Source organism: Lithobates pipiens, unplaced genomic scaffold (genome assembly GCF_037356315.1).
Source record: "Lithobates pipiens isolate NorthernLeopardFrog02 unplaced genomic scaffold, aLitPip1_a1.2 Scaffold_27, whole genome shotgun sequence".
In the NCBI taxonomy this organism is placed as follows: domain Eukaryota; kingdom Metazoa; phylum Chordata; class Amphibia; order Anura; family Ranidae; genus Lithobates; species Lithobates pipiens.
Genome location: NW_027507788.1, coordinates 31174272 through 31246360, shown reverse-complemented (window position 1 = coordinate 31246360; position 72089 = coordinate 31174272). Strand labels below are relative to the sequence as shown.

The 72089-nt window shown below is 42.0% G+C and overlaps 2 protein-coding genes and 1 pseudogene across 2 annotated transcripts in view; all 3 read right to left on the bottom strand.

Moving 5' to 3' along the window:
- Positions 1-8980, bottom strand: part of LOC143932937 (protein RoBo-1-like) — a 15498-nt gene extending 6518 nt beyond the window's left edge. The window contains exons 1-2 of the mRNA XM_077455872.1: positions 8929-8980; positions 3923-4039 (exon numbers count right to left, since the gene is read on the bottom strand). Coding sequence (XP_077311998.1) covers positions 3923-4039; positions 8929-8980 — 169 coding nt within the window. The remainder of the gene's footprint in view (positions 1-3922; positions 4040-8928) is intronic.
- A 16345-nt stretch (positions 8981-25325) lies between these two features.
- Positions 25326-34842, bottom strand: LOC143932936 (protein RoBo-1-like). The gene is made up of 5 exons (XM_077455871.1): positions 34797-34842; positions 32326-32442; positions 30585-30731; positions 27812-27961; positions 25326-25483 (listed from the first exon to the last, which is right to left on the bottom strand). The coding sequence occupies exons 1-5, from the start codon at positions 34840-34842 to the stop codon at positions 25326-25328; spliced, it is 618 nt and encodes a 205-aa protein (XP_077311997.1).
- An 11444-nt stretch (positions 34843-46286) lies between these two features.
- On the bottom strand, positions 46287-57983 carry LOC143933139 (phospholipase A2 inhibitor and Ly6/PLAUR domain-containing protein-like; annotated as a pseudogene).
- Positions 57984-72089: the final 14106 nt, after the last annotated feature.

The following is a 72089-nucleotide window of genomic DNA, read 5'->3' as shown; positions in this document are numbered from 1 at the left end:
GCTAACTGGTCTGTATATCCCAGGGATCTATTTTGGGCCCTTTTTAAATATTGGTGCTACATTGGCTTTTCTCCAATCAGCTGGTACCATTCCAGTCAGTAGACTGTCAGTAAAAAATAGGAACAATGGTCTGGCAATTACTTGACTGAGTTCCCTAAGTATCCTTGGGTGCAAGCCATCTAGTCCTGGTGATTTATTAATGTTAAGTTTCCCAAGTCTAATTTTAATTCTGTCCTCTGTTAACCATGGAGGTGCTTCCTTTGATGTGTCATGAGGATAAACACTGCAGTTTTGGTTACTGAAGCCCCCCCGATTCCCTTGTGAAGACTGAGGAGAAGAATAAATTCAATACCCTACCATCTCCTCATCCTTTGTAACCAGATTACCTTCCTCATTCTTTATGGGGCCAATATGGTCTGTCCTCCCTTTTTTACTGTTTACATACTTAAAGAATTTATTGAGATTTTTTTTTGCTCTCCTCCGTTATGTGTCTTTCACTTTCTTTCTTAGCCATCCTTATTGCACCCTTACATTTCTTGTTGCATTCTTTATAAAGTCTGAATGCTTATGATGATCCCTCAACCTAGTATTTTTTGAAGGTCTTCTCCTTTGCTTTTATATGCATTTTTACGTTGGAGTTAAGCCATCCAGGACTTTTGTTCGCTCTTTTAAATGTATTACCCAATTGGATGCATTGGCTAATGCCCTTATTCAATATGGTCTTAAAGCAAACCCATCTCTCCTCTGTGTTCTTTGTTCCTAATACTTTATCTCAATTTATGCCTTCTAGCAAGGTTTGTAGTTTAGGGAAGTTGGGTCTTTTGAAAAATTGTCCTGCAAGACATTTAGGAACTGGCGAGCCTTAGATGAATGCACTGTTCCCTCTGCCCAGTCTATGTCTGGATCATTAAAATCCCCCATTATGATAACACTTCCCATCCTTGCTGCTAATCCAAATTGTGATAGGAGATCTGTCTCCCTTTCCTCCCTCAGGTTAGGGGGCTTATAGCATACTCCCAGTATTATTTTCCCCTTAGCTTCTGTCAGGACTGGCTTAGCGGTTCCTCTTCTGGTTTGGCCGCTCAGCTGTCGGCTAATTGCCAGTTCTCTTCTCTTTCCACAGTTACCAGTTGTTCCCGATAATGCTCGTCTGAGCTGCCTATTTAAAGCCTTCTAGCTCACTCTTTCCTTTGCCTTTGCGTTGGTCACTTCACAAGGAACCATCTCCTGCTGTTTGTTTCAAGACTGGCTTCCTGACATCCCTCCTGGCTTCTTATCCTGCTTGCAGTTGCTCTACTTGCATCCCTGGCTTCTGGACTGGCTGATTACCCGATCTGGTTTATGAACTTTGGACTGGCTGACTACCCGATCTGGCTACTGGACTTTGGCTATGCTTGACTACGCTTTCATGGTTCCTGACAGCTTCATCCTTTTGGAGCTCTACCCATAAGGATTCCACCTCCTCTCTAGCTCCCTATCATCTCTCTCATTCATTTGTACATTATTCTTGATACATAGGCACAACCCTTCCCCTTTTTTATCCTCTCTATCCTTGCGATAAAGGGCATACCCTTGAATGTTTGCCAGCCAATCATGAGAGCTGTTGAACCAGGTCTTGGAAATTCCCACAAAATCCAAATCCTCCTCGTACAACAGTATCTCTAGTTCACCCATCTTGTCCGCCAGGCTCCTGGCATTGGTGAACACGTCACGTAGTTTAGATCGGTTGCATATTATCCTCTTATTGGGTGTTCCGAGATTGCAACTAGGACTTGCTACTATACTTACCTTGGGTTTATGTGCTTTGGTCAACCTACCACTAATGCCCCAAATACTACCCTCTGGAATATGTTCCACGCTGACTATCTCTACCTCTGGATCCCCCCCCCCCCCCCAATAGCCTTGTTTAAAAACCTCTCTAAATTTTTGGCCATCTTCATTCCCAGCTGATCACACCCTCCTCATTTAAGTACAGTCCATCCCTTCTATAGTACTGGTTATCAACTGAGAAGTTGGCCCAGTCCTCCAGGAACCCAAACCCCTCCTTAATACACCAGCTATTCAGCCACTTGTTTACTTCCCTAATTTCCCTCTGCCTTTCTGGTGTGGCTCGATGTACCGGTAGTATTCCTGAGAATACTACCTTGGAGGTCCCTTTCCTCAATTTAACTCCCAAATAACAAAATAAAATTTGTACTTTTGATGAGTAATAAGCTAAATATTTCCAAGATAGAAGAACAAGGTTTGGTTACGATATTTGCTGCAGCTCTCGGTATACAGTGTTATATTTACAAACTTTTTACACCGAGCGCAGATAATAGTTTTTGGTTGGCTACAATATTCTTAATGGAATTCTGGTACGGTTTATTATGCTAATTGTGACTCAGGCCGCGTACACACGGGCGGACTGTCTGACGGACTTGGTCCGCTGATACGTGTTTCAGCCGACAGTCCGCTCGTGTGTGGGCTTCAGCGGACTTTTTCAGTGGACAGTCTGGCGGACTAAGTCTTTCGGAATTTCCGTAATATTGTCCGTCCAACTTTGGTTTCAGTGGACAGTCCGCTCGTGTGTAGGCAAGTTGGACGGACTAAGTATGGCGCATGCTCAGAAAGGATTTACACAGCCGAAGGTTGCATTGCAGTGTATTGGACGTCGTATTTCTAGTCCCGTCGTACGTGCTGTACACGTCATCGCGCAAGTTTTCAGCGGACTGTCTGTTCATCGTGTGTGGTCAAGTCCGTTCATTCAAAAGTAGGACGGACTGTCTGTCGGATTGTCTGACGGACTTAGTTGGCCAGACAGTCCGCTCGTGTGTACGCGGCCTCAGGCTGGCCATACGTGATACAATTTTCTTGTACAATTTTCCTTTAGATTTGTAAAAAAAACATATAATATGAGATCAAACACTTTTAATTTGTATGCAATCAGGCAGGCTCTTTCACTACATAGTTGAGGGTAAATCAAAAGGGAATTGAATAAGAAAATTGTATACTGTATGGCCATCAAACTGGTTCAAACATGTTGCATGATCTCCTCTCATCTAGACTGGTTTTCTATGAACAGAAGATGACATCAGTCTATAATGGGATATTGATACCATATTTTCTTGCTACTGCTGTCATCTTCTGGTATTAGAGACCAGAAAACTATTTGCACATAAAGGAAATTCCAAAGCAATGCATGGAGTTGATTGATTAACAGCAAGGGATTTTTTTTATTTATTTTTTTATTTTATACATTAACATTTTTATTGTAAGGCTATTTATGCAATTAACAAAGAAATAAAAATACATTGACCTTATTATCATTTAGAAAACAATTTACATGTTGTGAAATAAGGGGGATTAAGGAAGAAAGAGATGTAAAAGGTATGGAAGTAGCATGAGCTGAAATTCCTAGTAACCAAATAATTTTTTTAAGAAAGATTAATTCTGGTCTTATCATCATTCAGAATATTCTTGAAATAGTCATGATTGTTTATTAGGTTTTATTTGATTTAGGTAACCATTTATTTATTTTAATTATTATTTATTTATTTTGCATATTTTGTTTCCATATTTTTAAGTTTTTTTTTTAAGTTACATGGTTTCTTTAGTCTCTGTTTTTACTACTTTAAAAAAATAGCTAACTCAGGTAACCATTCAGCTATACAGTAATTGGATTCAATAGCGGGGTTTTTTTCCCAGCATTTTGGCAGGATTGATTTCACAGATCAATAGATTGAAATTTTTGAGTGTAACTTTACTGGTATTTATATATCTGTTTGTATTATAATTTTTACAAAATTATTTTTTAGAAGATTACATTGATAATAAATGTTATTATTGATTATTGAAGTTATGTGCAGGTGTTTTAATAAGTTGTTTACATCCTGAAAAAAAAATGCATTTATCTACACCTATAGAGAGATTGAAGACTTACTGAATCCCGATTTTTCAGAGATGGTCATACAAGAGCTGCCTTCTGGGCATTCGGTTACTTCACCTTTGCAATACTCAGAATTGGGACACTGGCCCTCATAACATTTAAGTTTTTCACCTAGAAAAAAACAAATATATAATAATAATACCAATATTAATTACAACGTGTTCTAATCAGCCAGGTAAATCATCGTCCTATCTACTGTATAATGCAAAATGTTACTCATTCTGCCAATGGCTGTAAAACTTCCAACAGGCAATATGCTATATATTTATGTATAAACCTTAAAGCATCTATGTCATGGGACCCTAAACTTTCTAAAAAAAGGGGCCGGTTTACTATTCCCTCAGACTTTAGGTGAGTCAGACAGTGGCCATTGGGAGTAGAAATTGTGCTGGTATCAGTGGGAGTAAACAATGCATCTTTGGTATTAGTTGGGACAAGTGTTCTGATTATAACTGTCCCAGCAAGATATAGCCACCCAAAAAAAAATTACATAAAAAAAAACTTAATAGAGGTTTTAACCCTTTCTTACTCTATACAAAACCTAAACTTAACCTAAGCCCCCCATCTCCACTAATAGAATAGAAAGGACTGGTTAATCATATGATACTTACATATGGATTTACTTTAAAATCTAGGAGTTGTCCCAAAAAAAATTGAATAATTTGGTCTAACTGGAGAGGTCCCAGAAACTATCAACACATCAGATTGTCATGAAGACTATGTCACTTGAGATCTCAATAATCTCTTGTCTTTGGTTTTTGGAGCTCTCTACACACATACTTCATAGTCATTTTATGTAAATTTTCATTCTCATCAGAATGTGAACAAAAACGACATCATGATCTTCAGGATCCTCATGGTACAGGATTCTCCAAATACCTCATGTGTTCTTCTTATCCTCCAAAATTGCAGAGATGAACTTCAAATTGCTGACCAGATGTCACTATACTTCTGTTAAATTACATCATACTACTGGACTACCACCTTACCTGTTGATGTGGCTGTGGCTTGGAGACCAACCATGCCCATGTTTGGTGGTCATGCCACATCTAAAAACCCTTTTGGGCAAATGTGAGATCTTTTATCCATCTAATCTCTGGTGTTCCAATATCGGATGACCCCCTGGGTCACACTTTTCCATTGTTCTCAAGAACCGATCAAGACTTACAAACAATCTATCATCCCCTACCTGCTAAACTCTGCTAAGTTATTGATCAGCAAATTCTCTCAATAAAATGATGATTCCAAACCATAGACCATATCTGCTCAATAGAAGATCTCAAACAAAAAGTTCCTGAAGCGCTAGAAACTGTAAGTTATATGTGGATATACGTAGATAAAACTAATACCCAGTGCATCTGCCAGCCACTGGAGAAATGGGAAACGAGAATCAAAAAACAAAAAAACAGCGCTCTATCTGTACCAGCACTAACAGCATTCTCTTGTAGTTGCTGGTCAATTGTCTACAGTGTAATAAACTAACTTTGAATTTAGTTCATGGTTCATATATATATATATATATATATATATATATATATATATTGGCTTAATCCTCTTTCACTAAAAAATGGGAATGCTGGTTGGCTTTCAACAATATCTCTCGCTATGCAGAGATTATGTCCTCGGATTAGAGTTCTTTCTTTCTTTCTTTCTTTCATTCTTTCTTTCTTTTTCTTTCTCTTTCTTTCTTTCTTTCTTTCTTTCTTTCTTTCTTTCTTTCTTTCTTTCTTTCTTTCTTTCTTTCTTTCTTTCCCTGCTCTTTACTCTTACTACTCTACAAAGTGTTGTAAAGTTAAGATAATTGAAATGATCAGTAACAACCTTCAACATAACCTACATTTTTAATTTGGTTGTTATGTACTTGCCGTAGAATGTGTAAGTTTCCTCCATGTTCTGCAACATTATCTTAACCACTTGAGGACCGCCGTATTGCCATTGTACGTCAGCACAATGGCACAGGCAGGCATAATCACGTACATCTACGTGATTGCCTTCCAGCGGGTGGGGGGTCCGATCGGACCCCCTCCCGCTGGATACGGCGGTCCGGTTCGTTCCAGGAGCGCTCCGTGATGAGGGGATGGCCGTTGGTTTTCGGCCACCCCCTCTGGATCGCTCCTGGCCAATGAGAAGCTTCCTCCCCTGTGTATTGTTTACACAGGAAGGAGGAAGTGATGTCATTCTCCTCGGGGCGGTCTTTTTGACCGGACTACGAGGAGAACAGTAAAAGTAAGTGTGCACCAACACTACACTGACATGTAGGTACACACAGGCACACAAACCCCCCCCGATCCCCCCCCCGATCGCCCCCCGATCCCCCCCCGCCCCCCCCTCCCCCCCCAGTCACAGTGTCACTGATTGCATTGATCATTTCTTTACTGATCAATGCATTCAGTGTCAGTTGTGACAGTAAAAACTGTCAGGACAGTTAGTGTTAGGTCCAGGGTAGCCCCCTATCACCCCCCAATAAAGATTTAACCCCCTGATTGCCCCTAGAGTTAACCCTTTCACCCCCTTTTGCCAGTGTCACTAAGCAATCATTTTTCTGATCGCTGCATGTGTCGCTAGTGTCGCTAGGTAGCTAGTTATTTTTTTAGGTTCACCGCCAGGTTTTTATATCGCTAGGTACCCCGATATACTACCCAATAATGTTTTTAACCCCCTGATTGCCGCTAGTTAACCCTTTCACCCCCTTTTGCCAGTGTCACTAAGCGATCGTTTTTCTGATCGCTGCATTAGTGTCGCTACAGTCGCTAGGTAGCTAGTTATTTTTTTAGGATCACCGCCAGGTTTTTATAGCGCTAGGTACCCCGATATACTACCCAATAATGTTTTTAACCCCCTGATTGCCGCTAGTTAACCCTTTCACCCCCTTTTGCCAGTGTCACTAAGCGATCATTTTTCTGATCGCTGCATGTGTCGCTAGGTAGCTAGTTATTTTTTTAGGTTCACCGCCAGGTTTTTATATCGCTAGGTACCCCGATATACTACCCAATAATGTTTTTAACCCCCTGATTGCCGCTAGTTAACCCTTTCACCCCCTTTTGCCAGTGTCACTAAGCGATCGTTTTTCTGATCGCTGCATTAGTGTCGCTACAGTCGCTAGGTAGCTAGTTATTTTTTTAGGTTCACCGCCAGGTTTTTATAGCGCTAGGTACCCCGATATACTACCCAATAATGGTTTTAACCCCCTGATTTCTGCTAGTTAACCCTTTCACCCCCTTTTGCCAGTGTCACTAAGCGATAATTTTTCTGAACGCTGCATCAGTGTCGCTAGTGTCGCTAGGTAGCTAGTTATTTTTTTAGGTTCACCGCCAGGTTTTTATAGCGCTAGGTACCCCGATATACTACCCAATAATGGTTTTAACCCCCTGATTGCTGCTAGTTAACCCTTTCACCCCCTTTCACCAGCGATCACAGTATAAGTGTCACTGGTGACGCTGGTTAGCCAGTTAGTTATTTAGGTTCCCCGTCAGGTTTTTATATAGCGCCAGGGACCCCCATATACTACCTAATAAAAATTTGAACCACCTGATTGCCCCTAGTTAACCCTTTCACCACTGATCACCGTATAAGTGTTACGGGTGACTCTGGTTAGTTTGTTTTTTATAGCATTTTATATTCAAATCCGGAAGGCAGTGCTTGGTTTTCGGGGTCCCGTACGTGGCTAGGCTCCCAAAAAGTCCCCCACATGTGGTATCCCCGTACTCGGGAGAAGCAGCAGAATTTATTTTGGGGTGTAATTTGACTTCTGCCCATAGCATGTGTGAGCAATATATCATTTAGTGACAACTTTGTGCAAAAAAAAAAAAGTTTGTAATATTCCCGCAACTTTTGGCAAAATATAAAATATTCCATGGACTCAACATGCCTCTCAGTAAATAGCTTGGGGTGTCTACTTTCCAAAATGGGGTCATTTGGGGGGTTCTGTGCTATTTTGGCATTTTATGGCCTTCGAAACTGTGATAGGTAGTGAGGAGTTAAATCAAAAATTTGCACCCTTAGAAATCCTGAAGGTGGTGATTGGTTTTCGGGGTGCCGTGCGCGACTAGACTCCCAAAAAGTCCCACACATGTGGTATCCCCGTACTCGGGAGAAGCAGCAGAATGTATTTTGGGGTGCAATTCCACATATAACCATGGCATGTGTGAGCAATATATCATTTAGTGACAACTTTTTGTAAAAAAAATTTTTTTTTTTTTTTTTGTCATTATTCAATCCCTTAGGACAAAAAAAATAAATATTCAATGGGCTCAACATACCCATCAGCAATTTCCTTGGGGTGTCTACTTTCCAAAATGGGGTCATTTGGGGGGGATTTGTACTGCCCTGCCATTTTAGCACCTCAAGAAATGAGATCGGCAGTCATAAATTAAAAGCTGTGTAAATTCCAGAAAATGTACTCTAGTTTGTAGACGCTATAACTTTTGCGCAAACCAAAAAATATTCGCTTATTGACATTTTTTTTACTAAAGACATGTGGCTGAATAAATTTTGCCCTCAATGTATGACTAAAATTTAGTTTATTCGATTTTTCTTATAACAAAAAGAAGAAAATATCTTTTTTTTTCAAAATTTTCGCTCTTTTTCCATTTATATCGCAAAAAAAAAAAATCGCAGAGGCAATCAAATACCATCAAAAGAAAGCTCTATTTGTGGGAAGAAAAGGACGCAAATTTCGTTTGGGTGCAATATTGCATGACCGCGCAATTACCAGTTAAAGCAGCGCAGTGCGAAATTGCAAAAAGACCTCTGGTCCTTAAGGTATTTATTGGTCCGAGGCTGAAGTGGTTAATAAACATTTATTTAAAAAAAAAAAGTTCTCTCTCTTTCACCAGCTACTTGACACCTATTAATGCCATGACTACTATGTAAGCCACTGTACACATTGGTGCAAAATCAATGATTGTATTTACCTTTGTTGTAATTTCTCTAAAAACAATAACAACTCAAAAAAAAAAAATAATGAAGGCTTGTATTTCATATTTGCATTATTTTCTTACCTGTAGAAAGACCAAAGAAGAGAAGTAATAGGACAACACCAATGGTCTTCATTTTTTTAGCTCCTAAATGTCTTGGATGTTTGAGATCTTGTGATGCTTCACACAAGATTTAATTCCTCCATAAATGCTGCAATATATTTAATTATAATGGTCAATAGGCGGTACCGGTATTTATTAAATTATTTTATTATTAAATTATTATTTACTTTTGTGGTGTTGTTTGTTTAATAATAAAAATTATTTATAATGATCATTGCAGAACAGCAATTTGCGAATGTAAATGTTTAAAAATAATATTTACATTGACTTTGGATCAAGCTCAACAATCTGAATCCAGCAATAGATGAACTCCCAGTGAAATACACATTTGGTTAGCCCTAAGGATGAAACTGAATACTTTTTGTGCATTTCATTTGTGATATACAGTCACCAATAGATAATGAATCATACTAGTATATTCAGTGCAGCGCTTATAAAACTATGGTCAAAAAAATATGTGTTAAAATTTACCTAAACACATATAAAACAAGTATTTCTAAACATCCAATAATATAAAATATGTCATCAAATCTATATCAAATGTGCATGTGATATTGTATGTGATTACACTGTGCAAACACCAAAATAAATATCCACAAACATTTCCAAACTTACAGTGGGGGAAATAATTATTTGATCCCCTGCAGATTTTGTATGTATGCCCACTTACATAGAAGGTAAGTCTATACTTTTTATCATAGGTGAATTTTAAATGATAGAGACAGAATATCAACCAACAATCCAGAAAAAAACACGATACAAATTTTATAAATTGAGTTTCAATTCAGTGAGTAAAATATGTTTTTGATCCCTAAGCAAAACATGACTGAGAAACCCTTGTTGGTAAGTACAGAGGTAAGATGTTCCTTGTAGTTAGTGACCAGGTTTGCACACATCTCAGGAGGGATGTTGGTCCACTGTTCTCATGGCCGTCCTTAATATTGATTGGACCCTGGGCAAAAATGTTCTTCCACCCCCCATTCAATTCTACTCTCCACCTGCTCTGAGACATACAATAAATAGCAGCTAGACTCAAAATCAGTTTACTATATCAGATCAGGCAGCAATTGCGATTGGTTGCCAGCGATTGCAGCATATCATTACTGCTTATTGACTGGTTGCTAGAGGTTACATCACACATTTTGGCTCACTGATTAGTTGCTAAAGGTTACAGCAAATTATTTCTGCTTGTTAATTGGTTGCTAGAGTTTACTGTACAGTAATACTGCTCACTTATAGGTTGCTAGAGGTTACAGCACATCATCTCCTCACTGCAGGGGGGCATGATATTCATATGAATGCTGCCTTTATTTACATATCAATGCCGACGGCCGCAGCTATTTAATTATGAATGCCGCCGCTATTTACATATGCATGTCTGTTATTTACATGTAAACACTACAGGTCTACAACTGGGTCTGCAGGTGAGTCATCTGTACTCAACAATAAGGCAGAGCTGGCCAGTATTAGTAGCAGCACTTCACACTCAGATTTTGGGACACAGCACAGGACTAAAACTTCAAGGGACAAGGGAATTTAAACTGGGATAGTTAGCAAGTATGAGGCAGCTGCTTTGGGCCCCACAACAATGACAGGGCCCAGGGGCCTTTTAAAATAAAGGGGGCCTCCAGGTCCCACTATATGTCTCCCTCATATTAGTACTATATTCTTGTTTGTGCATCAGGATTTGGGAAAGTGCCCTTATCCCTTAATTTTGGTATAAGGGTGCCTTGGAAGGGAGAAGGCTTTCTTCCCACCCTTACAAGGAACCACCTGATGTTCAAAGGCATGTGGCCTGCCCTGGTACAGCAACGGGAGTTGAGGTGATCGCTCTCTTCCCTGACCATCCAGGCTGTTATAATCTAACAATAAATGTTAGACTATAAAGATATAATGTTTATAGATCCCCTTTTTTTTAAATAAAATTGACATTTATAAACCCTGTAAGCCCTTGTACACACGGTCGGACATTCTGACCACAAAATTCGTCTGATTTTTTCAGACGTATTTTGTCTGAAACTGATGTCGCATACACACGGTCAAAGTTGTCGGAAAATCTGATAGTTCAGAACGTGATGACGTTCGTTCATTACAACGGGACTACGTTCAGGCTAGTAGCCAATAGCTTTTCTCTCGTAATTTTATCTGAGCATGCGTGGCATTTTGTCCGATCTGAATTCTCTACAAACGATCGGACAAAGTCTGATCAGATCATGTTGTCAAAGATTTTATATCCAGCTCTCAAACTTTGTTGGTCAGACATTCCGACGGAATTTTCCATCGGAATGTCCAACCATGTGTACAAGGGCTAACAGGTAATACACAACCATATACCTTTGTGGTAGTAGCACAGATTTTTTTTTCAAAACCAAACTATAGGTTTAAAAACCTAAATAAAATAGCATTGACTTTCAAAAATGATATTAACTCTTAAAACTTATATGACATTTTAACTATTGGTTATTGGGATTTTTTATATTTCATTTATGTTTTATTTTTCTGTAACATCTGTTGGGCTGAACAGCAACCAAGCAACATGTATAGTAAAGGTGGATGTTTTCTCTTAGATAATATTTGCAGTTCTGGGTCTTCCCCAGAGACTTGTTGGTAGAAGAGATTATGCCATAGGGACATTGCTGCAGTTGTGTTTTTTTCCAATCCAAAATAGTGTTTTTGCTTTAGCTGCCCCTAGCAAGATGGAACCTAAAGCAGGATTTATAAATGACATGAAAACCTACAATACTATAATAATGCATAATAATATATGGCTCAATGAAAATAGACCATCGTTTCCTTTAACCTTGATGCTGTTAGAGTCCTTTATTTCCATTGTTTGCCCCCCCCCCCCTTTTGTTCACCGTAGAACATGTCCACAGAGCCTACATGTACATTATCTCACAAAAGTGCATACACCCCTCACATGTTGGTAAATATTTTATTATATCTTTTCATATGACAACACTGAAGAAATGACACTTTGCTACAATGTAAAGTAGTGAGTGTACAGCTTGTATAATGGTGTAAATTTGCTGTCCCCTCAAAATACCTCAACACACAGCCATTAATGTCTAAACCGCTGGCAACAAAAGTCAGTACACCCCTAAGTGAAAATGTCAAAATTATTTTCAAAGTGTGAATATTTTGTGAGGCCACCATTATTTTCCAGCACTGCCTTAACCCTCTTGGGCATGGAGTTCACCAGAGCTTCACAGGTTTCCATTGGAGTCCTCTTCTACTCCTTCATGACGACATCATGGAGCTGGTGGATGTTTGAGATCTTGCGCTCCTCCACCTTCAGTTTGAGGATGCCCCACACATGCTCAGTAGGGTTTAGGTCTAGAGACATGCTTGGCCAGTCGATCACCTTTACCCCCAGCAGTGTTGCCAACCTACCAGACTGAAATTTACTGGCACGACACCCAAAATTTACTGGCAAAGCCAAATTTTAACTGCCTTTTACAAAAGTTACAAAATTACAGTTTTAAGTGCAAATTTCAGTATTTAGGCTACAAACAAGTACACTATCTTAATAGCAATGCAATTTAAGGTAGATACAGTATTAAAGGTAAAAAAAAAACATTTCTGTTATTTTCAATATAAAAATAGTCCATTAGATTTTGTTCACCAGTGCACCTCTTATCACCATCACCACCACCACCTCCTGCTACCATCACCACCTCCTTCTGCCACCACCTGTCACTACCAGCTCCTACCACTACCGTCACCTCCTGCCCCAACCAGCTCCTGCCACTACCGTCACCTCCTGCCACCACCAGCTCCTCCTGCCACCATCACCTCCTGCCCCAACCAGCTCTTACCACCCCCAGCCCCCTCCAACTCCTACCACCATCACCAGCTCCTGCCACAAGCTCATCCTGCCAGTCTCCCACCATCAGGTCCTCCTGCCACAAGCTCCTCTGGCCCCCACCAGTTCTTGCTACAAGCTCCTCCTGCCCCCACCAGCTCCTGCCACCAGCTTCTCCTGCCCCCACCAGCTCCTGCCACCATCACCAGCTCCTCCTGCCACCACTAGCTCCTCCTGCCACCACCTTCCCCCACCAGCTCCTGCCATCATCACCAGCTCCTGCCACAAGCTCCTCCTGCCCCCACCAGCTCCTGCCACCATCACTAGCCACCACCTCCTCCTGCCACCACCAGCTCCTCCTGTCACCACCTGCCCCCACCAGCTCCTGCCATCATCACCAGCTCTTGCCACAAGCTCCTCCTGCCCCCACCAGCTCCTGCCATAAGCTCCTCCTGTAACCACCAGCTCTTCCTGGCCCCACCAGCTCCTGCTACAAGCTCCTCCTGTCCCCCCCAGCTCCTGCCACAAGCTCCTCCTGCCCCCCACCAGCTCCTGCCACAAGCTCCTCCTGCCCCCACCAGCTCCTGCCACCTTCTGCCCCCATCAGCTCCTGCCACCATCATCAGCTCCTGCCTCAAGCTCCTCCTGCCCCCACCAGCTCCTGCCACAAACTCCTCCTGCCCCCACCAACTCCTGCCACCTCCTGCCCCTACCAACTCCTGCCGGCAGCTCCTTCTGTCACTGCCAGCTCCTCCTGTCACATCCTGCCCCCACCAACATCACCAGCTACTCCTGTCACCGCCAGCTACTCCTGTCACCGCCAGCTTCTCCTGTCACCGACCAGCTCCTCCTGTCACCTCTTGCCCCCACCACCTCCTCCTGCCACCACCAGCTCCTCCTGTCACCACCTGCCCCCACCAGCTCCTGCCATCATCACCAGCTCCTGCCACAAGCTCCTCCTGCCCCCACCAGCTCCTGCCATAAGCTCCTCCTGTAACCACCAGCTCTTCCTGGCCCCACCAGCTCCTGCTACAAGCTCCTCCTGTCCCCACCAGCTCCTGCCACAAGCTCCTCCTGCCCCCCATCAGCTCCTGCCACAAGCTCCCCCTGCCCCCACCAGCTCCTGCCACCTTCTGCCCCCATCAGCTCCTGCCACCATCATCAGCTCCTGCCACAAGCTCCTCCTGTCCCCACCAGCTCCTGCCACAAGCTCCTCCTGCCCCCCACCAGCTCCTGCCACAAGCTCCTCCTGCCCCCACCAGCTCCTGCCACCTTCTGCCCCCATCAGCTCCTGTCACCATCATCAGCTCCTGCCACAAGCTCCTCCTGCCCCCACCAGCTCCTGCCACAAGCTCCTCCTGCCCCCACCAACTCCTGCCACCTCCTGCCCCTACCAGCTCCTGCCGGCAGCTCCTTCTGTCACTGCCAGCTCCTCCTGTCACATCCTTCCCCCACCAACATCACCAGCTCCTGTCACCACCAGCTACTCCTGTCACCGCCAGCTTCTCCTGTCACCGCCAGCTCCTCCTGTCACCTCCTGCCCCCACCACCAGCTCCTGTCACCGCCAGCTCCTCCTGTCACCTCCTGCCCCCACCACCATCACCAGCTCCTGTCACCGCCAGCTCCTCCTGTCACCTCCTGCCCCCACCAACATCACTGCCAGCTCCTCCTGTCACCGCCAGCTTCTACTGTCACCACCAGCTCCTGCCACTTCATGCCCCCACCACCATCACTAGCTCCTGTCACTGCCAGCTCCTGCCACCTCCTGCCCCCACCAGCTCCTGCCATCATTACCAGCTCCTGCCACAAGATCCTCCTGCCCCCATCACCTCCTTTATTTTTTACCTTAAAGCAAGGAAGTCTGAGAAAGCAGGCTTGCCCTGAGCTGGTCCGATTGTTCTGTGGATGCCTGGGCAGCTGCAGGGCAGGGCTGGGCTGTGCTTTTACTGAATCATCTGGGCAGACCACCGCCGGCACTACGAAGGCAAGACTCCTCCATTCCACCACCTGCTCAGCTACTGTATTTTTAAAGGCTGGCTTCCGTCAAATCTGCCCCCTCGGCCCAGGGCGGAATACAGGATCGGCTCAGCTCGGGAGTCGGGCAGCTCGCCGGAAATGCGCATGCGCACTTCAAAGCCGACCTGATTACAGATATTTTTTACTGGCACGTTTGTCCTATCACGGACATTTACGGACAGGGAGAAAGTGCCTTGTTTTTATGGGCTGCCGGTAAAAATACGGGCGGTTGGCAACACTGACCCCCAGCTTCTGTATCACTGCAGTGGTTGTCTTGGAGGTGTGTTTGGGGTCGTTATCATGCCGGAATACTGCCATACAGCCCAGTCTACGAAGGGAGAGGATCATGCTCTGCTTCAGTATGTCACAGTACATGTTGGCATTCATGGTTCCCTCAATGAACTGTAGCTCCCCAATTTCGGCAGCACTCATGCAACCCCAGACCATGACACTCCCACCACCATGCTTGACTGTAGGTAAGACACACTTGTCTTTGTATTCCTCACCTGGTTGCTGCCACACACGCTTGACTGTACATGCAGACTCTGCGGACATGTTCTACTACGAACAAAAAAGGGAGTCAAGCCATGGCTATTAAGGAATCTAACAGCATCAAGGTTAAAGTAAATGATAGTCTATTTTTATTGAGCCATATATTATTATGCATTATTATAGTATTGTAGGATTTCATGTCATTAACAAATCCTGCTTACAGGCTTTTTATATGTCTATTTTTTATATTTTATAAAACTGATCTATAAATGTTATATTTTTATAATCTAGCATGTATTAATTTGACTATTGGCTGCCTATTTTGCATCTTAGGCCGCGTACACACGCGGGGACTGTTCGCCCAACTTTGTCCGCTGAACAGTGTTTCGGCCGACAGTCCGCTCGTGTGTGGGCTTTCAGCGGACAGTTTCAGCGGACAGTCCGCTGAACAAGTTTTTTCGGAAATTCCGAAAAACTGTCCGCTGAAACTTTGTTTCAGCGAACAGTCCCCTCGTGTGTAGGCTTGTTCGTCAAACTAAGTTCCGCGCATGCTCAGAAAAGATTTACACGCCGAAAGTTATAATGCAGTGTATAGGACGTCGTATTTTCCGTCCCGTCGTACGTGCCGTTCACGTCATCGCGCACAGTTTCAGCAAACTGTTCGTTCGTCGTGTGTGGCCATGTCCGTCCATGCTAATTTTGAGCGGACTGTTTGCCGAAACTGTTTGACGGACAAAGTTGGGCGAACAGTCCCCGCGTGTGTACGCGGCCTTAGTCCTATACTGCAGCTCCAAATGACTGCTTGAGATGGCAAATTACAAAGGTGTTGTTAGTTTATAACTTGCAAACTTAAAAATAAAGTTAAAAATACACTATGTTACCAAAAATATTGTGACTCCTGGCGCTACACGCACATGAACTTTAACCACTTGGGGACCGCCTAACGGGGATGTACGTGATTTTTTTGAAGAGGGATATCTCGGTAACGGCAGCAGCTGCTGCCACAACCGAGATGTCCATCTCTTCAGGCGGCGGTCCTCTGTACGATAACGGTGGTCTCCGCAGCGGATTCGCCGCGAGATCACCGCTATCGGCGGCGGGAGAGGTGCTCCCCCCCCTCCTGCCGCCCTCCCGCATCTTCCGCCGCTTACCGGAGCCGTCGGTAGTGGCGGAGGCGATCGGGTCCTTCCATCTGCTGGGCATAGAGACAAGTGAGGCTAAGATGGCCCCCACTCGTCTCTATACCCTAGCAGGGCGGAAGCGACGTCAAAACGTCACTTCCGCCCATACCTCTTAAAGGTATATTTTTTTTTAAATGTCAGATTTTTTTTTTTTTTTTTTTTTTTTTTTTTTTGCATTTTAGCCCAAATATGAGATCTGAGGACTTTTTGACCCCAAATCTCATATTTAAGAGGACCTGTCATGCTTTTTTCTATTACAAGGGATGTTTACATTCCTTGTAATAGGAATATAAGTGATCCATTTTTTTTTTTTTTTAAAACAGTGTAAAAATAAATCAAATCAATGAAAATAAATAAGAAGAAAAAAAAATTTTTTTTAAAAAACACCCCGTCACGACGAGCTTGCGCACAGAAGCGGGCGCATACGTGAGTATGGGAGAGTTTGTTTTCACTTGTCTATGCTTTATGGTCTTCTGGCTATATAGTGAATATACAGGTCTACAGTTATCACACTGTTGACCCTTTGTGGCTGCTGAGTATATCATAAATTATACCATTTGAGATGAGTTCCATGTGACCTTCTGTGGATTGGGTATTGATGCCTGGGTGCATCTTTTAAATTGTTTTGACATATCTCCCTGTGTTCATGCTTTAATTTTTGTAGATCTTTATGCTGTGATGTTTATATCATTGTGAACTCAGACTACGTATGCTGTTTTTTTGCTGCTATCCCGTGTGTGCTGCTCACTGGGTAAGCTAACCCTAGAAACATAGAAAAGTGACAACAGAAAAAGACGTGTAGTCCATCAATTCTGCCAAAGTTTTTTGTGTTTTTTTTTCTTTAGTTTTCAAGCATAGATCTATGTTTGTCCCAAGCATGTTTGAAGGCTTTTAGTCTTGACTATCTCTGCTGGAAGTGTATTCCAAGTATCAACTACCTTTCAATAAAATAATACTTTCTAGAATTAGTTTTGAACTTTCCTCCAGTTAGTTTGAGGTCATGTCTCCATGTTCTTGATTTTGGTTTCATATTGAAAAACTTGCCTTTTTGAACCTTATTCTCGCCTTTCCATTTCTTTCGTCAAGAATGTACAAATTACGCTCCTGAAATTGCTCTGGACATGTCTTATCCCCCAGACCTTTCACAATTTTTCTTTCCCATCTCTGAAAAAAAATGAACTTTGTCAATTGGTAGTAAGAGTTCCCAAATTTGTTGGTTTAATGCCGCGTACACATGACCGGACTTTCCGGCAGACTAAGTCCGACGATCTTCCCAACAAACTTTTCAGCGGAGTTCAGATGGACTTCTGAACGAACGGACTTGCCCACACACGATCACTCCAAAAGTACGCACGTTTAGAATGCGGTGACATACAGCACGTAGGACGGGACTAGAAAAAGGAAGTCCAAGACCCAGTACGCCACCCTTTGGGCTCGTTCTGCTGATCGCGTGTTTATCTTGTGTTAGTAGAAGTTTGGTTAGAGACGATTTGCGCTTTTCAGACACCAGCTTATTCCGATCGTTTTACTACGGTTCAGTTTGTGCTTGTGGGGTTTGTATCTGGTTTTCAGTGCGTGTTGTACCTGTATATCAGGGCATTCTGGTCCACGCATTCCTGTTGTTCAGCTCACTCTTCACAGGCCTTGCTATTTTTCAGTGCATTTGTGTAAATTTGTTCTGACAAGCCGACCGTTTTGAAGCCATGATGCATGGACGTACTCGTTCTTGAGTTCATGCTGTGTGGGGGCATGGTGTTGGGGTTAATACTTTGGCCCGAGCCCGATCCATGAACAGGGCGAGGAGGAGTTCATGGACCAAGAATTGGTTACTCCAGCGTGACCAATTCTCGCACATGCCTTTGCTTCGTGAGATCCAGGAGAATAATCCTGAGGATTTCAGGAATTATCTCAGGATGATGGACCCCGTTTTTCACCATCTGTTGGCTTTGCTGACCCCTTATACCAGCAGACAGGATACCTGTATGCGGCAAGCCATCACTCCGGAGCAAAGGCTAGTCGCCATGTTGCGGTACTTGGCGACTGGGAGAAGCCTTCAGGACCTCAAGTTCTCAACAAGCGTCTCCCTCCAGGCTCTGGGGATCATTATCCCAGAGACCTGTTCTGCCATCATTCAGGTCCTGCAGAAGGACTGTATTAAAGTAAGTTTTATCCTTTAACATTAAATTATACAGTATGTATTTAATGTTTGCTAATGTATTGTATTTATTTCATCATTACCTAATTACCATGACTGGAATATGCTGTGAATGTCCCCTTTATTAAGACTCCTTTTTTGGCATACATGCATATTAGCCTTCACTAACCTCCCCATGCTATTCTGGGCCCATATACACCGACAGCCTAGTCCCTTTAACAATGTATATTGTCAGCTCCATTGTACTGCTTTCCCCGAAACACCCCCTAAAATGTGTCCAAATGTAATATGTGTCCATAAATTCATTTATAACCCTCCCCCACCCCCTAAAATGTGTCAAAATGTAATGTGTGTCCTTAAATTCATTTATGACCTTCCCCCACCCCCTAAAATGTGTCCAAATGTAATGTGTGTCCTTAAATTCATTTATAACCCTCTCCCACCCCCTAAAATGTGTCCAGATGTAATGTGTGTCCTTAAATTCATATATAACACTCCCCCACCCACCCCCCACCCCCTCATACAATTGTTATACTGATTTTGTGCAAGATAATATTTTTGTGTAATCTGCTTGCAATGTTATGTGCAAAAGTACTTATATTTGTTTTTTCTTGCTTGACTCCACAGTTTCCTTCAACGCCACAGGAATAGCAGACTGTGGCCTTCCATTTTGCTGACCGTTAGGACTTTCCCAACTGTGGAGGGGCGATAGATGGGAAACATGTACACATTGTGCCATCACCCCATTCGGGGTCTTACTATTACAACTACAAGGGGTTTAATAGTGTAGTGTTGATGGCGGTGGTGTCTGCACAATATGAATTAATGTATGTGGATGTGGGGAAGAATGACTGGATGTCGGGTGGAGGGTTTTTCTCCCAGACAGAGTTCTACAAGTGTCTCCAGACTGGTGGCCTGGGATTGCCACCTGATGCGCATAACGTGGAAGGACTCCCCTTTGTCTTCATTGCGGATGAAGCTCTTGGTCTGGGCGATCACCTGATGGGTCCATTCCCCCAAAGGACCCTCACTCTGGAGAGGATGGTTTTTAACTACCGGCTGACCAGAGCGAGAAGAGTTGTGGAGAATACCTTTGGGATAATGGCCAGCTGGTTCCGCCTGTTTCTGACAGCAATTAATATGGCGGACTACAAAATAAACAACATCATCCTGTGCTGTTGCGTCCTACATAATTTTTTAAGGAAACATTCTCAAAATTATCTTTAATCAGTTGGGCCTGAGGACTTATTCCGGAATCTTCCCTGACAGGCCTGGATACTGGCCATACTGGCTTGGCTCCCCAAGGCACAAATAAAGTTCGGGAGAGATATGTGAATTATTTTAGGGGGCCATTGCAATGCCAGAAAATGTTTAAAATTTATCTTAATTAAAAAAATGTTTGCTGCCAAAATCTAGAGTTTTATTTCTTGCTTGCTTTTCTTTTTGACTGTCTCCTAGGTTCTCCTAGTGCACTTGTAGTGCCAAGTGGATTTCCCTTTAGTAAATTAGCCCCATTGTCACTGTAAACACAAAATTACTTACAAAACTTGTATTGAGTAGGGATGAGCCAAACACCCCCCTGGTCGGTTCACATCCAGAACATGCGATTCTGGACCAAAAAATTTATTTGAACACACGAACACCATTAAAGTCTATGGGACTCGAACGTGAAAAATCTAAAGTGCTAATTTTAAAGGCTTATATGCTAATTATTGTCATAAAAAAGGTTTGGGGACCCGGGTCCTGCCCCAGGGGACATGTATCAATGCAAAAAAAGTTTTAAAAACTACAGTTTTTTCGGGAGCAGTGATTTTAATAATGCTTAAAGTGAAACAATAAAAGTGAAATATTCCTTTAAATTACCTGGGGGTGTCTATAGTATGCCTGTAAAATGGTGCATATTTCCCATGTTCAGAAAAGTCCTTGCACAAAATGTAATTTCTAAAGGAAAAAAAGTCATTTAAAAGTACTTGCGGCTATAATGAATTGTCGGGTCTTGGCAATACAGATGAAAGTCATTGAAAAAAATGGCATGGGGATTCCTCCCACCAGGCCCTTTGGGTCTGGTATGAATATTAAGGGGAACCCCGAACCAAAATGAATTTTTTTTTTTTGCATGGGGTCCCCCAAAATTACATTACCGGGCCAAAATTAACAAATTTTTTTTTTTTTTAAATGGCGTAGGGGTCCCCCTCAAAATCCATGCCAGACCCTTCAGGGTGGAATTGGAGAAGGCCCAATGCCTCCTCTATGAGGGAATTTTTGCTGAGGCCCTTCAGAAGGGGTTGAGGTGCCATTGTTCACTAAAAACAGCCATATATATGAGCAAGCCCCTCAAGCCCCTACTCCTCCTCCTCCTGCCACAAGTCCATCAACAGAGGCACATACTCCAAGGAAGGCTGCAGGGAAGCCGGGAGGGAAGGCTGCAGCGAAGAGAAGAAAGTGATGGCCTGGCTTCAGTCTGGTCTGACAGAAGACGCAGGCTGTGGTATCTGGGGACAGATATGTCATCTGATGCTGGTCCTGATCTCTGGGATTCCTGGACCAGATTGTGCTCCCGATTTTGTTTTCCACTGACTTGATGTGTGCCCTGGGGTGCAAAAGGCTTCACAAATTCTAAAAGTTTCTCCAGTGTTGCCTTCCTCTTTATTTTGTTAACCTGAATAAATGGATATTTTATTTTCCCTAAATACTTACCTATGTGTTTTTATTCAAAAAGGACAGTTTGTCTGTGAGGAGGCAGGTACATTTAAAAAATCTGAAGGGTAGATCTGAAATGAGGGGAAGCTCTGCTGCTCTGCTTTTATCATCCAATCATGTGCAAGATAAAATGCTGTTTGTTATTTTCCTTGCATGTCACCCTTGGATCCACAGCGACTGCACTTTCAGTGCAATTTTAAGTGCACTTTGCACTTGTAGTTTGCACTTGTAGTGCAAAATGATTTTGCCTTTCATAAATAACCCCCTATGTCAAATTAGCAAGGGACACCAACCTCCTTAAGGTTAATAAAAAATACAAGATAATAATATTGTGGTAATTTGAAAGTAAAAAAAAAAAAACGAAATATATGGAGATCACTAGAAAATAATTTTTAAGTAATTGTTAAGATTTTTAAGTAAAAAGATAAGTATAAAAAATAATTGGAAACATTATTTATGGAGATTGGGCTTTTAAAAACTAGAATATTACTCATGAGATGAGGATAAATAATGAAGAAAGAAGTTTGTGATAAGTCTGTGTGAATATGAGCAGCAAAATAACTTCATTTTTCCGGCATTATAAAGAAGAAAAGAATGTGCTGTATTAAAAGATCACAGAATTAGCAGCGTGAGCAATGTGCTAGCTTCAATACGAATGCTACTTTTACCACACCAAGCAATTCCGTCTTGTACGTGCTTCAGAGCATGCGTTGTTTTTGGTCCGTCCGACTAGCACACAGACGAATGGTTTTCCAGATAGAAATTCGAGTCCGTCGGACAGATTTGAAACGTGTTCTATTTCCAGGTTCGTCTGAGTTTTTGAAGAAAAAAGTCAGTTGTAGCCCACACACAATCATAATATCCAACGGATTGATTCCGTCTGACCTTTTCTGCCGGAAAGTCGTGTGTATGCGCATTACAAGATATTGTTATGTAGACAGCATGCTGTACCTATTTTTTTCCTACAGATAATGTAATCTTTCCAATACTCCTGGAGAAGCAGAGGAACCACAAAACATGTTGAGAAGAACTAGATAAACATATCTAAGATTGTATCATCTGATTTATGGTACTTACTAATATCATTTTATGGTAACACTAGTTTTATTTTGGGGAGTGATCAATGTGATATTTTCGGCATGATACGTGTACTCTATGTATTTTATATACTCCTTGTAATAAAGTATATTGGTTCTAAATGTTTATATGTTGTAATGTCTATGGTGGTACCATGAAAGTCCACATTGCCTCAACTATAATCTCATCTACAGAGTAATTTTGGGACGTAGGTACCTAAGTTCTGTGAGAATACATTTTTCAGCACATGTTCCACATATTGAAACAGTTGGCTGCTACCCACATATCCTGTATGATTGCCTATTTATGGCCCAAGCATTGTCAGTATTGCCCCAGCTTTACCTCTGTATTGTCAAGTTCCCAGGTGTGAAAAAACAGTATTCCAGAAGCTATGTTAGAAAATGTACAATTTACAGGGAGGATAAGAGCAAAGAGCGAGCAACATTTAACAGGTGACTTTTCTTCCATTTTAACATATTTAAGGTATTATGACTGCTCTCTAATACACAGGGTCACATCAGCTTTATGGGCTGCCTCTACTCATAAGGGTCAGTTACTACAAGAGAGCCACTAATGGCAGTGGCATTTCTCTCTTATGCCACACGATCAGATTTTCTGATGGAAAATGTTGGATGAGAGCTTGTTGGTGGTAAGTCCGACCATGTGTATGCTCCATCAAACATTTGTTGTCGGACCTTCCGCCAACAAATGTTGGCTACCATGTTCTCAAATTTTCCGCCAACAAATGTGTGTTGTCGGATTTTCCGATCATGTGTACACAATTTACATAATTACATAGTTAGTAAGGTTGAATAAAGACACCAGTCCATCCAGTTCAACCTGAGCATCTACAATTGTCCTTATCCCTGTACATTGGACGCTCACATCGGTCCCTACCCTCAAGGAGCCCACAAAACCAGCGTTCGTAATGGAGATATCACATTGGCTCTCCATACAACTTTTACGTCACTATGTTCGTAATTGTTGGCCAACATATGTGTGACCATGTGTATGCAAGACAAGACTTTTACAATGCTACTCTTATGCCGCATACACACGAGCGGACTTTTCAACATCCAAAGTCAGACGGACTGATTCCGTCAGACTATTCGATCGTGTGTGGGCTGCAACGGACTTTTGATTTACCAAAGTCTGACGGACTTTAGAATATGGAACATGCTTCAAATTTTCCCGACGGAACTCCGCCGGACCCGGTCCCTTCGAAAAATTCGCTCGTGTGTATGCTATTCCGACGGACTAAAACCGACGCTAGGGCAGCTATTGGCTACTGGCTATGAACTTCCTTATTCGAGTCCAGTCGTACGTCATCACGTTCGAAACCGTCGGAGTTTAGTGTGATTGTGTGTGGCCAAGTCCGCTCAGTCGAAAAGTCCGTTAGAACTCTGTCGGAACTCCGGCAGAACTCCTTCGGAAGTCTGTCGGACATAAGTCCTCTCGTGTGTACGGGGCTTTAAAGGGTCAGTACAAGTTTTGTTGCTAAAATATTGAGATTTTTTGTTACTTTGGGTATTCTATGCCCTTAAACCCCTTTCCTTAGTTGATAGTGCAAATAAACCTTGAAAACTAAAATGATTGGCTCCCAACTGTTTGTTCTGCCCTATAATAAGACAAAGGTCCACTCCCATATGTTACAGTGCTAGCCTTCCAGGCTTCATTGAATCATCTTTCACTGCTCAGAAGTGAGAAGTGCTACAATAGTTGTATCCATAGTGCAGTTTTCTTGCTGGTTAGGTGCAATAAATTGAAGTTTTATGCAATGAAATGAGACACCGGAGACAATTTGGTGGCAGAGTAAAGCATTGTTTTACTGAAGCTTATAGCTCAGGACAGAGTCCAGGTACAATATCTTGGCGGTTACAAAATGGTGCATTTCTCGAGCAGTTGCAAAAATATAGCAAAGATTTTCCTGCATGAAAGATCGACACATCAAAGGTCTTAAAGTCTACCTGTAGTTAACTGAAATTGAAAGTTCAGTTGGGCTTTCATTTTTCATAATCCATTGTATACCTTATGGACTTTTTTTGTGTTCTGGTGCACAGTCATATTGGAACAGGAAGGGGCCATCTGAAAACTGTTCCCACAAAGATGGGAGCATGAAATTGTCCAAAATGTCTTAGTATGCTAACGCCTTTGGAGTTCCCTTCACTGAAACTAAGATGCTAAGCCCAACCCCTGAAAAACAACCCCACACCATAATCCCAACACCACCAAATGATTTGGACTAGTGCACAAGAAAGGTCCATTAAGACATGAATGAGTGAGTTTGGGGTGGGGGAACTTGACTGGCCTGCACGGAGTCCTGACCTTCAACTGATAGAACACCTCTGGGATGAATTAGAAAGACTGTGCCTTCCAACATCAGTGCCTGACCTGATAAATGCACTTCTGGAAGAATGGCCAAACATTCCCATAGACCCACTAATAAACCTTGTGGACGGCCTTCCCAGAAGAGTTGAAGCTGTTATAGCTGCAAAGGGTGGTAATATTGAACCCCAAGGTCTAAGACTGGGATGCCATTAAAGTTCATGTGTGTGTAAAGGCAGGTGTCGCAATACTTTTGGTAATATAATGTATATGCCTACAGATGACTTTCATTGGTTAAAAAGGGATATGTCAACATTCTGTAATGTTATAGAATGTAATGCATTGCAAAGTGCTGCTATTATTGCATATTTCATATATTGGGGACTGCAAACATCTACAGTATATGCAGATGAACTTATTGAAAGATAGACCTTTACTATTGTAGTGACGCTTATACACAGTGAACATGGAAGAGAACAGAGGAAGCTGAAGAACAGAAGGTTTCATAAAAGGGGAGCATGGTAAAACGTAGCTGAATGGATAGGGTCCTGCTTTTATTATAATGTGAGTTGATGTCAATTTCCTGTACCATATCCCAATATTCCTTTAATTTTTTTTATGCTTAGGCTGATGCTTGGGTTTTGGTAGCCAGCACCCATACTTTGAAATCGACTTCATGTGGTATCCAACCACTTGGCTCTGGTCGTTGTTACAACTCAGATTCGACATGCATCCCTGGACTGAAAATTTGGTTTCAACTCCATCTGTAAGGACAAAGTAATCAGCATTAACAGGATGAATGTCCATTGTCCAGTCAAACATTAACATATGGCCTTCAGCCACTTCCTATCCGGGCCAATTCTGACACTTCACTCCTCCATGTAAAAATCAGCTTTTTTTGCTAAAAATTTATGCCCCGTACACACAAGCGGAATTTCCGTAGGAAAAATCTTGGATGTTTTTTCTGACGGAATTCCGCTGAAGCGTGGCTTGCATACACACGGTCGCACAAAGTTTCTCTGAACTTTTGACCGTCAAGTACACTGTGACATACAACACGACGAGCCGAGAAAATTAAGTCCAATGCTTTCGAGCATGCGTCAAATTGTTTCCGAGCATGTGTAGGAATTTTGCCCGTCGGAATTGCTACAGACGATCTGAACTTTTTCATTGGAAAAATAGAGAACATGCTCTCAATCTTTTGCCGGAGGAAATTCCACCAGAAAAAGTCCGATGGAGCATACACACAGTCGGAATTTCCGACCAAAAGCTCACATTGGACTTTTGCTGGCGGAATTTCGGATTGTGTGTACCTTGACATTACTTAGAACCCCCAAATATTATATATATTTTTTAGCAGAGGCCATTTTTTATTTGTTTATTATAACAAAGCAGAGGCCCTTTAGAATAAAATGGTGGTGGCGATTTTTTATGTCACATGATGTTTGTGTGCAGTGGTTTTTGGTTCCTCTCACTCTGTTCAGGGAAGCCATTGTCACCAGCTGCATCTCTCTCAGGCTCCGCCATGGGATGGTAGGGCCTAGGAAAGGTGGCCATGGCCACAGGAGGGGGGTGACACCCTCTTCCACCACTCGCAGAAGTGATTAAGTGGTCAATTAGCCACTCGGATCACTTCTGAATTAAAGGGAATCGCTGACTGAAAAGATTGATATTGGGATGATGCCTGTAGGCGCATGCAGTCATCATACAAGTATAACTACTGAAACCCGAGGACATCCTATGGGTGTGAAGTAGTTACAGGGGTTGTAAACCCTCAGGGTTTTTCACCTTAACGCATTATATATATATATATATATATATATATATATATATATATATATATATATATATTATAAAATATAAGGACATTACAAACACCCTTGAAATGGCCCTTTATGGAAAGTAGAAACAAGGCGAATTAACCACTTCAGCCCCGGAAGGATTTGCCCCTTTAATGAAGAGGTAATTTTATGTGATATGGCACTGTGTCGTTTTAACAGACAATTGTGCGGTCGTATGGCACTGTACCAAAACAAAATTTACATCCTTTACCCACAAATAGAGCTTTCTTTTGGTGGTATTTGATCACCTCTGCGTTTTTTTTTTATCTTTTGCGCTATAAACAAAAAAAGACACACAATTTACAAAAAAAGCTATATTTTTTGCATTTGGCTATAATAAATATCCCTCAAATATAAAAAAAAAAAAATGTCTTCCTCAGTTTAGGCCGATATGTATTCTTCTACATATTTTTGTTAAAAAAATTTGCAATAAACGTCTATTGATTGGTTTGCGCAAAAGTTATAGCGTCTACAAATTAGGGGATATAATTATGGCATTTTTATTTTATATTTTTTTTATACTAATAATGGCAGTGCTAAACCTAACATATACCAAGGCTAAAGCCTACCGAGCATATACTTCACAGATAATGTGACAATAGATTGTAAACTTACCCCTAACATATGGGTAACAAAATACAAACTTAATCATAAACAGCGATACAACAAAAAACCCCCGGTGTATTGATTGGAAAGTCTATATAAAGATAATAAATGGAAAAAAATAAAAAAATTCAAAAATAGTCCTTTTAAATCAAATTAAATGTGAATAAAAAGATGAGGTCCTCCACACGTGAATAGTGCTTGATCCACCACCGTATATATAGATTCACTTCTTACCACAAGTTCATGACCCCCCACTACAGAGGGTCACAAAAGGCGTTCAAATATATAATTATCCCCCACTCCGAAAGAATTCTTATTGTTCTCCTCACACCACCGCTTTCATACATAGGTTACTGGATACACTTCCACAGAACGTCTCCCGTGTATTTAGAAGAGCTCAAGGGTATGCGCCAATAACATGGAAGAGAGATGAAGCTCCAATAGTGTAAAACCCTTTATCTCCAACACACCGGGCCTGTCTGCTCCCCAGGATGCAGAGCTCTGACTGGTTGCAGGTGAGTCTACATTGGCTTAAAGGGAGAGGAGGAAAACCCGGAGTGGATGGAGGATCAGAGGTCTGGAAGAAAGGAGACAGGAGATGTGTAATTCCCGAACAGTCATACAACATAACGGAAAGAAACCTACCTGGTTTTTCAAGCCGTCCAACTAAATAGGCGCAAAAGTCAGTCTTGCTTCTGCAGATCGTATTTGTAACAGGCTTGCATAGCTCTGAGGTGTCATATGAAACACATGCTGGACATTCAGGCCCATTGAATTCATAGGTTATATTTGTCACTATATAACAAAGGGTTAAAAAATGATTAAAGCATATCTAAACCCATAAACAAACATGTAATATACTGCAGTCTTTAGATGTGGTGGTCATATTAGTTTTCTTTTTTTAGGCTTTTTTTCCTTTTATCTTTATCTAGTAATCCTGAGAATAACATACTTCCAGTCCTAGGGTAGCTACACTCACATCTTCACTACCTATGGAAGGAGCCATCAAAGCTGGACTGTATACATGTCTGCCGTTGTCCATCTCTAGATTATAGTTTGCAGAAAAAAATTAAAACTTTTTTTTGTCAAGGATAGCAAAAACAAACTATTTACACAAGTTTTAAATTCTCTATGTACAATGTGAAGATAGTGTACCGCTTGGTTCTTGTTCCTTGTTATTGCAAATAATAGTTGAATCAGACAAAGTGCATAAAAAGATTGGGTTTCCCAGTCATTTCTTTTTTTTGAGAGAGAATTCCACCATCACAGGACTTTCTATTGAGTCCACCAAATGGATGGAAGTCCTCAATGTCATCACGGAGGAGTGGAAGAGGACTCCAGTGACGACCTTTGCAGCTCTGGTGAACTCCATGCCCAAGAGGGTTAAGATAGTGCTGTAAAATAATGGGCCCAATTTGGACGTTTTTACTTAGGTCTGTACTGACTTTGTTGCCAGCGGTTAAAGTGGTTGTAAACCCTTACAAACCACTTTGACTTACAGGTAAGCCTAGATTAAGGCTTACCTGTAGATCCAAGAAATATCTCCTAAACCTACATGGTTTAGGAGATATTTCCTAAAAGACAGTCACTGCTGTCTAAAGCACATGCGCCGTAGACAGCGGCGCGCAGGCACACTATTGGTGTTAGCAGCATGCCGCTGCTAATGGCGATATGCCGTTAGTGGCAGCTACCGTGTGCATGCGCGAGAGTGACGTCATCGCTGCTCCGATGCTGTGAGTGACCGAAGCAGCAATACCTGGAAGAAGATGGATGTTCTGGACTACAGGGGACAGCAGTGACATCGCTGGCTCCTGTGTCATGTAAGTGACACATAATGGGCTACTATGCGATGCATAGTAGTCCATTATGCTTTACCTTTGCAAGGAGACAGAGAGAAAGTAAACCCATCAGGGTTTACTTCCTCTTTAAGACATTAATGAATGAAAATTCATTAATGAATGCATTAATTAATTAATGAAAAGATAGAATAAAATATTTACACAAATGTGAGGGGTCTACTCTCTTTTGTGAGATACTGTACATACCTTTTCTGAAACCAATCCTACCCGATCCCACGCTGAGCTGTCAGTCGCAGCTTTTCTTTAGAGGTGGGGGCAAAGGACATGTCTGACAATGGAAGCCCCATAGTGAGTCTATGGTTGACGTCACTTTCCATTAATTTCACAGCCGTTGTTGGCTGTGTCCTCTGCAGGGCTTCCGCCACTAGAGATCGGGTTGGATCTGCTTTAGAAAAGGTATGTATACTGATTTCTTCTTTACAGAGCTAGATAGGTTAGTCTTAGACACCTTTCATACTGGGGCTTGTTTCAGGCGTTTTTCAAGGCGCTTTTAGCGTTAAAATAAGCACCTGAAAGAAGCCTCATCTGCAATCCCAATGTGAAAAGCCTGAGTGCCACACATGCTCAGATCAAATTCCTAGACCAAAGCTATGGGCTACTAGCCTGAACGTAGTCCCCTCGTAACGAAATAACGTCATCGCGTTCTGAACGATTGGATTTTCCGACAACTTTGTCTGAACGTGTGTATGCAACACAAGTTTCGGACAAAATCCGTCGGACAAAATCCGACGGGTTTTGTTGTCAGAATGTCCGACCGTGTGTACAAGGGCTTAGAATGTTGATGTCTGTAGATGCAGGGATTTTAATTTTAGGGTGGACTTGGACTCAAGTTGAAAAGTTAAATGTGGTTAGACATTTCTAGATGTTAAATATGTTCCCTATAATATTTCTAGATCTACAGTATAGACTTTTTTTTTGTTTTTTTGTTCACTTTAGGTAATTCAAGCAATTATGAGTTAGGAATTGTATTATATTTGCTGGCTAAGCATGAATACATTTAGACAAATTAAAAATTCACCAATTCATTTGCGAACCCATTCACTTGTCTCTATTGCCGCGTACACACGAAGACTTTTCGACGGACTTGGTCCGGCAGACAATCCAACAGACTTTCCAGCTGAGGTCTTCTGTACTTTCAAACTAATGGACTTGGCCACACACGATCACTCCAAAAGTCAGACGGATTTGAATGTGATAAAGTAGAATAAGTAAGTTCATAGCCAGCAGCCAATAGCTGCCCTAGTGTTGGTTTTAGTCCATCGAACTAGCACACAGACAATCCGGATTTTTAGACCGGACTCGAGTCTGTCGGAAAGATTTGAAGCAAGTTTTATTTATAGGTCCGCCGGACTTTTGGGAAGAAAAAGTCCACTGCAGCCCACACGCGATCGAATTGTCCGACGGATTCCAGTCTGCCAGACTAGGTCCGTCGAAAAGTCCGGTCGTGTGTACGCGGCATTAGATGCAAAATGCTTTTCAGTCATTTTAATTATGACAAATTTGAAAACGCAAAACAAACAGAAAACACACACACGCATCCACACATACATTTTACTCACTTATATTAGTCCCATTGTTACATAGATCGTTTTCACAGCAATCATATGCGAGATCAAAGTAAACGTCCGCATTAACATAGGCATACATGCTAGAATTGCATTCCAGATTCATAGAGCAGCGCTTCTTCGTGGCGTAGTAAGTATGATCTGCAAACAAAAATTATTTTAAATATCAACACATTTCTAACATTGTACAGCTCAAAACCAAACTCTAGGCAGATGTAAAAAAATAGGAAAATATTGTAAATCTGTATTCATTAAAACATAATTTAATATGAATTATTTTTAGTCGCCCCTTAGTTTTTATTATTATATTATTTTATTTCTTTATACTTTTTAAAGATGTTCATTTTGTAGCATCGAATAAAAAAAAATAAAAAATCCAGATACATCATTCTAAAGTCTTTATATAAGAGAGAAATAACAAAATAAAATTTGTACTATTGATGAGTGATAAGCTATATATTTCCCAGATAGAAGAACAAGGTTTGGCTACGATCTTTGCTACAGCTGTCGGTATACAGTGTTTTATTTGCAAACTTTTTACATCGAGTGCAGATAATATTTTTTGGTTGGTTACAATATTCTTAATGGAATTCAGGTACTGTTTTATTATGCTGATTGTGACTAAGGCTGGCCATACGTTATACAATTTTCTTGTACAATTTTCCTTTAGCTTTATAAAAAAAACATATAATATGAGGACAAACCTAAATACTTAAAATTTGTATGCAATCAGGCAGGCTCTTGCACTACATAGTTGAGGGTAAATCAAAAGGAAATTGAATAAGAAGATTGTATACTGTATGGCCATCAAACTAGTTTAATCACGTTGCATGATCTCCTCTCATCTAGACTGGTTTTCCATGAACAAAAGATGACCATTGACATCAGTCTATAAAGGGATATTGATACCATATTTTCTTGCTACTGCTGTCATCTTCTGGTATCAGAGACCAGAAAACTATTTGCACATAAAGGAAATTCCAGACCAATGCATGGAGCTGATTGATTAACAGCAAGGGATTTTTTTATTTTTTTATTTTATGCATTAAGATTTTTATTGTAAGGCTATTTATGCAATTAACAAAGGAAGAAAAATACATTGACATTATTAACATTTAGAAAACAATTTACATGTTGTGAAAGAAGGGGGATTAAGGAAGAAAGAGATGTAAAAGGTATGGAAGTAGCATGAGCTGAAATGCCTAGTAACAAAAATTATTTTTTTAAGAAAGATTAATTCGGGTCTTATCATCATTCATAATATTCTTGAAATAGTCATGATAGTTTATCAGGTTTTATTTGATTTATGTATCTATTTATTTATTTGAATTATTATTTATTTATTTTGCGTTTAAGTTTTCTTTTTAAATTACGTGTTTTTCTTTAGCCTCTGTGTTTAATACTTTAAAAAAAATGTGTTAACTCAAGTAACCATTCAGCTATACAGTAATTTTATTCAATAGCAGTTTTTTTTCCCCAGTATTTTGGCAGGGTCAATTTCACTGCCAAGATAAATGGGGATCAATAGATTGAAATTTTTGAGTATAACTTTACTAGTATTTATACTGTATATCTGTTTGTGTTATCATTTTTACTAAATTATTTTTTAGAAGACTACATTGATAATAAATGTTATTATTGCTTATTGAAGTAATTTGCAGATGTTTTAATAAGTTTTTTTACATCCTGAAAAAAAATGCATTTATCTACACCTATAGAGAGATTGAAGACTTACTGAATCCAGATTTTTCAGAGACGGTCATACAAGAACTGCCTTCTGGGCATTCAGATACTTCACCTTTGCAATACTCAGAATTACGGCAATGGCCCTCATAACATTTAATACTTTCAACTAGAAAAAAAAAATATATATAATAATAATAATACCAATATCAATATTAATTATAACATGTTCTAATCAGCCAGGTAAATCCAAGCATTGTCCTATCTACTGTATATTGCAAAATGTTACTTATTATGCCAATGGCTGTAAAACTTTCAACAGGCAATCTGCTATATATTTATGCATAAACCCTAAAGCATCTATGTCATGGGACCCCAAACTTTCTAAAAAAAGGGGGCCAGTTTACTGTCCCTCAGACTTTAGGTGGGTCAGACCATTGGTCAGTGACCACTGGGAGTAGAAATTGTGCTGGTATCAGTGGGAGTAAACAATGAATCTTTAGTATTAGTAGGGAAAAGTGTTCTGATTACAACTGTCCCGGCAAGATATAGATACCAAATACAAATTACATAAAAAAAACTTAATAGGGGTTTTAACCCTTTCTCACTCTATGAAAAACCTAACCTAACCTAAGCCCCCCATCTCCACTAACAGTGAATAGAAAGGACTGGTGAATCATATGATACTTACATATAGATTTACTTTTAAATCTAGGAGTTGTCCCAAAAAAATGGAAAAGATTTGGTCTAACTGGAGAGGTCCCAGAAACTATCAGCACATCAGATTGTCATGAAGACTATGTCACCTGAGATCTCCATAATCTGTTGTCTTTGGTTTTTTTGAGCTCTCTACACAAATACTTCATAGTCATTTTATGTAAATTTTCATTCTCATCAGCATGGGAACAAAATCTTCATCAAACTCTTCAGGGTCCTCACGGTACAGTATTCTTCAAATACCTCATGTATTATTCTAATCCTCCAAAATTGCAGAGATGAACTTTAAATTGCTGACCAGATGTCACTATACTTCTGTTAGATTACACCATCTACTACCGGTCTACCACCTTACCTGTTGACGGGGCTGTGGCTTGGAGGCCAACAATGCCCATGTTTGTCAGTCATGCCATATCTAACAACCATTTTGGGCAAATGTGAGATCTTTTATCCATCTAATCTCTGGTGTTCCAATATCTGATGACCCCCTCGGTCACACTTTTCCATTGTTCTCAAGAACGCATAGTGAGAGGTATTCTTGAAAGCCAACCAGCAGATATGGTCTATGGTTTAGAACAATACTTTTATTGAGGGAATTTGCTGATCAAGAACTTATGATAGATTGTTAGTAAGTCTTGATCAGCAAATTCCCTCAATAAAAGTATTGTTCTAAACCATAGACCATATCTGCTCAATGGAAGTTCTCAAACAACAAGTTCCTGAAGCGCTAGAAACTGTAAGTCATATGTGTATATACGTAGATAAAACTAATACCCAGTGCATCTGCCAGCCACTGGAGAAATGGGAAACGAGAATCAAAAAACAAAAAAATAGCGCTCTATCTGTACCAGCACTAACAGCATTCGCTGGTAGTTGCTGATCAATTGTCTACAGTGCAATAAACTAGCTTTGAATTTAGTCCATGGTTCATATACAGTATATATATTTTTTTGGCTCCTACCCATAGAGTGCTGCTTTTTTTGTTTTTTGATTTTCAATGGAAGATCTCACCTTTGACAGCCGTAATGCACAATCCTCTTTCGCTAAAATATGAGCATGCTGGTTGGCTTTCAAGAATACCTCTCACTATGCGGAGATTGTGTCCTCGGATTAGAGTTCGTATTGATGCACTTACCTTTACAGCCTGCTGCTGCAGGTGCTATGTATTTATATATACTGTATGTATGTACGTATAATAATATTACTAATGATCTGTTAGTAGAACACTTCATTGTTTGTGTTGGTTACCCCTAGACACATGGGATCTGGAAGGAACGGAATGGCACCCCCTGCCCCCCAACCCGCTAAACTTCTCCATCTCCTTTCTTTCTTTCTTTCTTTCTTTCTTTCTTTCTTTCTTTCTTTCTTTCTTTCTTTCTTTCTTTCTTTCTTTCTTTCGTTATTTCTTTCTGTCTTTCTTTTTTTCTTTCCTTTTTGCCCTTTCTGATGTTTACTCTTACTATTCTACAAAGTGTTGTAAAGTTAAGAGCCTTGAGATGATCAGTAAGATCCTTCAATATAACCAACATTGTTAATTTGGTCGTTATGTACTTGTCATAGAATGTGTAACTTTCCTCCATGTTCTGCAACAATTATCTTAATAAACATTTATTTAAAAAAAAAAATATTTTTCACCAGCTACTTGACACCTATTAATGCCATGACTACTATGTAAGCCACTGTACGCATTGGTGCAAAATCAATGGTTGTATTTACCTTTGTTGTAATTTTTCTAAAAACAATAACAACTCAAAAAAGAAAAAAAGTAATGAAGGCTTGTATTTTATAATAGCATTATTTTCTTACCTGTACCAAAGAAGAGAAGTAACAGGACAACGCCAATGGTCTTCATTTTTTTAGCTTCTAAATGTCTTGGATGTTAGAGATCTTCCGATGCTTCTCACTTGATTTAATTCCTCCTTAAATGCTGCAATATATTTGATTTTAATTGTCAATAGGCTGTATTTATTAAATACATTTATTATTAAATCGTTATTTACTTTTGTGGTGTTTGTTTAATAATACAATAATTTATAATGATCATTGCAGAACAGCAACTTGCAAATGTAAATGTTTAAAAATAATATTTACATTGACTTTGGATCAAGCTCAACAATCTGATTCCAGCAATAGATGAACTCCCAATTAAATACACATTTGGTTAGCCCTAAGGATGAAACTGAATGCCATTTGTCCATTTCATTTGTGATATACAGTCACCAATAGATAATGAATCATACTCATGCAGCGCTTATAAAACTATGGTCAAAAAAAAAAAAAAAAAAAAAAGCATTAAAATTGGCCTAAACACATATAAAACAAGTATTTCCAAACATCCAATAATATAAAATATGTCATCAAATCAATATTAAATGTGCTTACACTGTGCAAACACAAAAATAAGTATCAACAAAAATTTCCAAACTTACAGTGGGGAAAATAATTATTTGATCCCCTGCAGATGGAGGAAGGTGCTCTGGTCTGATGAGACACCAGCAATCAGGAATGGGAAACTGGTCAGAGTTGAGGGAAAGATGGATGGTGCTAAGTACAGGGAAATTCTTGAGCAAAACCTGTACCACTCTGTGTGTGATTTAAGGCTTAGGACGGAGGTTCATCTTCCAGCAGATCAATGACCCCAAACACACTGTTAAAGCAACACTTAAGTGGTTTAAGGGGAAACATGTAAATGTGTTGGAATGGCCTAGTCAAAGCCCAGACCGCAATCCAATAGAAAATCTGTGGTCAGACTTAAAGATTGCTGTTCACAGGCACAAACCATTCAACTTGAAGGAGCTGGAGCAGTTTTGCAAGGAGGAATGGGCAGAAATCCAAGTGGTAAGATGTGACAAGTGCATAGAGACTTATCCAAAGCGACTTGGAGCTGTGATAGCTGCAAAAGGTAGATCTACAAAGTATTGACTTTAGAGGGGTGAATAGTTATGCACATTGGCTTTTTCTGTTATTTTGTCCTATTTGTTGTTTGCTTCACAATAAAAATAAAAAAATAAAATCTTCAAAGCATGTTCTGTAAATTAAATGATGCAAATCCTCAAACAATCCATGTTAATTCCAGGTTGTGAGGCAAGGGGGGTGAATACTTTTGCAAGGCACTGTATATTTAATTTTTATACTATTTTTAAGGAGTCCTATTTGGGAAGTAGGATTGACCACAGCCAATTAGCTTAAATAGATAAACATGTTTTTTTTTTTTTTGTTTTGTTTTTTTACCAGTGCTTTGATCTATGAACTACCAGGCCATTTAAGTCTACCATTGCCATGTGCAGATTGTACTCTTGCATGCAGAAAATGTTTTACATCCCTGCAAAGTTCACTTGCACTGGCACTACATGCCTTTAATCCCTATGCATAAAGACTAAGACTCCCTGTTAGTGTAACTTCTATACTCGGGAAGATACTGGAGAGTTTAATAAAAGACCACATAGATGAGTTCTTGCTGGCAAAAAAATTTAAGCAACAGACAGCATGAATTCATGAAAGACAGAAGTTGTCAAACAAACCTGATTTCTTTTTATGAGGAGGTAAGGCGGTATGCAAAACCTTGGACAGGGGGGTGGCTGTGAACGTGGCATATGTGGGTTTTGCAAAAGCTTTTGACACAGTTCCCCACACATGGCTCATGTGTAAGGTAAAGTCTACAGTCTGGCTTGGAAAGATCAGTTTGTAAATGGATAGAAAACTGTCTAAAAGACAGAATTCAGAGAGTAGTGGTTAATGATTCTTACTCGGAATTGTCTAAGGTTATCAGTGGTGTACCCCAAGGTTCAATGTTGAGAGCCTTACTTTTTAATATCTTTATAAACGATATAGGGTTTGGAATTAAAAGCACCATTTCTGCCTTTGCATATTACTCCAAACTATTAAGTGGAATAATGTCCTTACAGGATGCCTCCAACTTACAAGCCGAACTCCATGCACTGTTTCATTGAGCAACTAAGTGGCAAATGAGGTTTAATGTTGATAAATGTAAAGTTATGCACTTGGAGGCTAAGAATATGCATGCATCATACATACTAGGGGAAGTACAACTGGGGGGATCCATAGTGGAGAAGGATCTTGGGGTTTTGGTAGATAATACGCTCAATAATAGAATTCAATGGCAAGCTGCGCTTTCCAAAGCTAGCAAAGTCCTTTCTTGTATTAAGAGAGGTATGGACTCCAGAGAGACAGATATAATTTTGCCCCTGTACAAATCATTAGTAAGACCTCATCTGGAATATGCAGTTCAGTTTTGGGCTCCAGTTCTCAAAAAGGATATCGGGGAACTGGAGAAAGTGCAGAGAAGGGCAACCAAACTGAAAAGAGGCATGGAGGAGTTCAGCTATGAGGAAAGATTAGAGGAGCTGAATTTATTCACTCTTAAGAATAGGAGATTAAGGGGGATATGAGCAACATGTACACATACATAAGGGGTTCATATAGTGAATTTGGTGTTAAGTTATTCATTTTAAGATCATTACAGAGGACAAGGGGGCATGCTTTAAGTCTAGAGGAAAAGAGATTTTATTTCCAAGTATGGAAAGGTTTCTTCACAGTAAGAGCGGTTATAATGTGGAATAGACTCCCTCCAGAGGTGGTTCTGTCCAGCTCAGTAGATTGCTTTAAATACTTAAGGACCAGGCTTATTTTCAAACTTGTTGTTTACAAGTAAAATAATTTTTTTTGCTAGAAAATTACTTTATATATATATTTTTTTTTTCAGACACCCTAGAGAATAAAATGGCGGTTGTTGCAATACTTTATGTCACACCGTATTTGCGCAGCGGTCTTACAAGACAATTTTTTGGGGAAAAAAAACACTTTTTTGAATTAAAAAATAAGACAACAGTATAGTTAATTTTTTCTATATTGTGAAAGAAAATATTATGTCGAGTATATTTTTCCCCAACATGTCATGCTTCAAAATTGTGCCTGCTCATGAAATGGCGACAAACTTTGACCCTTAAAACCTCCATAGGGGACATTTAAAAATTTCTACAGGCTACCAGTTTTGAGTTACAGAGGAAGTATTTTACTAGAACTATTGCTATCGCTCTAACGATCGCAGCGGTACCGCACATGTGTGATTTGAACCCACAGTTTTCATATGCGGGTGTGACTTACTTATGTGTTCACTTCTGTGCACAAGCTTGGCAGAATGGGGCGCTTTACATTTTTTTTCTTATTTATTTTACTTTTTATTTTTACTGTCTTTTTAATTGAAAAAAAATTGGATCACTTTTATTCCTATTATAAGTAATGTAAATATACCTTGTAATAGAATAAAAGCATGACAGGTCCTCTTTAATGTGATATGTTCTCACATTTACATTTAAAAGCAATAAAAAAAAAGTCTTTTTTTTTTTGCAATAACAAAAATTTCCCCTTTAAGACCATTGGGCAGAAGTGAAATTTTACATCACTTCCGCCATCCAATGATATGGAGCCGAGTGGGGGCCATCTTTCCCTCATTTCATTTCCCTCATTTCACTTCCAGCCTCAGAGGAGAAAGGACCCATAGCTGACTTCCCTACATCAGACAGGCCCATATTGGACACAATGCTGAAAGATATGCTACTGTCCCTGCGATCCTCCTTACACACAGGTATGATCAGAGGAATCAATAAGTGCACAAGGGAGGTACAAGCCATAGGGCAGAGGGTGGATAATGGTGAAAAGAAGATGGAAGGATACACATCCTCATACGACATGATGGTGGAGGCTCACACAGCACAGGGTGAAGACATAACATGGCTGAAAGACAAGATCACAGACCTAGAGGACTGATCTAGAAGAAATAATATCAAACTAAGGGGTATGTCAGAGTCTGTCCCACCAAAATCACCTCCTCCAATATGCCCACACCCTGTTCTCCACCTTGGTACCAGCTCCTCCAATATGCCCACACCCTGTTCTCCACCTTGGTACCAACGCTCACAGCACAGGACCTCATAGTGAATAGCATTCACAAGGTCCCTAAACCCTCCTTTCTTCCACAGATAACCCCAAGGGATGTCCTATTAAAGGTTCATTATTACCACGTAAAGGAACAAACCCTACAAGTGTCACGAACACATGACAACATTCCTCCACAATACGCCACTATAAGGATGTCTCCAGGCATACGATACAATGCCGTTGCAACTTGGCAACCATTACTAAAGCAGTCCAAAATGAGTGGAAAGTGGTATCACACGAGCGTTCTAACAAGAAACACAGTGGGGGAAGTTCGTAACTAAACAATACAGCTAAACAAGATCATCTCCAGTTCTAGGAGCTAACAGTTCTTATCTCCTTTTTTTCCCTCCAATACCAAAGCAGATTCATCTGCCCAAGGATCAGTTGTAAGATCCATTTTTTATGTTCTCTACTTTAACTTTCTATGTTTTTAGATCTTTTTGATATCTGTTTGATACACGCAGCCATATCAGAATTAAATTATACCCACCCACTGAAGAAAACAATTTTCACATAACTTTTTCACACCACAGCTAACCATACCAGAGAAGATCATGCAGTGAGTACCTACACCAAATAACTATACGACAAAATGCACCACACCTGCAATGACCATCACCTGCCTCTCGATTAATGCGCAGGGCCTAAACCACCCCTCTAAAAGATTTTCCATGTGGAAAGAAGCCTGCAAGCAGAGGGCTGACATCCTCTGTGTGCAGGAAACTCACTTCCAACTTACTAAAATCCTGCACACGCAGGGACTACCCAAATGTGTTTTTGGCTTGTACTCCCAACCACAAAAAGGGAGGGATGCTTCTAGCCATAAAAAAAAAAATCCCTCTCCTTTCACCACCCCCCCAGAAACATAATTTCCTGCTTGTGTGATTGGCTCACCAACTTTCCCAGAAGTCTGCCTAAGATACAAGTAGGGATGCGCTTCGAGTTCGAGTCGAACACATGTTCTACTCGAACATTGCCTGTTCGCCTGTTCAGCGAACAGTGAACAATTTGGGCTGTTCGCAGAAAATTCGAAAAGCCGGAACACCCTATACAAGTCTATGGGAGAAATTTAAAGTGCTCATTTTAAAGGGTAATATGCAGGTTACTGGCCTAAAAAAGTGTTTGGGGACCCGGGTCCTGCCCCAGGGGACATGGATCAATGCAAAAAAAAGTTTTAAAAACGGCAGTATTTTCAGGAGCAGTGATTTTAATAATGATTAAAGTGAAACAATAAAAGTGTAATATTCCTTTAAATTTCGTAGCTGGGGGGTATCTATAGTATGCCTGTGAAGGGGCGCATGTTTCCCATGCTTAGAACTGTCCCTGCACAAAGTGTCATTTGTGCAGGAAAAAAAGTCTTTTAAAATCACTTGCGGCTAAATTGTCGGCTCCCGGAATACAGAGAACACTCAATGAGTGTTCTCTGTATTAGCCGACAATTCATTCATTCATTGATAAAAAATAAAAAAAGCGTGGGGGTTCCCCTAAATTCAATTACCAGGCCCTTCAGGTCTGACATGGATATTAAGGGGAACCCCGTGTCAAATTTTAAAAAAAATTGACGTGGGGGTCCCCCTAAATATCCATACCAGACCCTTCAGGTCTGATATGGATATTAAGGGGAACCCCGCATCAAAAAAAAAAAAAAATTGACGTGGGGGTCCCCCTAAAAATCCATACCAGACCCTTTATCCGAGCACGCAACCTGGCAGGCCGCAGGAAAAGAGGGGGGGACGAGAGAGCGCCCCCCCTCCCTCCTGAACCGTACCAGGCCACATACCCTCAACATTGGGAGGATGCTTTGGGGGTTTGTGACCCCTCAAAGCACCTTGTCCCCATGTTGATGAGGGCAAGGGCCTCATCCTCACAACCCTGGCCGGTGGTTGTGAGGGTCTGCGGGCGGGGGCTTATCAGAATCTGGAAGCCCCCTTTAACAAGGGGACCCCCAGATCCCGCCCCCCCTGTTTGAAATGGTAAGGGGGTACAAAAGTACCCATACCATTTCACAAAGAAAGTGTCAAAATGGTTAAATAAGACAAACACACTCTTGAAAAATTCCTTTATTAAAAATAAAAAAAATAAAAAAAAAGATTCCAGCGGTGCTAATCCACTCTTGCTATCCAGCGACGGATCTCCGGGGTCCAGCGATGGATGATCATATCCAGCGACGGGGGATCTCTCAGTCCAGCGCTGTCCATACATCCTTCTTCTGTCTCCACTGCGGAGACTGCGGAGATCCCAGCGCTGACGTTTCTTATATTAGGAGGGCGGGGCCACTCGTCACCTGACCCCGCCCCTCTGACGCTGGAGAGGGAAGCCAGGGGTTCCCCAGTGAGGTGTGGGTGACCCCGCCCCCTCTGATGTAACGCAGGTTTCCGTTACATCAGAGGGGGCGGGGTCACCCATACGTCACTGGGGAACCCCTGGCTCCCTTCACCAGCGTCAGAGGGGGTGGGGTCATGTGACGAGTGGCCCCGCCCTCCTAATATAAGAAACGTCAGCGCTGGGATCTCCGCAGTCTCCGCAGTGGAGACAGAAGAAGGATGTATGGACAGCGCTGGACTGAGAGATCCCCCGTCGCTGGATATGATCATCCATCGCTGGACCCCGGAGATTCGTCGCTGGATAGCAAGAGTGGATTAGCACCGCTGGAATCTTTTTTTTATTTTTAATAAAGGAATTTTTCAAAAGTGTGTTTGTCTTATTTAACCATTTTGACACTTTCTTTGTGAAATGGTAGGGGTACTTTTGTACCCCCTTACCATTTCAAACAGGGGGGGGCGGGATCTGGGGGTCCCCTTGTTAAAGGGGGCTTCCAGATTCTGATAAGCCCCCCGCCCACAGACCCTCACAACCAGCGGCCAGGGTTGTGAGGATGAGGCCCTTGTCCTCATCAACATGGGGACAAGGTGCTTTGAGGGGTCACAGACCCCCAAAGCATCCTCCCAATGTTGAGGGTATGTGGCCTGGTACGGTTCAAGAGGAAGGGGGGGCGCTCTCTCATCCCCCCCTCTTTTCCTGCGGCCTGCCAGGTTGCGTGCTCGGATAAAGGGTCTGGTATGGATTTTTAGGGGGACCCCCCCTGTCAATTTTTTTAAAAAATTTGATGCGGGGTTCCCCTTAATATCCATATCAGACCTGAAGGGTCTGGTATGAATATTTAGGGGGACCCCCACGTCAATTTTTTTTTTTAATTTGACACGGGATTCCCCTTAATATCCATGTCAGACCTGAAGGGCCTGGTAATTGAATTTAGGGGAACCCCCACGCTTTTTTTAAAAAAATTTTTTTTATTTTTTATCAATGAATGAATGAATTGTCGGCTAATACAGAGAACACTCATTGAGTGTTCTCTGTATTCCGGGAGCTGACAATTTAGCCGCAAGTGATTTTAAAAGACTTTTTTTCCTGCACAAATGACACTTTGTGCAGGGACAGTTCTAAGCACGGGAAAAATGCGCCCCTTCACAGGCATACTATAGATACCCCCTAGCTACGAAATTTAAAGGAATATTACACTTTTATTATTTCACTTTAATCATTATTAAAATCACTGCTCCTGAAAAAACGTTAGTTTTTAAAACTTTTTTTTGCATTGATCCATGTCCCCTGGGGCAGGACCCGGGTCCCCAAACACTTTTTAGGACAGTAACTTGCATATTACCCTTTAAAATGAGCACTTTAGATTGTGAACGTTTGTGTCCCATAGACTTTAATAGGGTTCTAAAGTTCACACGAAGTTTAGGTCTGTTCGCAGGTTCTGGTGCGAACCGAACAGGGGGGGTGTTCGGCTCATCCCTAGATACAAGTCAGATTTCAGGCATCCCCTGCACCAAAAATTTCATTTTTGGTGAGATACTCCCAATAGGAACACATCTAAAGGGATGCAGGCTCAGCAGTTTTCCTCATTAGTGCTCTGCAACTGCACAGCTGACTGATAATTATGAAACCACTCCCTTTAGACTCACTAAACACAGGGACACATAAGAAAAAACTGTGATTTCTTCAGAATAACAAAAGGTAGGAATCTGCAACAAAGGCTGGTATAATCCTTGCAATGTACATAGATTAGCCAGAGGGGAATGTTTTTTTTTTTCTCAACAAAAGTGGAGTTGCGCTTTAAATTCTAGAATTAAATGTGTAGCATGTGCTACTCTTGCATACTTTATATACACTATATTACCAAAAGTATTGGGACACCTGCCTTTACACGCACATGAACTTTAATAGCATCCCAGTCTTAGTCGGTAGGGTTAAATATGGAGTTCTCCCACCCTTTGCAGCTATAACAGCTTCAACTCTCCTGGGAAGACTGTCCACAAGGTTTAGGAGTGCGTTTCACCATTCTTCCAGAAGTGCATTTGTGAGGTCAGGCACTGGTGTTGGACGAGAAGGCCTGGCTCGCAGTCTCCACTCTAATTTATGCCAAAGGTGTTCTATTGGGTTAAAATCAGGACTCTGTGCAGACCAGTAAAGCTTTTCCACCCCAAACTCGCTCATCCATGTCTTTACAGACCATGCATTGTGCACTAGTCCAAATAATTTGGTGGAGGGGGGATTATGGTGTGAGTTTTTTCTTTTCAGGGGTTGGTCTTGGCCTCTTCCAGTGAGCTGTGTTCACACCTTTGCGAATTAGATGCGAGTTTACCCGCATTCAATTCGCAGAGCAGGAGATTGTGACTGGCTCTCTATGGAGCCGGTTCACACATCTCGGCAGCGGCTCCGGTGCAAATTGTACAGGAGCCCTGTGTGTCTTTTGATCCTTTTCAGGTCTGAATTCAACCCAAAAGTCGGGCTGAAATCAGACCTGAAATGGTGAATGGAGACGCTCCAGACTCCTGCTGTGAATCACTGCGTGTTCCAGTGTCAACCCTTAAGTTGTCAGCATACCAAGACATTATGGACAATTTCATGCTCCCAGCTTTGTGGGAACAGTTTGGGGATGGCCCAAACTGATATGGATGAGCGAGTTTGGGGTGGAGGAGCTTAACTGGCCTGCATCACAACCTGATAGAACACCTTTGGGATGAATCAGAGCAGAGACTGCAAGCCAGGTCTTCTTGTCCACATCAATGGCTGACCTCTCAAATGCACTTCTGGAAGAATGGTCAAACATTCCCATAGACACACTCCTAAACCTTGTGGACAGCCTTCCCAGAAGAGTTGAAGCTGTTATAGCTGCAAAGGGTGGACCAAGTCAATATTGAACCCTACGGACTAAGACTGGGATGTCATTAAAGTTCATTTGCGTGTAAAGGCAGGCGTGCTAATACTTTTAGGCTACTTTCACAATGGGGCAGTGAGAGTGTAGATGGTAAAGTGTTACTAGTTTTGGCTGCGCTTTACCGTCATTTTAACGGTCGAAGAAGGGATTAATCCCAACCATGTATCGATGCATGGGCGATATTAACCCCTTCTTCAGCCGCTAGCAGGGGTTAAAACCGCCCTGCTTGGCCGAAAAGAACAGTCACTGCTCTAATTCATTCCAATGGTTTTCTATCAGGATATAGTGCAGCTATAATTTACAACAATGGCTGCAATTATAGCCGCCCGCACCCCCATTCATTTTCCAATACTTTTTTTTTCTTTTTGTCATCTTCTACCTTTTGTTGGTGCTAAAGGCTGCAGTTCTGTCCCTCCTCACCGCGGCAAGGTGCATCATTACTGCTTGCCCATTGGCTCCTGGGATAACAGTGTCATCAACCCCGGGAGTCAATGGGCATCTCCTGCAGCTAGAATTGCGTTATTTCACAATTAGAAATAACGCAATGCTTCATTCCAGGTTGCTTGATCGATTGACAGGTTGCCATAGCAATGGGGCAGGAACTTCCTACACTATGGCAGCCTGCTAGACACACAATGGGCCATGATTTGCTTCTACAGCATATGTGCGAGATTGGGAGGTGCATACTGAGTAGCCAGCTGCGGGGCTGCCATCAGGGGAGACAGCCTATACAATTGTAAGGGGCCTCGGGGGAATTTTTCATTTTTCACTGCCTGGGGTGAGGATTGCTACATTAGTTTATTCATAGTGCAGTTTTCTTGCTGGTTTGACCCAATAAATTAAAGAGTTATTTAAAGCAGAGTTCCAGCTTTTTTTTTTTTTAACCCCCCCCCCCCCCCCCCCACGCAAAGGTCTCATCATTCCTAATACCTTTTGCCATTTGTGCTAAATGTACTTTTTCTTATTAGATTGTTTTGTAAAAAAATAAAAAAAAACTCACTGTGCTTTTCTTATCATCTGAAGCCCACATGTTGCTCCTTCCGAGATATGGTGCTGCTGGTTACCCAGTAGTTCCCGATCTCGCTGATGTGCATTGTGTACAAATCGTGGCTATATAAATAGAAGAAGAAGCTGCCTATTGCCTCTTGGAATTGATGACAATCATATCCCAGGAGTCAATGGGTGCCGGATATGACATACCTTGCAGCGGTGAGATACAGCAGAAGAGGATCATTCTAAATGACAAATAAGGTAAACCGCTTTGAAAAAAAAAACTACCGATGAATAATCTAATTGTGATCATCAACACTGGTGGGGAAACTTAAAAAAATGTGTGGAAATCCGCTTTAATGAAATGAGACACCGGAGACAATTGGGTTGCAGAGTAAAGCATTGTTTTATTGAAGCTTACAGCTCAGGACAGAGTCCAGGTACAAAATCTTAGTGGTTACAATAAGGAGTATTACTTGAGCAGTTGCAAACATACAGTATAGCAAAGATTCTCCTGCATGAATGATCAGCAAATCAAAGGCTTTAAAATCTACCAGTAGCTAATTTCAATTGGGCTTTCATTTTCCATAATCCATTATATACCAAAAATCATCTTTACACCTCCCAACCAGTGATGTTCTTAATGCCGACTGGTGGGGTGGGCTTCCCGATCTTGCAATAACTGTGATTGGCTATCAAAGTGGTCAAGTGATCGGGAGCCCATCCCTGGCTCTGGTCCATAAACAGTGACCGGGAGCTGCTGGTGACAGTGGTGCTGTATTGCCACATGAAGAGGCATGGCCAACTTTAAGGGGTTAAGGACGAATGTTTCAACATTCTGTAAGGTGATAGGATGTAAAGCATTGGAAGTGCTATCATAATTGCTTTGTATATGTACTGGTGACTGCAAAGAGCCATGTGAAGCTGAGCTTAGTACAGTAAAGACCTTTACTACTGTAATGGAGCTTTTAGATAGAATGGAAGTGAGCAAAGGAAGCCAACGAGCAGAAGGTTTGAGAAAAGTGGTGTCTGGTAAAGCACCTCATATACATGTTTTTTTTAACTCTTTCCTGATTGGCTAGGGTTCTGCCTTTTTTTTTGTCAATTTCCTGTAGTTTATCCAGTCATTCCTCCTCTTTTTCATGCTTGGGCTGATGCTTCAGTTCCGGTAACCAGCAGCTTTGTATTTTAATCTTCTTCATTCTGTATCCAATGGTTTGGCTGTATTCATGATTACAACTCAGATTTGACATGCATCCTCGTGCTGAAAAGTTGGTTAAAACACCGTCTGAAAGAAAAAAATTATTAGCATTAGCATGGTAAACATCCAAACAAACATTACCTTACGGCCTTTAAACATGAACTTCAGGATACTGCTAACTTCACATTTCCAGATCCTTCTCCCCATTAAACCACTGACAAATTAATAAAGAAAAAGTCTTCTTTTTTCATAAGAGAAGGTCGAGCCCAATGATGTCATAATCTTCTACAGAAAATGTGCCGTCCCGCTTGGCGATAGTTAGAGGACTTTCACTGCTGCCACCGGTCACAGCCACACAGGGAAGGAGCACTACATTTCTCATTTCGCAAAAGGGATAGCTGAGTACATTGTTGGCATGACAGACCATGAGTCTTCTAGGTGGTCACTCATGCAGGGCTGTTTTTAAGGCAGGGCAAAAGGGGCAGCTGCCCTGGGCCCTGTCATTGTTGTGGGGCCAAAAGCAGCTGCTTCATACTTGCCAACTATCCTGGTTTAAATTCCCTCACCCCTTGAGGTTTTAGTCCTGTGCTGTGTCCCAGATGACTCACCTGGAGACCCTGTGTTTACATGTAAATTACCGGCATTCATATGTAAATAGAGGCGGCCGGCAGCATTGATATGTATATCATGCCCCCCTGAGGTCATATCCACAGTAATCTCTAGCAACCAATCAACAAGCAGAATTCATGTGCTGTAACCTCTAGCAACTAACCAGTGAGCTGTAATGTGTTCTGTAACCTCTAGCAACCAGTCAGTGAGCGGTAATGATACACTGAAACCTCTGGCAACCAATCACACTAGCTGCTTGATCTGATTCAGTAAACTTATTTTCCAGTCTAGCTGCTATTTATTGTAAGTCTTAGAGAAGGTGGAGAGCGAAATGCATGGGGAGTGGGCCCCCAAGAAAGGTTTTGCCCAGGGTCCAATCATATTAAAGATGGCCCTGCACTCATGATGTGAGGTCCTGGTGACTGGGGCAGATTAGGAGTTACATGGCCTATCACTCAAATATGAGACTGGGAGTCTGAGATGCCCGGGTCTCTCCCCACTACAGAGAACAAAAACAAAGATATGCCACAGCTCACTGAAAAAGAAAAGTTACAAGACTGGTGGCCGGGGAAATAGAAGATAGATTTGCCACCAGTCCTATGACTCCAGTATAGATTTGTGAGTATGTAAAAAAGAATTACTTTATTTAACTACTTAAGTACCCATCTGAAATACCTCATCTTTACCAGGCTATTATTAATTTTTCAGCACTGTGAGATTGTTTGACTGACAATTACTCTTTTATGAAGATATGCAGAGAAAGACGCAGTACGTCGGCAATTTTATTAAAAGGCATCGGTTAAAAATACTTTCAGGATGACAGGATGAGTAAACAGGCACATCAATGCCTGAAGTCCTCCTGAGATGGTCTCCCTGTCAATGTGCTGGACCACAGCCACAGGAACCGAGGGTCTGGAGGAGCAAGATATAGCACCTGGAGGACCCTTCTAGCAGAAGCGTTCCTACTTATCATTCTCCAGTTACGCTTTTATAAAGCACTGCACCCAATTGAGTCTTGTATCATTTTGAGACAGGCACAGCTTTCTTTTTGCGCTATTTAATAACTGTTGGGATTTTAGTTTTTAATATAAAAAGGAACAAAGATCCAAATTTGTGAAAAAAGCTGTTCCCTTTACTTTCTACGTACTAATTTCTGTTAAACTAAAAATGCCACAATAATATTAAAGTTCCCAAAATGACCCCCACTGGAAGGAAAACACCTCAAGGAGCCAGTCTGAATGGTTCTGTATATTTCGCCTGTAAAATCTATCTATCTATCTATCTATCTATCTATCTATCTATCTATCTATCTATCTATATATATATATATATATATATATATATATATATATATATATATATATATATATATATATATATATATATATGTATATCTATATCTATATCTATCTATCTATATATCTATCTATCTATCTATATCTATATCTATATCTATATATATATATATATATATATATATATATATATATATATATATATATATATATATATATATATATATATATAATTATATCTAGATCATATTCTTATCAGGTAATATATATATATATATATATATATATATTACCTGATAAGAATATTATGATCTTATTATCTAGATATAATTAATAGCTATGTTCTTTTTAATATAGGATCTCTATTTACAGTCAAAGGAAGTGAGGTCCTGACGAAGTAAAGATGTGAAACGCGTCGACCTCCTAACTAGTAGATACAGAGAAATATTGTTTAATACCATCTTGGTCATATTGATCTGAGCCAATCCCTTTGGTTTTATTTGTAAATGTGCTAACATTTTTTAAATAATTTTGTAATAAAGATAATATTTATAATTATGTTGTAAACGTCCTTCACTGGTATAAAGTCCGATCAAATCGTTCTATCAAAATCATTAAATTGGTTTTCGTTACTTCAAATATTTCTGAATTAACAAATTTGCCAGAATTTTGTAAAAAAAACTAATGCGGAACGATTATTTAAAGGGAGGTTATGCTGCTACATCAGCAACTGAAATTAACCATTTGCCGACCGACGAATGCTGATTTACATCCTGATTTTGAAGACGGATATTGTTGTTATGGCAGCAGCTACCTGCCATAACCCCATACCCCGTGTTCGGCCAGCAGTCGGCTACAAGATAAAAGTGGTCTCTGCGGTGTATTCACCGCCAGATCACTTTTATTGACGGGGGAGAGGGGCCCTCCCCCGTCAATAAAAGTGATCTTGCGGTGAATACACCGCAGAGACCACTTTTTTTCAGCCTTCCCCTCTCCCGCTGCACTCCGTTGCCCTCCGCTGCTTACCGGATCCGTCGGCAGCAGCAGCGGTGGAGGCAATCCGGTCCTTTCACTGTGCTGTGCATGGCCCCCACCCGTCTCCATGTCACTGCAGGGCGGAAATGCCGTCAAAACGTCACTTCCGCCCATAGCTCTTTAAGGGACATTTTTTTAAATAATTTTTTAAATGACAATTTTTTTTTTATTGCATTTTAGTGTAAATATGAGGTCTTTTTGACCCCCGATCTTATATTTAAGAGGTCCTGTCAAGCTTTTTTTTTCTATTACAAGGGATGTTTACATTCCTTGTAATAGGAATAAAAGTGACACAATTTTTTTTTAAAACAGTGTAAAAATAAAAGGTAAAATAAATAAGATTTTTTTTTTTTAAATGCGCCCCGTCCCGCCCAGCTCACGCGCAGAAGCAAACATATATGTGAGTAGTGCCCGCATATGAAAACGGTGTTCAAACAACACATGTGAAGTATTGCCACGATTGGTAGAGCGAGAGCAAACATTCTAGCTCTGGACCTCCTCTGTAACTCAAAACATGCAACCTGTAGAATTTTTAAAAGTCGCCTATGGAGATTTTTAAGGGTAAAAGTTTGTCGCCATTCCATGAGCGGGCTAACTTTACTGTTGTCTTATTTTTTAATTACATTTTTTTTATTTTTTTCCAAAAAAAGTGCGCTTGTAAGATCGCTTTGCAAATACGGTGTGACAGAAAGTATTGCAACAACCGCCATTTTATTCTTTAGGGTGTTAGAAAAAAATTTATAATGTTTGGGGGTTCTAAGTAATTTTCTAGCAAAAAAAAATGTTTTTAACTTGTAAACAACACATCTAAAAAAGAGGCTCAGTCCTTAAGTGGTTAGGGGAACAAATATCTTGAATAATATGGAAAAGCAAGCCCCCATAAAGTAATAAAAACCTACCTGGTTTTTCCATCAATCCAACTAATATGGTACAATGGTCATCCTTACTTCTGCAGATTGTATTTGTGACAGGCTTACACACCTCTAAGGTATCATACGAGGAGCAAGATGGACATTCGGGCCCATTGTAGGGGTAGGTTCTATTCTTCACTGTAGGGTAAAGGTGTAAAATAAAAAATAAAAAATAAAATAGAAATGCATTATGAAAAATAGGATAAGTATTAAAGTTTATCTAAACCCATAAATGAAAATGTAATACGTTGCAGTGTTTAGATGTGGAGGTTCCATTAATTTTATTTTTTTCAGGCTTTATTCCTTTTATCTTCATCTGGAAAGTCTGAGAATAACATACACCCTGTCCTAAGGTTTCTACACTCATTCCTCTACAGTATTTATTGAAGGAGCCATAGTTGCCACCAGTGGCAGTGTGTCCATAAAGGGCGCAGGGGCGCTAACCCCTAATCACCTTAGATAGATTCATGCATTGATCAATGGTCGCTGCTGACACCCCCTATTTAGGTGCCCGGACCATTTTCGGGTGCCGGGCATCTGAATTAAAGAGGTGGGGGTGTATTTGGAAGCACCGGATTAGAGCAATAGGCTCTAATAGGTGCCCAAAAAGGTGAACAGCGGGCGCAATGCTGTGCGATCTCTGTTCACTCAGCTGTGTGTTATTTGCTTTGCTAACACTGAATCCGCCTCTCAGCCAATGAGGTTGCTGGGTCTGTTACCGGTCATCTGATTGGCTCAAACGTCAGGCGCTGTGATTGGACACCTGAGAGAGGACGGATGAAGACACGGAGGACGTGCAGGAGACTGCCACTGACCCCCTCCGAAACAGGTAAGTGCCAGGCAACATCTGTTGGGGCACGCTGGGGCATTTGATGGGGCACACTAGTGGCATCTGATGGGGCACACTGGTGGCATCTGATGGTGCACACTGGCGGCATCAGATGGGGCACACTGGTGGCATCTGATGGTGCACACTGGCGGCATCTGATGGGGCACACTGGAGGCATCTGATGGTACACCCTGGCGGCATCTGATGGTGCACACTAGCGGCATCTGATGGGGCACACTGGCGGCATCTGATGGTGCACACTGGCGGCATCTGATGGGGCACACTGGAGGCATCTGATGGTACACCCTGGCGGCATCTGATGGTGCACACTGGCGGCATCTGATGGGGCAAACTGGTGGCATCTGATGGTGCACACTGGCGGTATCTGATTGGGCACACTGGCGGTGTCTGATGGGGCACACTGGCGGCATCTGATGGGGCACAGTAGTGGCAATTGATTACCCACTGGCAGAAATTGATGGGCACAGAGTCAGCAATTGATGGGCACAGTGGCTGCATTTGATGGGCCCAGTGGCTGTGTTTGATGGCACAGTGACAGCATTTGATGGCACAGTAGCTGCGTTTGATGGCACAGTGGCACAGTAGCTGCAATTAATGTTTTTTTTTTCAGTTTGTCTGTGCCCCCCAAAAATTTTGAGCACCAGCCACCATTGGTTGCCACATAGACTGGACTACAGTTGCATCTTCCGTTGTCTATCTCCATCACATAGTGGGTATGGAGATTAGTAAGTTTAAAGAAGAATGAGACCATTATTGCTTCAAAGACAATTTCAGTGTATTTCTGTCAAAGTCAAAAGGTGTACTTGCTGAAAAATGTCTTAGGCCGCGTACACACGGGCGGATTGTCTGCCCAACTAAGTTCGTCAGACAATCCGACAGACAGTCCGTTCAAAATTTGAATGAACGGACTTGACCACACATGATGAGCAGACAGTCCGTTGAAAGCATGCGTGATGACGTGTACAGCACGTACGATGGGACTAGAAAAACGACGTCCTATACACTGCAATGCAACCTTCGGCCGTGTAAATCCTTTCTGAGCATGCGCCATACTTAGTCCGTCCAACTTGCCTACACACGAGCGGACTGTCCGCTGAAACCAAGTTTGGACGGACAAAACCAAGTTTGAACGGACAAAATTACGGAAATTCCGTAAGACTTTGTTCGTCAGACAGTCCGCTGAAAAAGTCCGCTGTAGCCCACACACGAGCGGATTGTCCGCTGAAACACGGTTCAGCGGACTAAGTTGGACAGACAATCCGCCCGTGTGTACGCGGCCTTAGTCTGAAAAAGAAAATGAATGCAGCCATCACATCCAAGGATCATCAGTTGGCTGAATGAACTGGCATATTTTATGCTGGCCTTAGACAGCCAGATGTCATAAGGGTGAAAATACATATCTCATTTGTGAAGCAAGTTTTTAAAGTCAAAGTTTTTTTTTTTTTTTTTTACCTTAATGCATTCTATCACAAAGAGAAGCCTTTAAAGAGGAAGTAAACCCTGATGGGTTTTACTTCCTCTTTGTTCCCCTGCAAATATAAAGCATAATGGACTACTATGCATCGCATAGTAGTCCATTATGTGTCACTTACCTGACACAGGAGCCAGCGATGTCACCGCTGTCCCCTCTTCGATGGAGCGTCCATCTTCTTTGCGGGCATCATGGCTCCGGCGCTGTGATTGGCCGGAGCCGCGATGATGTCACTCCCGTGCATGCGCACGGGTGCCGCCACTAACGCCGTTAGCATATTTTTGATCTCTTTATCATTTATCATTTGTGTCTTTACACATACCTTATGTTATGGTAGTTTTTTTAGCGCTGCTACAATCTTTTCTTCTACTTTCCGTTTCCATTGTATGTATCATCATACCTCTAGCAGCTGCTTTTGTTGATTGTTTTTGGTATAAGCGCGGTATTTACATTTTACCAGAAACACACACATACATTATTCTCACCCACAAAAGTCCCATTGTTGCAAAGATCACTTTCACAGCAATCATATGCCAGGTCATAGTACACATCATCATTAGCATAGGCGTACATGCTATGATTGCATTCCAGATTTAAAGCGCAGCGCTTCTCGATGGAGTGATACGTGTGATCTGCAAACAAAAATTATTTATTTATTTTATTTATATTATTTGTTTATTTATTTATTTATTTATTTATTTAATTAATTAAATTTATCTAATTTATCTAATTGTTTTCATACAGATAGAGCTTTCTGTTGATGCTATTTGATCACCACTAGGCTGAAATTTTTCCGACAAAAAAATCTGACTTTTTCCGATAGTTTTTAGAGAATTATATATATATATATATATATATATATATATATATATATATATATTCTTTTGATGCTATTTGATCACCACCACATTTATTTATTTATATTATTTATTTATTTATATCATAAAAAAGAAAAGCCTAGTGGTGATCAAATAGCATCAAAAGAATATATATATATATATATATATATATATATATATATATATATATATATATATATATATATATATATATATATATAAAATTCTCTAAAAACTATTGGAAAAAGTCTGATTCTTTTGTCGGAAAAATTTTAGATCCTGCTCTCAAATTTTTTCTGTCGGAATTTCCGACGGAAAAAGTCCACACACAATCGGATTTTCTGACAATATAATCCAATTGGACCTTTTCCGTCAGAATTTCCGACCGTGTACAGGGCATTAGAAGCTATATAGAAATTATTCCGTAAAAAAAATATAACACAAACAGACATAAAACTAAACTCAAACACTCATTGATATTCTTTATCTCGGCAGCGAAAATGGTCACATTAAAATTCTGAAAAAAAAAACTGGCTACCTGAGATAAATACTTTTAAAAACAATGAAAAACAGAGACTAAATAAAAACTATTTAAAAATATGGAAACCTTGCCATAAGTAAAAAAAAAAAACTAACAAAATATTTCTAAAACCTAATTTTTTACAGCCATAGAGAGATGGAAGATGGTTACTTACTGAATCCAGATTTTTCATAGACGGTCATACATGAGCTGCCATCTGGGCATTCAGTCGTTTTACCCTTGCAATATTAAGCATTACGACCTTGGCACTCATAACATTTGAGCTTTTCAGCTAGAAAAAAAACATAAACAAATTCTACTAATAATAATAATGATAATCTGTTCTGATCTACCAGGTAAAAGTGCTGTCCTATCTATAACGCACAATGCTACATATTATCCTGCCAATGGCTGTAAACCATCCAAAAGGCAATCTGCTATACATGAATAAACCTAAGTATGTAAACCTTAAATCTATCATCATTATCTTTGACATCATGCCTCAATGCATAGAGTTTTCTTACGCAAATCTTTTTTTTTTGTCAACACATTTACCTTAGGATCCTGTCAATAACAGTACTTTCTGTTGCAGGTTGACAGTGCTGAGCCATGGCTTCCCGACTAACAGGAGCTTTGGGAGCCTGCCGTGCATTGGCCATTAAGATGTGAGGACTTATGAATTAATGGTTGTGGAAAGAATCATCTGAGTTTCCATTATTTCTTATGGGGAAATTCACTTTGATATATGAGTGCTTTGGATTAAAAGCCTGTTTCCAGAACCAATTATGCATGGAATCCAAGGTTTTACTGTATATATCTTTCATGAGTACATTGAAGGTGGTTCTACCATACTCCTCAGTAGGGATGAGCCGGACACCCCCTGGTTCGGTTCGTACCAGAACTTTTGAACGGACCAAAAATTTGTGCAAACTTTAGAACCCCATTGAAGTCTATGGGACTCAAATGTTCAAAATAAAAAGTGCTAATTTTAATGGCTAATATGCAAGATACTGTCCTAAAAAGGGTTTGGGGACCTGGCTCCTGCCCCAGAGGACATGGGTCAATGCCTAAAATGTTTGTAAAAATTGCAGTTTTTTCGGGAGCACTGATTTTAATGACGATTAAAGTAAAAAAGAAAAAAGTGAAATATTATTTTAAATATCATGCCTGGGGGGTGTCTATAGTATACCTGTGAAGTGCCATATAGGTAGATACAGGTGTATACTGCGCTGAAGGCACACAACACCCACTAACTCCTGCAGATGGCTCTATTAGAGAACAGCAATAAAGGGTAGATACAGGTGTATACTGCGCTGAAGGCACACCACACCTGCAGATGCCGGAACACTACACAAGGCCGCCGTGCTGCTGGCCTCATATAGTGTGGGGCGTGTACTAAACAGCCTGAGCTATAATTAGCCACAGGCATCCTGCCTGTGGCCAATCATGGCTCTCCTCGCTGCCGGCGCTGTGATTGGCCAAGCATGTGTCACAGGGTCACAGTGCATGCTTGGGCAATCATGAGCCAGCAATCCACTGCGATGGCGCAGTGCATTGTGGGCCGTGAGCGCCACACGAATTTGGCGTGAATGGCCCACAGAGTTCTGGCTTCGCCGAACGGGTGAGCAGCCGGTGTTTGAGTCGAACGTGCGTTCGACTCGAACACCAAGCTCATCCTTACTCCTCAGCTTAGAACTCAAACAAGAACACTTATTGAAGCTTATTCTTGTAGCATCTGTATTTTATTATAATTATATATAATTTGATAAGTATAATATATAATATAATATTCATTCCTTGAATAGCTGTGGAGTGGTGGCATGCCGTTGGAGCTATATATATAAAGACTTTGTGACAAATATTATGATTGTGTTTTTTTTTTAAATTTGTCTATCTTTGTTGGCACAATTCTTTAAGCAGATATAAACCCTAACTGGATCACAATTCATTTACTAAAGCACTGTGCATTATAATGAATTGCTGGTTTATTTTTCATAAAATACAGTTTTGTGCATGTCATTGCTGCTAATCTTCTGCAGCCTTTTTCAGTAGCTTCCCCCTGCCCTCATGCACAACACCTACTGCACAATTGAATGGAGCTACTTGAAAAGAGCTTCTCTAACCCTTGGGAGCCGCTTAAGGTTTCTCCAATGTACTTCACTAAAATGTTAATATTGTGCAGGAATTTTGCTATATTCAACAACATTTTTGGGTTCATTAAAGCTCTCTAGTTTGTTCAATCCAAGCTGCTGACTTTTAATAAATGGACACTAACCTTTCCTGAAATCCAGCGATGTCAGCAGCCAAAACGATCAATCGCTCTGATCTCGGCTGTTGCCGCCGCTGCTTCTTTGCTGCTTTTCCTACTACACATTCGCAAGTCGCCCAGCGCAATGAGAATGCTCCGCAATGTCTCTGGGACCCGTTTATGTCACAGCGGGACAGGAAGAGACATAAACGTGGGAGTCTATGCCCGGAAGTGGGTGCAAATACCTGTCTTAGACAGGTATCTGCACCCCCCTCCTCCCTGAAAGGTGCCAACTGTGGCACCAGAGGGTGGAACTCCACTTTAAGGGCCGAGCCTCTTTTTGAGATTTGCTGTTTACAAGTTGAAAACTGTTTTGTTTTGTTTTTTGCTAGAAAATTACTTAGAACTCCCAAATATTCTACTTTTTTTTCCCTAACACCCTAGAGAATAAAATGTCAGTCATTCCAATACTTTCTGTCACACTGTATTTGCGCAGTGGTCTAACAAGCACACTTTTTTTGGGAAAAAATACACTTTTTTGAATTAAAAAATAAATCAACAGTAAAGTTAGCCTAATTTTTTTTATATTGTGAAAGATAATGTTATGCCGAGTAAATTGATACCTAACATGTCACGCTTCAAAATTGCGCCCGCTCGTGGAATGGCGACAAAGTTTTATCCTTAAAAATGTTTAACGTTTAAAAAATTCTGCAGGTTGCATGTTTTGAGTTACAGAGGATATCTAGGGCTAGAATTATTGCTCTCACTCTACTGATCGCAGCAATACCTCACTTGTGTGGTTTAAACACCTTTTTTATATGCGGGCGCTACTCAAGTATGTGGTGGCTTCTGCACGCGAGCTCGGCGGGACAGGGCACTTTTAAAATATTTTTTTTCTTATTTATAATACCATTTATTTTTTTATTTTTACGCTGTTCTTAAAAAAAAAAAAGTGTCAAATGTGTCACTTTTATTCCTATTACAAGGAATGTAAACATCCCTTGCAATAGAGAAAACGCATGACAGGCCCTCTGAAGTATGAGATCTGAGGTCACTTATATTTACACTAAAATATTGATGTCGCTTCTGCCCTGCAATGTTATGGAGATGGGTGGGGGTCATCCAGCAAGGAGCAACATCCGATCACCTCCGCCGCTACCGATGGCTCCCATAAGCAGCGGAGGGCACCGGAGCATGGCGGGAGGGGGATCCCTCTCCCACCGCCAATAAAAGTGATCTCACGACGAATCCGCTGCAGAGACCAATCTTATCGGAAAGTGGACCGCCGGCCGAAGAAGAGGATACCAGGGTTATGGCAGCTAGCTGTTGCCCTAACAACGATATTCCTCTTCAAAGTTAGGACGTACATTGGCGTGCAGCGGTCCGTAAGTGGTTAAGAGTTGATTTTAGCTTACTAAACATTTATCACTTTTTGTTTCCTGTTCTATCTTGGTTTTCACCAAGCTGAAGTCGTGTTCATGGGATGTCTGAGATGGCTTGCAAGACGCCGAGCCCTCCTTTCTTTTTCAGTTGCGTGAAATAAGAGTAAGTAAATAAATAAATAAATACGTAAATATTATTATTATTATTATTATTATTATTATTCAGGATTTATATAGTGCCAACAGTTTGCGCAGCGCTTTACAACATGAGGGCAGACAGTACACTTACAATACAAATCAATACAGGAGGGACTAGAAGGTCCTGCTCGTTAGAGCTTACAATCTAGAAGGGAGGGTCAAGTTGAAACAAAATAAGCTTGTTTTTAGTAAATGACATAGGTTACTTACCTGTATATAGATCAAAGGAGAAAAGTAACAGGACAACGGCAATCGCCTTCATTTTTTATTGTTTTTGAATGTCCTGGATGTTGGTGATCTTCTGATGCTTTTCAGAGATTTAAGGTCTTTTCAAATGCTGGTATTTATTTGATGCTAATGGCCAATGAAGCAGATTTATTATGAGCTCATCATTTCATTTTGTGGAGGCGTTTGTTTGATAAACTAATACCGAACAGTATTTAATAAATGTAAATGTTTGGAAATAATGTTTGCATTGAATTTGGATCAAGTTTTACAATCTGGCTCCCGGAATGGATGAACTCCCAGTGATGTAAATTTGTATACATGATGTGTTTGCTTTGCTTAAAATAAAACAAAGGACTTTTTTGTGTTCTTCATATGCATTATAAGAAAATAAGGACGTTTTATAGAATTTTAGATTTTTAGACTTTATTTGACATAGTGTGACATGAGCCTCAAGTAGGCACTGGGCCTGATTTTGGAAGCTGTGATAACACTTATACACTATATTGCCAAAGTATTGGGACACGCCCAACTTCTAAACCTTGTGGACAGCCTTTCCCAGAAGAGTTGGAGTGTGTCTATGGGAATGTTTGACCATTCTTCCAGAAACACATTTGTGAGGTCAGGTACTGATATTGGACGAGAAGGCCTGGCTTACAGTTTATTATAAAAAAAAAAGCCAAAAAGAAGGAGAGCTCAGCGGCCAAGGGCTTGTGATTAGTGGGCTTCCAAAGACTCCAGCTTGTTTTTTGGAACATGGGTTACATGGAGGATGGAGTTTTGGATGCATTAGCATACAGTATACAGTATCATTTTGCTGCTTGCTTATTTTGCCTACCAAGATAGGACTAATCTTGGCAGAAGCAGCGAAGTGGAAAGCAGAAGTGACATTTTTGTTAGGTCATAGGCCCAGGCTCTGCTTCAGGGGTTCCAGGATCCCCCCAAGACACAGGTTGTTTGTGTTCCCAATTGTATTTTATTTGCCTTGTTTTATTATTTATTTGTCCAATGATTGTTTTCTCTTGCATAATAGTAGACACCCACATCTCACATACCCTGGAGTCTCCACCCATGCTGTTTACTGGGGTGTTGCTTGAGTCTTAAAATACCTTGGGCACTCTCAAGCACCAATATTGAAATGTGGTAGGGCTTGCAGCACAAATGTAGAGTATGTCATCTCATCTCTCCTCTGTTTTATTTATATTTGTTCTCTTCCCTTTCTTCAGCATTTTCCCTTTCTGCCGTTCTTATTAAAAATTACTTAAAATTGAGCTTGAATATGTATCAAATCCCAAGAACCAGAGATCTGAAAATGGCTGTACGCCAACACTCCTCATCCAACCTGAAGGAGCTTGAGAGGTCCTGCAAAGAAGAAAGGAAGAAAGTGCCCAAAAATAGGTGTGCCAAGCTTGTAGCATTATACTCAAAAAGACTTGGGGCTGTAATTGGTGCCAAAGAGGCGTCAACAAAGTATTGAGCAAAGGATGTGAATTCTTTATGTACATGGGATTTTTTAAATTTTTTATTTTTGAATACATTTTAAATAAACTTCTTTATGTGTTGGGGCCCTTACTTTTGCTTACAATGCTTGGCGCTCGCAGTTCACCCAGGTGTGTTAGGAAAGTGCATGGATATTGTGGTGAAGAACTTATTTATTTTTACATATTTATTTAATTTTAACATGAAGGATGTGCCTGTTTTGAGAACAAATCAGACTGAAGCGATTGCCATCTTCTTTGGATTTTTGCTTGCTTCCTTGCTTTTCATTTAACAGTTTCTCTTTCAGAGTTCCGGACTTGATTAAGTATTTCTCCATTGCTAAACAATGAACTAACTTTATTTATAAGCACCAAAGTTGGAATGGAACGGTCTCTATTATTATAATGTAATTAGAGCGATCGAGTTCCCCCGAGATCTCGCACAAGTCATTACAAAAGGAACCAAGGAATGACAGGCCGACAGAGATTACGTTTTAATATATGTTACTTTTTTTAACTTCTGCGACATTGATTTACAAGTACATTTTTCAATATTTTCAAGGTTTCAAAACGCTAGCAATTTTAAATATTTTTCAAAACTCCCACGGTAAACCTGCAGATCTCACACGGCACACAGTTGGAGAATCGCTGGTCTATTTTGTTCTGATAAAACTGTCATATAAAGTGTTTCTTTTTTTTAATCTGTTTAATCAGTATTAAAATTTACCTCAAACAGATACTGTATAATAAAACACTTTTAAACACTTGCCGACCGCCACATGTACATATACGTCGGCAGTAAGGATGAGCCGAACACCCCCCGGTTTTTTCGGGAGCAGTGATTTTAATAATGATTAAAGTGAAACAATAAAAGTGTAATATTCCACACCCCCTCTCCCCTCAAATTCACTGTTTGATTTATTTGGCCCAAATTTGAACGAAACTCAAAATTTCTTAGGCAAATATGGGTTCGAATACTAGATATATATCTGCCCAATAGAGAGCTAGAGATTCCCATCGACTTTCTACAAATTTATGAGCGATCATTTGTTGAAAGATAAGAAGGAGTCAAAGTACTGGTTAATTTTACTATGTTTACTGTACCATTTGATTGCTATTTTACTTTGGATGTGTTTGCGGCTGCGTCCGCATTTTAATTATCTAATCTTATGTGAATAGATGTAAGAATTTCTATGTATTGGCTTTACGATAAACGAAATAAAATTGTTTAAAAAAAAAAAGTGTAATATTCCTTTAAATTTCGTACCTGGGGGGTGTCTATAGTATGCCTGTAAAGGGGCGCATGTTTCCCATGCTTAGAACTGTCCCTGCACAAAGTGTAATTTCTGCAGGAAAAATAGTCATTTAAAATCACTGGGACTATAATGAATTGTCGGCTCCCCGTAATACAGAGAACAGTCATTGAAAGTCATTGGTAAAAAAATAAAAAATAAATTTTTTTAAAAGCGTGGGGTTCCCCCAAATTCAATTACCAGGCCCTTCAGGTCTGGTATGGATTTTAAGGGGAACTCCACGCCAAATGTAAAAAAAAAATGGCATGGAGTTTCCCCTAAAAATCCATTCCAGACCCTTTATCCGAGCGCGCAACCTGGAAGGCCGCAGGAAAAGAGGGGGGGGACGAGAGAGCGTCCCCTCCTGAACCGTACCAGGCCACATGCCCACAACATTGGGAGGATGCTTTGGGGGTCTGTGACCCCCTCGAAGCACCTTGTCCCCATGTTGATGATTACAAGGGCCTCATCCCCACAACCCTGGCCGGTGGTTGTGGGGGTCTGCGGGCGGGGGGCTTATCAGAATCTGGAAGGTGACCCCCCAAATCCCGTCCCCCCCATTTGAAATGGTAAGGGGGTACAAAAGTACCCCTACCATTTCACAAAGAAAGTGTAAAAGAATGTTAAAAAAGACACACACACCGTTGAAAAAGTCATTTATTAAGAAAAAAATAGGTGATGGGTGGCCCCGCCCTCCTCATATAAGAAATGTCAGGCTGCTGGGATCCCCGCCGTGTCTCCGCCAGTGGAGACAGAGGATGGATGGACTGCGCTGCGCTGGAGGGTGAGATCACTTTTACACTCTTGTACATTCTTTTACACTTTCTTTGTGAAATGGTAGGGGTACAAAAAGTACCCCCTTACCATTTCAAACGGGGGGACGGGATTTGGGGGGTCACCTTCCAGATTCTGATAAGCCCCCCGCCTGCAGACCCCCACAACCACCGGCCAGGGTTGTGGGGATGAGGCCCTTGTCCTCATCAACATGGGGACAAGGTGCTTTGAGGGGTCACAGACCCCCAATGCATCCTCCTAATGTTGAGGGCATGTGGCCTGGTATGGTTCTCTGTGGCTCTCTTTTCCTGCGGCCTGCCAGGTTGGTATGGATATTTAGGGGGAACTCCACATGATTTTTTTTTTTTATTTGACGCAGGGTTCCCCTTAATATCCATACCAGACCTGAAGGGCCTCGTAATTGAATTTGGGGGAACCCCACACTTTTTTTTTTATCAAGGACTTTCAATGACTGTTCTCTGTATTACGGGGAGCCGACAATTCATTATAGCGAGTGATTTTAAATGACTTTTTTTCCTGCAGAAATTACACTTTGTGCAGGGACGGTTCTAAACATGCGCCCCTTCACATGCATACTATAGACACCTCCCAGGTACGAAATTGAAAGGAATATTACACTTTTATTGTTTCACTTTAAGCCTTTTTAAAATCACTGCTCCTGAAAAAACGGCTGCTTTTGGGGACCCAGGTCCCCAAACACTTTTTAGGACAACAACTTGCATATTAGCCTTTAAAATTAGCACTTTAGATTTCTCCCATTGACTTATACAGGGTGTTCCGCGGCTTTTCGAATTTGCCACAAACACCCCAAATTGTTCACTGTTCGCCGAACAGGCGAACAGGCAATGTTCGAGTCGAAACTCATTCCTAGACAGCAGGATGGCACGGCTGGGTAAATGGGTGTACCTGTACATCCCTTTGAATTTTCCTGCCAGGAGCTCCATGAGTCGGATCGCGGGTCCTGTGGACTTGATGTCCACGGGGATATGCCTCATGGAGAGGAAGAACGGGGAGATGCTAATGTAAACAAGCATCTCCCCGTTCTGCCTAGTGACAGGACACTGATAATAGCTCCCTGTGATCGGGAGTGGTGATCAGTGGCATGTCACTTTTAGCCCCTCCCCCTAACAGTTAGAATCACTCCCTAGGACACACTTAGCCCCTTCCTAGCCAGATAGTGGTTAATCCTTTCACTGCCAGTGTCATTTTTACAGCAATTTTAAAGCACTGATCGCTGTAAAAATGACAATGTCCCAAAAATGTGTCAAAATTATCTGATGTGTCCGCCATAATGTCGCAGTCATGATAAAAAAGCACAGATCACCGCCATTACTAGTAAAAAAAAAATATTAATAAAAATGCCATAAAACTATCCTCCTATTTTGTAGACGCTATAACTTATGTGCAAATGAAGCAATAAACGCGCATTTTTTTTACCAAAAATATGTAGAAAACTACGTATCGGCCTAAAATGAGGAAAGACATTTTTTTTATATATTTTTTTTCAAAATTGTCATTTTATTTTTGTTTATAGCGCAAAAAATAAAAAACGCAGAGGTGATCAAATACCACCAAAAGAAAGCTCTATTTGTGGGAAAAAAAGGACGTCAATTTTGTTTGGGAGCCACGTCACACGACTGCGCAATTGTCAGTTAAATCAACGAAGTGCCGGATCCCAAAAAGTGCTCTGGTCTTTGGCCAGCCAAATGGTCCGGGGCTGAAGTGGTAAATGGCAACTTCAACAGGCCCAAATGGACAAATGGAATGGAATGTCCATTGTTAGGGTTTATATACGCTTTAACAAATTGAAATATAGTTTATCTTATTGCTCAAGCATGCATATAAAAAGTTTAACTTTATAATTGTGTAAATTGTAGCACATGTTTATTTTTTATTGACAGACAAGGTGTATAGGTTTTCTTCTCTAGGTCTTTCCTGGAGACTTGTTAGTTGAAGAGATTAGGCCATATGGACTTTACTGCAGTTGTGTTTTTTTTTCCATACCCAAATAATAAGTTTGTTTCTGCTGCCCCTGGCAAGGTGGAGTCAGAAACAGGCTTTGTAGATGATTTTCCATGTAAGGCCGCGTACACACGGGCGGACTGTTCGCCCAACCTTGTCTGCTGAACAGTGTTTGGGCGGACAGTCCGCTCGTGTGTGGGCTTCAGCGGACAGTTTCAGCGGACAGTTGGACGGACAAAGTCTTTCAAAAATTCCGAAAAACTGTCCGCTGAAACTGTGTTTGAGCGAACAGTCCGCCCGTGTGTAGGCTACTTTCGAAATGAGCAAACTGTTCCCGCTCGGAGGAGTCTGCTCATTTCGAGCGCGTGTGAAGGTAGGCGGGGCCCGCGACGGAGACGTCGCGGGCTCCGCCGCCTGGAATGGGCTTAAAGGGGAACCCCAACGCCGAAAAAAATCGGCGTGGGGGTTCCCCCCAAAGTCCACAACAGACCCTTGTCCGAGCACGCTACCCGGCCGGCCAGGAAAGGGGGGCGAGCGAGCGCGCCCCCCCTCCTGAGCCGTACCAGGCCGCGTGCCCTCAACATGGGGGGGTGCCTTGGGGAAGGGGGGGCCGCGCGGCCCCCCCCACCCCAAAGCACCTTGTCCCCATGTTGATGAGGACAAGGGCCTCTTCCCGACAACCCTGGCCGTTGGTTGTCTGGGTCTGCGGGCGGGGGGCTTATCGGAATCCGGGAGCCCCCTTTAAGAAGGGGGCCCCCGGATACCGGCCCCCCACCCTATGTGAATGAGTATGGGGTACAATGTACCCCTACCCATTCACCTGTGAAATAAAGTACAAAAAAAACACAACACAGGGAAAAAATATTTTATTGCACAGCTCCGGGGGTCTTCCGTCTTCGGGGGTCTTCTCGCCGGACTCCTCCGCTATCTTCGTGTAGCTCTTTTGCTAGCGGAGGAGTCCGGCTTTCTTCCTCCCCGCCGCCGGCCTCTTCTCCCGACTTCGGGGGTCTTTTCCCCCTCTTCGGTTCTTCTGCCGGGCCACCGCGCCTTCTTGTAGCTCTTTTGCAGGCGGTGGCCCGGTCTTCTGTCGCCGCTGCCTTCCGTTCTTCTGTCGCCGCCTTCGGTTCTTCTGCCGGGCCACCGCGCCTTCTTGTAGCTCTTTTACAGGCGGTGGCCCGGTCTTCTGTCGCCGCTGTCGCCGCCGACTTCCGTTCTTGTTCTTCTTCTTGTTCTTCTTGTTCTTCTCCAGGAGATGTTGACACGTCGCTCTCTCCGGCCGGAATGCCAGAGCCGCGCTGTGCGGTCACTTATATAGTGACAATGGGGCGGGGTCACATGGTATATGTCACATGGGTTGGTCACATGGGTTGATGTCACATGGGGACTATGACATCGTAAGGGGGCGGGGTCACCATGTGACATCAACCCATGTGACCAACCCATGTGACATATACCATGTGACCCCGCCCCATTGTCACTATATAAGTGACCGCACAGCGCGGCTCTGGCATTCCGGCCGGAGAGAGCGACGTGTCAACATCTCCTGGAGAAGAACAAGAAGAACAAGAAGAACAACAAGAACGGAAGTCAGCGGCGACAGAAGACCGGGCCACCGCCTGTAAAAGAGCTACAAGAAGGCGCGGTGGCCCGGCAGAAGAACCGAAGGCGGCGACAGAAGAACGGAAGGCAGCGGCGACAGAAGACCGGGCCACCGCCTGCAAAAGAGCTACAAGAAGGCGCGGTGGCCCGGCAGAAGAACCGAAGAGGGGGACAAGACCCCCGAAGTCGGGAGAAGAGGCCGGCGGCGGGGAGGAAGAAAGCCGGACTCCTCCGCTAGCAAAAGAGCTACACGAAGATAGCGGAGGAGTCCGGCGAGAAGACCCCCGAAGACGGAAGACCCCCGGAGCTGTGCAATAAAATATTTTTTCCCTGTGTTGTGTTTTTTTTGTACTTTATTTCACAGGTGAATGGGTAGGGGTACATTGTACCCCATACTCATTCACATAGGGTGGGGGGCCGGTATCCGGGGGCCCCCTTCTTAAAGGGGGCTCCCGGATTCCGATAAGCCTCCCGCCCGCAGACCCCGACAACCAACGGCCAGGGTTGTCGGGAAGAGGCCCTTGTCCTCATCAACATGGGGACAAGGTGCTTTGGGGTGGGGGGGCCGCGCGGCCCCCCCTTCCCCAAGGCACCCCCCCATGTTGAGGGCACGCGGCCTGGTACGGCTCAGGAGGGGGGGCGCGCTCGCTCGCCCCCCTTTCCTGGCCGGCCGGGTAGCGTGCTCGGACAAGGGTCTGTTGTGGACTTTGGGGGGAACCCCCACGCCGTTTTTTTTCGGCGTTGGGGTTCCCCTTTAAGCCCATTCCAGGCGGCGGAGCCCGCGACGTCTCCTTCGCGGGCCCCGCCTACCTGTACACGCGTTTGAAATGGGCGGATTTGCCTCCGCCTTACGTGGGCGAGTCCGTTCATTTCAAAAGTTGAGCGGACTGTTTGGCAAACAGTTCGCTGAAACAGTCCGCTCGTGTGTGGGCAAGTCCGCTCATGCAAATTTTGAGCGGACTGTTTGCCGAAACTGTTTGACGAACAAGGTTGGGCGAACAGTCCGCGCGTGTGTACGCGGCCTAAGACAAAATCCTGGTTTAGCTGATCTAGATTTGTTCAGAGCATATGCCCCGTACACACAATCGGATTTTCCGACAACAAATGTTGGATGTGAGCTTGTCGGAAAGTCCGGCTGTGTGTATGCTCCATCGAACATTTGTTGTTGGACTTTATGCCAACAAATGTTGGCTAGCAGGTTCTCAAGTTTTCCGCCAACAAAAGTTTGTTTTGGGAATTTCCGATCGTGTGTAGACAAGTCCGTCACACAAAAGTTCACGCATGCTCGGAATCAAGCAGAAGGGGCCGCACTGGCTATTGAACTTCCTTTTTCTTGGCTCGTCGTACGTCTTGTACACCACCGCCTTCTCACGTTCGGAATTTTCGGGCCAACATTTGTGTGACCGTGTGTATGCAAGATAAGTTTGAGCCCACAAAAAATCCACAGTTTTGTTATAGGAAAATCCAATCGTGTGTGCATTAGGTTAACTAACTAAAAACACGCTACGGTATTATAATACTACAAAATAATGTTTCATGTAAAATATAACTTACTGAAAATATACTATACATTCCCTTTAACCTTAATATTATTAGATTCCTTTTTAGCAATGTATAGATCCTACAGTTAAATCTGCACAAGTGCATAGCTCCCAACTGTCCCTGATTTCAAAGGACTGTCCCTGATTTGGAGCAATGCCCCTCTGTCCCTCATTCCTCCTCATTTGTCCCTCTTTGGTCTGATCTCTATAGTTGTATATAAAATTCACTTTTTATCTTTCAAACAATGTTTCTCAGTGCTAAAGATTTCATCCAAATTCTAAATTGCTGCATTTGTACATTTTAAAAGCCAATATAAAGGAATAGTAGTGGTAAAGTTGTGGATTTAATTAACTTTTCTTTTTTGGGTTAATTCTCCTTTGAGGAGGTATGGCAGGGGGAGTATCCTATGCCTACATACGTTTGGTAGTAGGTGTCCCTCATTCCCATCTCAAAATGTCGGGAGGTATGCAAGTGAAAAGCCTTTTTTCCTTGAAATTGTGGCTTATATGACCTCTAGAAACAGATGTAGTACTGAACTGCAGTTTGAACTCTTGCCTAGATTACCCCAGCTGCTGATCCAACGAAATGGAGCTCCTGTTCTCAGTTCCGGCCCCTTGGTTTCTGCCAAGACCCAGCCCGAGCCATCTGCCACATCAGCCCTTGTGCCACTCTGTGTCCTCCACTCAATGTCATCACTACCAGGGGTAAGAGAATCCTCCTCTACAGCTCGATCTCCACCAGGTACGTGACAGTACCACTCAGCCAAGTGTCATAGATTGAGAGAGGGGCTTTGCCTCTGGAGTCTCTATGCCAGTAACTTGCCTCTCTGACCCGAGCAGTCAGCACCCTGCAGGAAAGCTATCTGCAACTGAAAGATTGCATCCAATCCATGGCCTCCAACTCTGTGACTCCCATACCTGCTAATGCACCTGGCTGCTCCATGTCCGGACAGACGATTTCTGCATTTAAGGAGCTATGCCACCACCAGAACCCTGAGTTCCTGCACCAGAGTGGTTTTCAGGCGATCAACACAAGTTCCATGCCTTTAAAAACTCTTGTGAACTTTATTTCTCCCTGTAGCCAAGAACCTTCTCACTAGAGACTATTGGGTTTGCCATATCCCTGCATTGCATTAATGGACTCATCAGCTCCTGGAACAGAAAAGTATGATCCTGGACTCCCTTACCTCCTTCTTTGAAGCAATGATGATCCCCAGCCCTCGACAGGGACATCGACCCGCTGAGGACTATACTGCAGAATTCCACCTGTGGGACTCTGATACAGGTTGGAACAAAGCAGCCTTGTGGCATCAGTTCTGCCTGGGCTTGTCTGAGGGTCTTAAAGATAAACTTGCTTGAGTCTGGGTCCCCAGCTCTCTTGACAACCTCATTATTCTTGCTATCCAGCTTGATCGCAGGTTTAGATAAAGGAGAACAGAAAGGGCTGGCATAACCTCTGTTTCAATAGATATGCAGGCAAGGCCCATGCAGCTGGGAATTTTTTGCTCTGCACTTTCTAGTGAAGAAAAGCTGCGAAGATGGCAAAAGGACTTATGTCTATTCTGTGGAGTGGCGGGGCATTATCTCCAGAACTGTCCGTTGCGGCCCACAAAGACCAAGTCCACCCCTTCCCATGTATCTTGCTAAATGCTCAGTGGGAAAGGGATCTACTCATATTACCCTGCCCCTTTCACTTCAGTTCCCCAGAGGGAACATCCAAGTACCTGCCATAGTGGACTCCAATGCTTGCAGATGCTTCATGGATAGAGCTTTGCCCTACTCCACCAAATTCCTTTGCAAGCAAAGGCACACCAGTTAGCCATCCATCTAGCCGATGAATCCCATCTCAGGTCTGTGCCTATTACGCATGAGACTCACCCGTTGTTGGCTATATCTGACGGTGGTCATCAGGAATTTCTATGCTTGGACATTATTCTGTTCCCCATCATCTTGGGCATACAATGTTTCCATGCCCAAAATCTGCAGATAAACTGGGCAACACAAGTTTCATAGTTTCATAGTTTCATAGTTAGTAAGGTTGAATAAAGACATCAGTCCATCCAGTTCAACCTGAGTGAGTGTCTACCCCTATCCCTGTACATTGCACACTCATATTGGTCCCTACCCTCAAGGAGCCCACAGTCCAAAGTCCCCATTCATATACTAGGGCCAATTTTTGGACAGAAGCCAATTAACCTACCTGCATGTCTTTGGAGTGTGGGAAGAAACCGGAGTACCTGGAGGAAACCCACGCAGGCACAGGGAGAACATGCAAACTCCAGGCAGGTAGTGTCGTGGTTGGGATTTGAACCAGCGACCCTTTTTACTGCTAGGTGAGAGTGCTAACCACTACACCACTGTGCCGCCCACAAGTGACTTTCTCATCCACCTACCACCTACTGCCTGCAATCCTGCCTGCACCCCATTTCTATGAGACCTACATCTCATGTACTGGGTGTACATCCTGACCCTTCCGTGTCACAGCTCATACCTGCAGTCTACCACAAATTCCTGGATGTTTTTGATAAACAGAAAGCAGACATCCTGCTACCTCACTGCTCATATGACTACCCTATTGAACTTTTATCAGGTGCTAAAATACCCTTCGGCACATCTTATCTCTTTCCAAAGTACAGCTTAAAGAGGAAGTAAACCCTGATGGGTTTACTTCCTCTTTGTTTCCCTGCAAAAAGGTAAAGCATAATGGGCTTATAATCAATCCAGCAGCTTAAGAACTTGTGCTTGTGCAACTTATACGAGCCATCCGGTCTTTCACCTGTCCTTACTAAAAGTCGCTAGACCAGACCCTTCCCCTGATCGCAAATCGGGGCCACCAGCACCTACTTTGATCAAGGCAAGGAAGAGTATGAAGTTGAGACAATTGTAGATTGCAGAAGACGGGGGGAACCATCCAGTATTTGATTAAGTGGAAGGGCTATGGACCCGAGACAATTGGGAACAACCAGGAAACCAGAATCCACTCTCCATGCCAAGAGACTAATACTGACTTTCTTCCAGGCTTACCCCGATAAGATGCTATGAATGGGCATCCGGAGGTTGCCCATTGGGGGGGGGGCAATGTAAGAGAAACCCGGTTAACAAGCATGCAGTGGTGTGCAGGCATGAACATTCCAAGAGATGCACAAGAAAATAAATGTACTGGCGCATGTATGAGTGCGCGTGGGCGCGAGCCAGTGCACGCACACGTGCACGCATTGGTGCGTGCATTGGCCCCAGTCCACCTATTTAAACCTGCCAGTGACATGCACACTTTGCTGAATGGTCTTTTCAGCTAGTGCCTGTTTACCCGATCTGTACCAGTTTCCTGTATCCCGACTTGGCTTGCCTGAACCTTCCCTTTGACCTCTGCCTGCCTACCTGTGACCCCGGTTTGTGCTTGACTCCGCTTCTGCCTGGTGGTCCTGTGCTTCATTGTCCAACTTTGTACCGAACTTGGCCTGTGTCCCGTCTCTGCCTCTGCCTCACGTCTTGGTACCTGCTCTGTCTGGCTTTTGATGACCCCCTGGCTTATGTCCCAGCTACGCTTCCAGCTGCTGATCCAGTGACACGGAGCAGCCACCTGGTTCCTGCCAAGACCCAGCCTGAGCCATCTGCCACATTGGCCCTTGTGCCACTCTGTGTCCTACACTCCCTGTCATTACTACCAGGGGTGATGGACAGGAGGTGCAAGAGAAGCCCCCACTACAGCTCGATCTCCACCAGGTACGTGACAGGTAATGGGGGATTTAATCTCCACCAGCCACCAATATTTGGTAATGAGATGTGGGGGAGAAGACATAATAATTCTACTAAGTACTAACCATCAATGCTAGAGAAGATTGTACACCCAATGACCATCAATGCCAGAGAAGGGGAGGCATTGAATCCCAAGGACCACCATTGCTTGGAGAAAGGGGATTTAAAATCCATTGATTAACAGTGTTTTGAAAGAAGGAAATTGGAACTCTATTGCTTTCCTGATATCAATGCTGAGGATTGGGGTGGATTTGCTGAATTGGTGCTGACGGTGTTGCCCCCATAATGTCACGATTGCCATTTTGCATAATACTCACTCCCCACCTGCCACACTGACAATGCTGTTGTCCAAAGGTGCTGCTGTTACTTATTCATCCAGAGTGGGGGCACTCTAATATGGGAGGTGTGATACTGGCTAGATCACCAGTTGAAACCAGAGGTAAAAAAAGCCAGGCCACTCCATGACCTTAATGTGCTTCTTCTTGAGCCATTCCTTTATTGTCTTGGTGGTATGTTTTAGATAATTGTCATGCTGAAAGACCCATCCACAACCCATCTTCAGTGTTCTGGCTGAGGGAAGAAGGTTCACATCCAAGATTTTTCAATACATGGCCCCGTCCATTGACCCCTCAATGTGGCAAAGTCAACCTGTGCCCTTAGCAGAGAAACAGCCCCAAAGCATAATGTTTCCACCTCCATGCTTGACTGTAGGGATAGTGTTCTTAGGGTCATAGTCAGCATTTTTCTTCCTCCAAACACAGCAAGTTACCCTCCTCAAGAAGGCACATGTATAGTCATACCAATGAACATCTAAATGATTCAGAGAAGGATTGGGAGAAAGTACTACGGTCAGATGAGACCAAAATGGAACTCTTTGGCATTAACTCGACTTGGCAAGTTTGGAGGAAGAGAAATGCTGACTATGACCCTAAGAACACCATCACTACAGTCAAGCATGGAGGTGGAAACATATCACTTTGGGGCTATTTCTCTGTTAAAGGTACAGGCTGACATTGTAGCTAAGTCATGTCTTGCTTGGGGATCAACTACTTATTTTACACACTGAGCTGCACCTCAATTTATATTTGTATCTTTTTTTGGGGGGGGGGGGGGGGTTTGGTTGATATTCAGGCACTGCTTTGCTTTAACTAACAATTGCGCAGTCATGCAATGTTGTACCCAAACAAAATTTATGTGCTTTTTTCCTACAAATAGAGCTTTCTTTTGGTGGTATTTGATCAATTTGATCACCTCAGCGTTTTTTTTTTGTTTTTGTTTTTTTGCGCTATATACAAATGAAAAGCGACAATTGGCAAAAAACACAATTTTTTTTTTTTTTTGCTATAATAATATATTTTATTTTTCATTTACACATTTTATTTATTTATTCATTTATTTTTCTCTATTGTCCCCTAGATTCTAAGCCCATACCAATATTGAACCAGATTGGTATATGCATATACATACTTATATCATATACTACCTTACTTCTATGCTGTTATCACAGCATCTATTGATACATAGTGATGGCCGAACGGTTCGCCCGGCGGTCGTTTCGCGGCGAATTTCCGACTTTCGCCGTCCGCGGGTTCGAACGCCTTTTTCCGTCGTTCGCCCCGGCGGACTTACGTGTTTAATGTATACAAGAACTTTAACCTTTCGTGACACGTTTATCATGTGTTACAGGACAACCAATTGAGACATGACAGCTCATGGACAC

Excerpts from the sequence above, each read along its gene's own strand:
- LOC143932936 (XM_077455871.1), bottom strand. The coding sequence starts at position 34,842 with ATGAAGACCATTGGCGTTGTCCTGTTACTTCTCTTCTTTGGTACAG. Across the intron at positions 30,732-32,325 it reads CTCTGAAAAATCTGGATTCA|ATCATACTTACTACGCCACG; the intron begins GTAAGTCTTCAA and ends TTTTGTTTGCAG. Across the intron at positions 25,484-27,811 it reads TGGACGGCTTGAAAAACCAG|ATGGAGTTGAAACCAAATTT; the intron begins GTAGGTTTCTTT and ends TTGTCCTTACAG.